The sequence below is a fragment of the Rhopalosiphum maidis genome, chromosome 1 (assembly GCF_003676215.2).
Source record: "Rhopalosiphum maidis isolate BTI-1 chromosome 1, ASM367621v3, whole genome shotgun sequence".
In the NCBI taxonomy this organism is placed as follows: Eukaryota; Metazoa; Arthropoda; class Insecta; order Hemiptera; family Aphididae; genus Rhopalosiphum; species Rhopalosiphum maidis.
The window spans coordinates 50,162,978-50,235,066 of record NC_040877.1 but is presented as its reverse complement, the minus strand read 5'-3'; the positions used below and the strand labels follow the sequence as shown (position 1 = coordinate 50,235,066).

The 72,089-nt window shown below is 26.2% G+C and overlaps 4 protein-coding genes across 11 annotated transcripts in view; 1 reads left to right on the top strand and 3 right to left on the bottom strand.

Annotated features, from left to right (window-relative positions):
• Positions 1–7,160, bottom strand: part of LOC113549523 (galactokinase-like) — a 17,657-nt gene extending 10,497 nt beyond the window's left edge. Inside the window, exons 1-2 of the mRNA XM_026950870.1 lie at positions 7,004–7,160; positions 2,083–2,260 (exon numbers count right to left, since the gene is read on the bottom strand). Of these exons, the coding sequence (XP_026806671.1) occupies positions 2,083–2,260; positions 7,004–7,131 (306 nt within the window). The 5' untranslated portion in view covers positions 7,132–7,160. The remainder of the gene's footprint in view (positions 1–2,082; positions 2,261–7,003) is intronic.
• A 22,973-nt stretch (positions 7,161–30,133) lies between these two features.
• Positions 30,134–36,421, top strand: LOC113560545 (serine/threonine-protein kinase/endoribonuclease IRE2). Of its 3 annotated transcripts, XR_003406123.2 has the most exons (19): positions 30,359–30,448; positions 30,508–30,634; positions 30,711–30,753; positions 30,846–30,991; positions 31,068–31,196; positions 31,255–31,365; positions 31,434–31,695; positions 31,881–32,083; positions 32,150–32,406; positions 32,469–32,662; positions 32,727–32,913; positions 32,984–33,083; positions 33,144–33,349; positions 33,428–33,552; positions 33,621–33,765; positions 33,826–34,020; positions 34,091–34,446; positions 35,250–35,334; positions 36,042–36,421. XR_003406123.2 is itself a non-coding variant. In XM_026966480.2 (18 exons), the coding sequence occupies exons 1-17, from the start codon at positions 30,359–30,361 to the stop codon at positions 34,424–34,426; spliced, it is 2,856 nt and encodes a 951-aa protein (XP_026822281.1). In that variant the 5' UTR covers positions 30,134–30,358; the 3' UTR covers positions 34,427–34,446; positions 36,042–36,421. The 3 variants fall into 3 exon arrangements, 2 of the variants coding, with proteins under 2 accessions (XP_026822281.1, XP_026822282.1); XM_026966480.2 differs by lacking the exon at positions 35,250–35,334 and having other exon boundaries at positions 30,134–30,448; XM_026966481.2 differs by having other exon boundaries at positions 35,250–36,421.
• On the bottom strand, positions 34,437–40,076 carry LOC113560546 (glucose dehydrogenase [FAD, quinone]-like). Its single transcript, XM_026966482.1, has 9 exons — positions 39,711–40,076; positions 36,673–36,875; positions 36,413–36,587; positions 35,979–36,250; positions 35,717–35,887; positions 35,495–35,648; positions 35,273–35,439; positions 34,815–35,203; positions 34,437–34,738 (listed from the first exon to the last, which is right to left on the bottom strand). The coding sequence occupies exons 1-9, from the start codon at positions 39,862–39,864 to the stop codon at positions 34,549–34,551; spliced, it is 1,875 nt and encodes a 624-aa protein (XP_026822283.1). The 5' UTR covers positions 39,865–40,076; the 3' UTR covers positions 34,437–34,548.
• Positions 40,077–44,923: 4,847 nt separating this feature from the next.
• Positions 44,924–71,578, bottom strand: LOC113561150. Of its 6 annotated transcripts, none has more exons than XM_026967391.2 (15): positions 70,959–71,578; positions 55,178–55,624; positions 51,420–51,590; positions 50,177–50,274; positions 49,847–50,101; positions 49,664–49,774; positions 49,120–49,221; positions 48,811–49,047; positions 47,986–48,183; positions 47,848–47,898; positions 47,507–47,760; positions 47,208–47,430; positions 47,054–47,141; positions 46,888–46,984; positions 44,924–46,257 (listed from the first exon to the last, which is right to left on the bottom strand). In XM_026967391.2, exons 1-15 carry the CDS (start codon positions 70,972–70,974, stop codon positions 46,143–46,145), a joined length of 2,463 nt encoding a protein of 820 aa, XP_026823192.1. In that variant the 5' UTR covers positions 70,975–71,578; the 3' UTR covers positions 44,924–46,142. The 6 variants fall into 6 exon arrangements, with proteins under 6 accessions (XP_026823192.1, XP_026823195.1, XP_026823194.1 ...); XM_026967394.1 differs by lacking the exon at positions 70,959–71,578 and adding an exon at positions 57,300–57,559 and having other exon boundaries at positions 46,120–46,257; XM_026967393.1 differs by lacking the exon at positions 70,959–71,578 and adding an exon at positions 57,403–57,559 and having other exon boundaries at positions 46,120–46,257.
• Between the last annotated feature and the right edge of the window lie 511 nt (positions 71,579–72,089).

Below are 72,089 nucleotides of genomic sequence, written 5' to 3'. Positions count from 1 at the left end.
TATTATTAAAATTCATACAAAAATAAAAAAAGAAAAAAAGAATATAAATATATAGACGCAATAAAGAATTATGAATTATAGGTATATAACTCATATAATACGGACTACGGTACACATCATATTTAAAATTTAAATTAAGTATGACAAATGTTGTTGTACGATGTTAAATTAAATAGTAAGCTTTCAATAATTGTACGATAACTCTAAAACCAAGTTTATACTTGGTCATGCTTTTTACTTATTCATGATGAATACGATAGAAAATGCAAAAAAATACAAACACTAAGAATGAATAATGAATGTGAATAGGCATTACAGTCTATACGAATACTGACTATACTGACAATAATAAAATGTACGATTTTTACATACATTTTATATGATATAAAAACGATGTACCTACCTACAAACAATTTTGAACGACCATTTAAATATACGTATACACTCACGTAGGTACCCTTAAATGATCAAAAATACGTTGTTGATAAAATTATGTTCACTAAAACTCTAACCAAAGTTATTAAATTAGTTTTTAATTCATATCATAAATTGTAACACGCCTAAACGCATGTATAATGTACATTTTAAATACAGGGTAATATGTATGAATTATTCCGAACATATACAAAGTAGTTAACGCCACATATCAATAATATCATAAATACTTTATCAGTAACAACTACATGTTTCAACTACACCTATATAATACAAGGTGGTACTACACCAAGAATATGCTCATCACTATTTTTTCTTTAGTAATGAATTTATTCAAATCCTTCAATATTTTATGACATTTAAGTCTTAAAGAGTGTCTTGTGGGCTGTGGTGATATAAACTAAATTGTATAATTAATAATTGTTAAGAATTTTAGAGTATAATAATAATTTTTTTATTATATTATTAAGTAATAGATTAATTAAATTTTATAATTTTGTAAAATCATTTATAAGAGATATTATAGGTATCCTTAGAATAAACAATTTAACAATTCAGAAAATCGGATTTGAATTTAGATAAATTTATAAAACCATTAAAATTGTTTTCATAATTGTACGTTTAACGTACTAAATTGTACGTTTATAATAATTAATTTTACTGTTATTTCTTGTATTAGAGTGAATTGAATTATTATCAAATTTAAAGGTAAGAATATTATTCAAGACCAGGATCCAGGATCTTTTTAATATTTTAACTTTTATTTGTGAGCATTATAAAATAAAAAATAATAATTTAAATAATGTATAGTTTTTGTTTTTTTAAATGCATATAACTTACTTCAAAATTAAACGAAAACAAATTACCTAAATCTTTAATGTTTTTTGGACAAAACGACCTTGATCTATTTATTATCAAAAATATTGTCTATGCGTCGCCGTGAGAGTAATTTAAGGCTTCCAGTAATTATTTTTCATATATTACGTTTTGGTCGTATTTGGCTCGATATGTTAGTTGTTTGTCACTAATTATTTATTATTGAATTGTTGTTGTTGATTGTGATTTTTTTTGTGTGTGGGGGAGAGGTTATGGATTGTTTTCTTAGAAAAAACACCAAGTAACTAATACAAAAAATTTAATAAATAAAAATAAAAATGTATAACAGGTCAATCATTAAAACAATGAAATTAATTTAAATTTAAGTACCCATTCAGGCGTAATTTGTGCGACCATCATACAAGTATACAGGTCACTTAGGTTTCGAGTGTCTGATGAATACGACTAATAAACATTTAAACCTAAACCAAGTTGATTTAAAAAAACTAAAATTGACTTAATATATGTTGTTTAACAAATAAACGATTAACAAATCGTCTATTTCTAAGAAAATTACAATACCTGAATCTAACTATCACAATTCGAAATGCGTATTTTTACCTAATGCGGTACCTATATCTAAGTGTAAAAATGGTTTGTTTTCTCATTTATTCAATATTCAACTACAATTTATATATTTATAAACGTAAAATCATAAGTCAATACCTATTCTTTTCTCTTATGTATCTACTTATATATATTATTGAATTTTTAATTTTATTCAAAGTAATATACAAAATAATACATATAAATTATAATTGATTTACTCACCATAGGTAATACGAATCCGTCATTATAATCCGTGTGTTCTCCAATTAAATTTACTCGTCCGGGTCCAATACCCAATTTATCAGGTTTTTCAACATCTGGGAAATGTTTTGCAAAAAATTCAAACCCTCTTTCTATCAGTGCTTCGGTTGTTTCGGTTTTTATTATTGACATTTTGAATCTAAATCATATAAGTATAAATATATTAAATATGAATGTAAATAATAATTATAGATGGTTTATTCCATAAAAAAAATATAGGTATTCAGTGAAAAACACAGTATTAGGTATTAGGAAGTAGGTAATAGTTATACACATTGTACACATTATGTTTTAAATAATTCCTAGTTATTGCTTAATGCCTTAATAGTAATATAGGTATAGTAGAATACTAGAAAATTGTTAGCATTTTGAAATCGGGATTTTCTTTGATGTATATTGTATACGTTTATTTTAAAAAGTGATAAGTACCTATTACAAATATTTTTAAAATTTAAAGGTATATTGAAAATTCTATACAAAAACCTATGCAATTCAATAACCTTTGAACTTAGGAATTGATCAATTTATTTATTTTATATAAAATATAAGCATATTGATTAGCGGTACTTACATACAATATTTTTTATAATAAACAAAAATGGCAAATAATTGGTATCATATCCTCTTAAGAAATTAGTTTAATGTAGTACCTCTAGTGGAACGCGTAAAAACGTTATTAAAAAAAAAAAAGAGTAAATATAACCTAATATTTAGAGTTAAGACGTATAAGTGTATTGAATTATATATTTATAATTTGTACTTTATAGTAAGTTAATATATACAATACAATAATGTTTTATCAAAAATTGATTAGGTATGGATATAACATTTCGTACTGTTTTTTTTTATTACATTTTCGTTCTAAGACATTGTTTTAATGAACGTGAGAGTAAATTATTTATTTCGATTCAAACTTGATTCCAGGTAATATACAATAATATTTTTTCGATCTATGAATATAGTATATTATATTTTAATGATGATAAATATCGGAAAACATTATAAGGGTGTCAATTTTATATTAAAAAATACACATAAAGTTAGATTATTTTCTAAGTAGGAACACATAGAATTATTTTTATCTATTTAAAAAAAAAATAAACCGTTAATTGTATTAATTAATAAAGTTTAAATTCCGAGCAAATTAGTATTGCAAGCAGTAGCGCAGCATGATCTATGAAACTTGATGTCTCTATGGCCTATTGAAAGCGGACTGTGGAGGCCCCCTTAAACTTAAACATTAAATTATTAAATATTGATTCATTAAAGAAAGAGTCTAATGCTACAAGTCAAAAACTGATAATAATATCATTTTTGTACTAATTACAATTATATTTAAAACATTAACATTGTATATTTAAAACCAACTTTTTGAATCTTTATTTGATTAAAAAAAATAATTGTAGAGTGTTTTTTTTTTAATGTCATGATGAAATTACTGTGACTCTCAACTTGGATGTAGGATGTAGGTAGGTACCCAAAAGGCCTGGTATGCCATTGATTGTTGGTGTTACAAATTTTATGTTATCAGTTATGAAAAAATGTTCGATAAATATGTAGCAATTCTATACATACAAAAATGAAATAAAAATAAAAAAAAATATTATAATATTTGTATTTTTTAATACAAATTATATCTATAAATGGTAGTCTTCTTAACATGTAAAAAACATTTTTTAAATAATAAATGTTTCACTTTTTAGTATATATTTATGTTTATTACGTAGCACGCACAAAATTATTATAAATCGTCGTTACTGATTTATTTATATACAAACGATAAGATAGTCTTAATCTTTAACAATTGTTTGTATTTTTAATTATACTACTTGCTCTCATTTAACGCTTAAGTTATTACTACAAAATAAGTTTTTTAAATTATATTTTTATGGTTATCACTTTTTAATTTTTTACTTTTTTAATAACAACAATACAACATATATTTTTAATTTAATATTCTGGAGCAGAATTTTATTTGCAATATTTCAATGTTTAAAAATACAATTTTTGATGAGAAATTATTAGTTAAAAGCGTTTAAAGTTTAGTTGGATGGAGCAGTGGATAAACATTGTGTGGTGTATCTCTTGGTCATAACTTGTCTATAAATTTTAAATATTCATCTAAAATTAAATTTTTATACATCCATCAAAGTACTCTGAAAAATATGTTGCTTTGAAATAAGAAATTAAAAATTCATGTTATGTTGAACAAAGGTAAATAAATTAAGATTAAAAAATATCTATTTTTTAAAAAATGTTATTTTGTAACGACTTAGAATTTTCTAAAAAAAAATGTTTTTCAAAACCTAATTTTTGAAATAATGAGTATTCTTTGATAAAAAAAAAAACGTGTATAGGAGTGAGAAAGTGAATAGATGAAGGTAAACTGTGATATATTTTTATTTTTCCACCTATATATATTTTTATAAGCCATATAACTCTAAAACCTAACATAATCTGAACATCGACGAAGATAGATAGTTTAGGAAACAATTTTTTAACTTAGTCGAACGAATAACTAAAATCTAATTCCAGATTTTGTACCCTACACAATACATAGTAATACCATTTTAATTATACGAAAAAACTGATTTTCAAATTAGCAGTATTTTTATAATAAATATTCATCGGTTAACAATATAGTTCGACTAGCCTTTAAAATTTAGCATGTTCAATGTTCATTAATCTATACCTTGGGCCTTGGAGCTATGGACAATGATACATGCATATTATTATGTGAAATCAATTTCTATTAAATTACTATAGGTACTTATACATGTAATACTGTAATAGGGATATAGATACTTAAAATTATGAAATTAAATATATTTTACTATAATCTTAGTCGTTGAATTTTTAATAATTATTTGAATTTAAACAATATCTATTTTATACTTATCTCAAACGTTTATTATATTATATGCTAAAAGTTTAGTAGGTAGTTATAATCCTAGTGATAAGTTTGTCACCTAATAGGGTTATCTCGTATGAATACAAGTACTGTACTTACACGCGTGCTGGTTTTTTTAACGATAAGTTCTAACAGTCATTGGGAATTTCGTATTATTGAGTTTACTAAAACGCGAAGTGATACTTATATAGAAATTACCAATTATGATTTATAGCTATCATCTGCAAATTACATGTAACAAAATAAATTAATAAATAATACAATATTATGTTTATCAATCACTATACATAATATTAAACATATTATTACCTATACTATAAAATATTATATTATATTATGTAACGCTCTTAATTTTAGAAACTAGGTATGGCATTTGTGAGATTAAACTGGTAAACGATTAAGTATATAGATACCTACTTATTAATATCTAACCTACGTAGTTTTTTATTGTGGTTTTAAAACTATATTTAAATGGAGAAAACATCATCGTCATAATTATTATACCCACATGTTTTCGTCTGTTACATCATTATGTTGTTACTATTGCTATATAGTCAATTTAATGACTTCAAATTAAAAACGTAATAACAATATAGTCATTATTCAATATAAAAAATAAATGGACTATTTACTAAAATGTATTCCATATGAGAAATTTCTATATCACTAATGAACACGATACCATCATTTGAAATTTCGACTAATAACTTCGCGCGTTCATAACAATTATAAAATCGTTAACATTATTAAAATCATCGTAAACATTATGACTGACTACCCATTAACAACTACTGTTGTCAATCATTAAATCGTTAGTAATCATAATATAACAGGTCGAACATGATTAAATAATCGATAACAATAAGAGTGTGACGAATTTTTATTTTTAATCGCCGAATATCTGTGTGTGCAATAAATTGGTCATACGCGAGGAACATTAATCATTTATCTTTTAAAAAGCAAATACGGCGAGCTGCCCGATAGATACGGTTATATCAATTAGACACGTAACATATTATTATATATCGATTTAAAGATATAATAATGTATTGGCTCGATGAGTTCGAGAGGTCGAACAATTGCATATTCATAAAGATGGTATACAAATTACAGTTGACGGGAGGTCCAGCATAACATTTGAAATGACTGTTATCAAGCATTGTCAAATTATTAATTTAGCATGATTTAACGAGACCCTTTCAGAACAACGACATATTGTGTGTTCATATTTTTGTTTGTACGCTAAAAGCAGTTAGGCGTAATGCACGTTAATACGTTATATATTATAATGTACCTAAGCAGTACAGGTTGTGTAGGTACGTGATGTGGGACACAAATTTCCATTTGAATTACCTATTCAAAATTGACGGTAAAATAACACTGTGTGCAGTCAAGTACGTTATTGGTACGTATCCATAGAACAAAAACTAGAAACATTATTTTCGTTTTTTAATTCTAAAACGCACACATTACCAAATGACAAAATATTTTTAAATCGCGAACACGACAGCCACAACAGGCGTTCGCATAATATTATAACACGAGCTGTTTGAATAATGATAACGATTAATAACCGCGGACGAGCGTAAACGCATTGAGATCAGCAGCGTGCGCCGTCTTCATCGTCGCACATCATAATATTATTATACTATGTGGTACTTACACCATAGTAAATAGTAATTTTAATATCGCACCTATTATAGCCTATACTTACATCACCTGTCATGTACGGCTGGTACTGATTTCGAATAACTTTAGACAACAGACACTATACTTATCCGTATCACTATGTAAAGATATATTATTATAAACAAACAAATACGTAGGGTGCGGCGATTTTAATAATATATTATATTTTTATGTGAATAATGTAGTGAATAGTTAAACCTATTATGTCATTTGCATTGTGTAAGGCGCAGTGGAGTGGAAGATAATATGAAGACATAAGGAAAATAAAAAATATTTACGTACCTTCCTCGTTGCGTGCGGCGGTCAATTGAAACACCAAGACCGTACTGCTCGGACGGGCGGGCAAACCAGACTAAAAACTGTGATAGGTACCTTACGATAAAACGGAAAAAAAGCGCACACGCACACATACACGCGTGGTTTTATTAGACTGGCCTGCACGTTCCCCTACTCCTACGCGTATACACACACAAACGTGCGCACTCTCGTCACACGCTGATAATGTTAAAAAATATATAATATAATATAATTTTATATTGTATACGACGTGCTATAGCCGTATCGTGTTCCGCGCTTATTGCCACACACCGTACTGACGGTGCTGCCTAGCACCCTGCCATGGTACGCATCGCAAACAATATAGGTAATATTAGGTAATAATTATTATTGTTTTACTACGGTATATGCTACAGTGGTCCATGAGCGTGATTAGACCTAAAATATTGCACGGGGACGCTAAAATTCTAACTAATTGTACTTTAAATGAGCTTCACTTACCTCCTCACTATGAATGTTTTAAATATTATGTTTGTTCTCTTTAGTCTCTATAATAAATTCATAATTAATAAAGATTTTACCTGTTGTGCAATAAACGATAAAATATATACATTGCAGTAATAATGATCAAATATAATATTTTAATAATAACAAAATATCAAAAATGTGTCAAATCTAATTTTTATTAAATACATTTAATGCAATAAAACGGTTTTATTTCCATTATAAGAAAGGCCAGACAAAAAAAAAAATTACTTACAATTGATTTCAAAAATATAATAAAATAACTTATAAATTAATAATTTTAAAAAAATGACCAAAGATAAAAAGGGTTAGATTTTTTAGGGTGCTTAAATCTCCTTAGTTACGTTTACAAGATTTATTACAAATGATACTAATAGTAATTGTTATATTTGATCACATTTGCATAGATCAGTTGTTGACTTGCTGAATACTGTGTGTACGACGAATAAATTTGTTAGAAATAAATTGGGTTGACTCTGAAACACGAAAAAAATTTGCATCCCTTCAAATAATTTAACTTAATCTAACTTGTAAGGACGAAAGAAAAAGGCCCAAAATCCTCTGGGCATCAACCATAACTACTTAAATAATTAAATTTATGAGCATACCTGCAGTAATGACTATACTTACGAACCATTAAAATAAATAGTAAAATAAAATAAAAAGTATAAAAAGTTTCCATTAAATAATTTTAATGAATTTAAATGAATACATATTATTTTATTTTTATTTAAATTACAATCGTATATTAATGCTATAAAATAAATGCTTTAACTGCTATACAGCATAGATATAAAATAAATGTATTATACTATATTTATCAAAATAATGATTTAATTAATTTAATTTGAATGTGTTGTTCAATATAATTTTTGTTATAAAAATGATGTGAAAATTATGTATGTTAAAAAAATGTTTTGTAAAAAACAATATACTTAGTCTATAACGTCCTCCTGTTCTAGTAAAAATAATTAGCGGGATGTCTCAAACTTCAAAAAATAATGGAGGAATTCCATCTTCCTACTCCATACCATAATTAAAGTGTTGGTTATATAAGTATCTAATAATAAAAAATGTATACAAATATTAATTACCTATACCTATAGATATCGGGTTTGATAGTTGATATGTATATACGTATACAGTATACCTGTATACCTACATAATATATCGTTGGAGTATTAAAGAAAGTGTCCTGAGTGTATCCTAAAATCTCTTTATTTAATGTCCTATGTGCATTTGTAAAAAGATATCACATAGAGTGTGCCCTAAAAGAAAAAAAAGGTATTTTTTTGACGTAGTCGGAAACCATGTGTTCTAATTTCTAGTAATATATAAACTTTTAAGTTTTGTATTCTAGCTTCTTCTTTTTAGTTCTGAAGAAGAAAGAAAACTATAGACATTGATATTAGAACTTTGTAACTATATTATGTAATATGATCAACTAAAAAAATAATTGTTTAACTGAAAGTTAATTAGAAGAATAAGCGGATAATTTAATAAATGGTTACATTTTGAAAACTACAATATTTTACCAATGATATGCATTTTAAATTCATTTATTTTATTTTTAATTTTTAAAATAGCATTTTTGTTATAAATTTAATAATATATAAACAAGTTTAAATTGTTACATTCTTAAATCCGTACGTGTGTTTTAAATACGATTACCTATCATGTGTTTCCAAAATAACTACAGAAAAACAAACGTAATAATTAAACATAATATATGCCTACATGCCTATGTATACATAATACATACATACATATATATAATATCTGAAAGAACTAAATGAACATGAAAATAAAATTAAATAGGCAAACGCTTGCAGGCAAAGTTAACATCTCCGTTCTAAAAAAGAAATTTATATAAAAATAAAATTGAAAATCTGTCACAAAAAATTATTTAGACAATCCATCTCAAATAGATAGACATTTTTTCAAATAGATTGATATAAAATTTCATTAAATTATTTTTATTAGATATGTGGGAGTAGGACATGCCACTTGCATTCGAGTTCCTTTTATAGCTATAATATATTACAATATAATTGTATATTATATAATTATTACTACATAGTTTGATTGTGACAAAAACTACCATATATTTTTTTTATATGTATAAATGACAATAGTCAATAAGAGAAAAACATTAAATTTTTTATTTAGTAGGTAACTGTAATAAGAATTAATCAAAATATTATTGACTGAAATGATAAATTACTATTTATATATAATTTAATTTGTAATGATAACACTTTTAATACTTTTTATAGGTATAATATAACGTAAATATAAAACTTTTTAATTTGGTTGAAAAGTAAATCAGTCAAAAAGGGAAGAGTGTGATTTTGGTCGAAAAATGGCCCCGTTATACGTGACGGTGATAATGTACTATAAACTTATGGGATATTCAATGACTTATTGGATCAAACTCATCATACGGTATGTATAATTTTATGGAGGCTGTGGACTTTAAGTTTTCAAGCAGTATTTTTATCATAGACTTGTGAGGGGTAAATCTATATGGCGATGGTAGAGAGAGGATAGGTGAACATTTTTCTTTTCCAATCTCACTCCAATATAGTAATATTTTGACACAGCGGCTAGCACGTGGCACCAGTGATAGTGAACACGTACGCCGCATGCACGTCAATTCATTTTTTCGTTTTTATCTACTTTCTCTGTCTGTCTTCCGGAGATTTGAACAGAATTTCGTTTAAAACACAACACACGCGACATACGATAATTTCCGTCGATATTCCATTATAAATAAATTATAATAGTATGTTGTATGTAATATTTATATTGTTGTACATATTGTATGGAACTATGCAGTCGCAGAACGGCAGATCTGAATGTATACACTGTACTCATCAAACGAACATACAATTGTTGAATATATAAATATTACTAAAAAATAATTCGTACACTATTATCATATTACCGTAAATCCATTTCACGCTTTTAAGGGAGGTGAGACTAACACCTACAATAATGAGTAATAATTTACACTATTATACTGCTTCATCATACATGTGCATAGAATCTGTCATATTAAACAAAAAGTTAATAGTATGTCCACTATGTTCCCATTCAATACTTTATTATATGGATATATTAAAAAAAAAATATATATTTAAATTATTTACAGCAAAGGTTACATAAAACGTATAAAATTAAAGTAAAACAGCGAAAAAATTTATCACGTACAAGAAATATCCTGATTTTTCGTCCACCTTGCAAAAGATAAATAATATAATTTAAGTAATAAATAATAATAGACACCTAAATACCTTGTTTAAGTATATAAATGTTTACAATTTATTGAATATTAATTGATCATACCTATATAATAAATAGGTATAGACAATGGCGTATTTAGAAATGTCTTATGGGGGGAGGGGGCACAAACAAAAAGTTCAAATTTGCGTACATGGGGCGAAGAGTTGTAAAATATTTTATATAATATAAATAAGTATAAAATACGTTGAATGGGGGGAGGCACGGGCCCCTCCCTTAAATACACCCCTGGTTATAGATGTAATATATAATAGTATTATAGGTATAATACATTCATAATATTTTCTATTAAACTATTTGAACTTTGAAATACAAGAAGGAGTCTATAGGATATTTTTAAATTAGATTAGTTATTGTCGATTTTTATCTTTTATTAATATGCAATCATAAATATATATATTGCAGTATCTATCATATTCTATTATTGCTATGTAACTTACAATTGTTGTATTCGCATTTCCCCATAATACCTATCAAAATAAATGGTCATAAAATATGAAATTACGTAATTTTTACGCTTATTTTTACAGTATTGAAATTCTTTTATTCTTATTGATGCTATAATAATATAGTTAGTTGCTAATAGAAGAGTACACTTATGGAAATATAATTACTATATTTTTACTGTTTTCTATTTGTATACAGTATATTATGATTATCATAATCCATAGAGATTTTGGCGCGCCTACTTGAATTGTATCTGAATACAATAAATTGGACTTATATGGTAAAACTTTATAATTTTAAAAAATGTGTCTCGGTAATAACCGTTATTTTCTATAAAATAATACATTCTTCGTTAGATTATAATAACAACTAGTATACTACTTTTTAATACTAAAATTGATAGAATCGAATACCTAAATTATAAATTATAATAAATACACGATATTACATAGAAATTAACAGGTAATGAGTATACAGTATATATAATATAATACTCGTACTTTAGCATAGTTAAATAATATTTGTAAAAGTTATTTCATTATGTTGTAAAATGAAAATAAGTACCTACGTCCTACATATATTAGATTAGATCTACTTATCACTAATTATTATAACTACTTTATATTTTCATATAATAATATCTTAATTAAATTTGTATAAGTATAATTTAATTTGAATAATAATAATTTTTAATTTTAAATAACAAGAAATCTAGTAATTGCCTCGGAAAATCTACAATCCCATCTAAACCTACTTTTTGAATAGTACGCCAAATGGAGATCTAAATTAAACAATAACAAATCGATTCATACGACATTATTCTTAAAACATAGACTTTGTCTTAACATTACAGTAAATAATCTACTAATCTACCTATGCCTTCTCTTGACACTGTTAAATACTTATTAGGTTTAAACCTTGACAAAAAACTAACATAGTAAAATCATATTAAAAAAAGACTAATACTCAATGTCCGTTCTCGATCCTTAAAGATGTTACTCTTTAAAAATAAATGATACATTCTCAACTTTAAAAACTAAATTACTAATATATAAATCTCATCTGAAGGCCAATTTACGTACGAGATTCTGATCCAACTATGGGAATCGACGAGGAAAAAGTAAAATCTAAATAAAATACAAGTATTCCAAAACATTACACTCCGAAAAATTACAAATGCTCCACATTTTGTCTCTGACCAGACCCTTCACAATTACCTAAGCATCAAAACAGTAGGAGAAGAAGCTGCTGTTTTCTTTTAACACTTTTATGATAGATTAAAATGTCATGAAAATCCACTAATAAAAGGCTTACAATATACCCTTCACTTCCTGGAAATCCCCGTCTTAATAACTTTTTACTTAATCCCATAACCTAAATTTCAAGTTAAGTGCTAGTAGTAACTGGATGGCTTCTTATTTATGCAACTCTAATAATTCTTTTTTATTCTCATCTCACATATACCACATATACTTATTATTTTTGATTGTATAGATTGTATATTTCTTGAAAATAAAAAATAAATAATACGTAATACGTAATACGGTATTGTGAATTAATATAGGTAGGCTTTTAAAAACATTGTTTATATTATATGTATTTAAATTTAAATTGTAACTCAACACCAACGTTCAGTAAAACGGAGTAAATAAATTTGTATATTCGAAGTATAAATAATTTACAATTAGTACAAATAATTCATTTAAAATATCATTGTATAATGTGTATAGAAAAATATAAATAATAAACATAATTTTTTGTATAGTGTTAGAAAACCCATGTTCAAATTTATCTTAGGAAACAGTAGTATCATGGAAAAAAAATTCACGCCGTCACTACATCCATTACTGTGACTTACTCAATTTAAAGTACACTCAAAATATTTATATTAGGGTTGCCATACGTCCCGGTACACCGGGACATGTCACCGGTTCATGACTTCAGTCCCGGTCGTCCCACTAGACCCTACTAAAGTCCCGGTTATGTGTAAATAATATTAGTACCAATAATTATATAGATTCTATATAGTAGAGCAGCTATACCTACGTCTCACTTTTTACTTTTCATGATTATTTTGAAAAGTACTAGATTCAATTTTCCGTGGAAGATGGATATGATGGAATAATCGACACCTATAGACGGAAATTTATCTTAATATTTAGGTAATAAATATTTAAATTTGTTGTAAATATATTGTTTAATATACGTCATATGGATATGGCAAATGTGAAGTTTAAAACTATATTGGGTCATGACCCATGGGTGATATGAAGAAGACTCCATTTCCCAAGGGTAAGATACTTTTAACAAATTTTAGATAAAAGATCGTGGGATAATGGTATAAACGTATAGGGTTACATATACGTTATATGTACATACAGCTTAACATTAAACAATTATTAATTATAAAGTACCTATTATTTAATATTAAAAAAAAAATACTCAAATAAAGAAACATGCACGCTTAACACGCACATTTATACGCTTAAGCAAAACGTATAACGATATTTTCCTATAGCATAATTAACATATCATACATATATTGCATATGAATAAGTAAATGCATATTATAATCATATACAAATGTAAATAAGGATATTCCACTTATAATATATATAGGTATATAAATTAATTAATTTAAAATACAAAAATATTCACCATGGTATATATTTGTAATAAAATACCGATGACTGATGAATGCAGATTCATGAAGTTATTTTACTATCTACCATCTACAGTTTTAACTTAAATACAATAACTTATACCTTCTAAGTATAATAAACAGTAATTTGAAATTTCATGTTTTAAAGTTAAGATAACCATACCTAACCTAATTATATAGTTCTAATACTTAAAAATACCAACAATAAATTTACGTCTAACGTATTGTATTATTAGATAATTCAAAAATTGTAACTTATATGTATAATAATTAATTATTAATAACTACTTCTAATAAATATAATTAATAATTGTATAAAACTGTATATTTCAATTTCAATTTGAATTCCAAAAGAAGAGATGAGCTATAGATTTTAAATTGTTTTCCGTTTAAGCGTATTTAACCACTATGATATATATAAAATAATATAATATATTCATATTCATATTGATAAGCAAAAACATAAATACCGTATTATTTATGGAATATATTAATACCTATATGGCTATATGGCTATTAGACTTTACATGATTATTAGATATAGTTTTTTTCAAATTTATTATAATCTTTTAATTTGATGCATTTATAGTTTTAATTATATTTTTATCATTGCTTTCGAATTTAAAAACATCTATCTTAATGACACACCCAACTAACTAGATTAGTCTTATTTCTTACATTTTATCTTTACTCTTTACTTCTATAAATGACTATAATGTGTTATAATGTGTTCACACACGCCACACAGATTTGATAAATTTAAAGAGTCATTAAAATTTTAATTCCAACAAATCAAGGTTTATCATTTTTAATGCCAGACGGACAATTCAAAATCCAAAGATCCATTGAACTATAATGTATATATAAGCACAATTCGATACTTATTACTTAGATATAAAAAGCCTCTGCGGCTCTGTATATTATTTGTAGAAAATTACTCATTCTATTTATTTTAACCGTCATCTTTAACACGTAATTCAAAACAGATATTGATAATTCAATACTTACTTGATATATCGGTCAAATTTAATACCGGAGAAGTGACTAAAATGTTATACATTTTAAATTATAAATTAATTTGAAAATTTTTGTAACTGCGAAGAATTTTGTTAGAATGTTAACTTCAAATGCTTATTAAAAATATGTAAATACGTAGGTACCTACTTCCAATATTTTAAAATATAAGTAAAAATTATAAGGAACTTTGTGTGTTACATTTTAAAACTTTTTGAGCAAAATTTATAGAAAAAACCAAATACAATTTAAAATGATAAATACTTATCAATAGCTTAAAATTAGTGTATTCCTAAGATCACTCTTAAAATCCAAGTTCTCCCTATATCTAATAAACTCACTATGTACAAGTCAATAATTTAACCCGTCTAGAGTCTAGACATACGGTATTTTATTATGGGGTTCTGCGAAGCCCTCTAATACTAATACGCTTCAGACCTATCAATCCATCTGCTTAAGACTAATAACGTCCTCTCCTTGGTATTTCACAAATAAAAATCTCCACAATGACCTAAAAATGCCTACCCTTAATGAATTAAGTAAATTATATTACTTTAAACTTCATTTTAACTTACTCTCGCAGTAACCGGCCATTAATCAAACAACTATCTTCCATCTCACTTGTCTATTTCACCTAAGTCTATACAAATAATTGTAAACTAATTTATTTCAATTTATTGTTTATAGTGTCATAGTTTATAATGTTCATTATACCTACGTTGAAAATAAATGATAAGTAAATAGTAATAAACTATACATATATTACTGTACTTATTGACATTATAAAGCAAATTACTACATACCAATACACATTATGCAAATACCACATATAACACATAAATGATACATCTCACTTGTCATTCGTCTGTATGACATCTTTAATACAAATAAATAAAGTGAATATAACTTTTAAATTCTATGTAATGTTGTAATAATAATAATACTAAGATATTATATATTAAAATGTATTATGTATTTAATATTTATTAATACACAGATACATAGTAGTAGGTATAACAACCATAGGCACAACTATATAATATACTATATTACTATGTAAATTTAAAACAAAATCCTGTTTTAAACGTCTTAAAGTACTATGCATGGATATAAAAAAATTGGTTTTGAAAGGTATCGTGAATTTAATATATTTATTTTATACATAGATAAAAATATACGATATACCTAATTTTATAAATATTAAAATTAATACAAATTTATTTACAAAGATTTTATAGTTGTTAAAAAAATACAATCACAATAATATTTATATGAATTTATCGATTTAATTATTAACGTTATTATAATACTATCAATTATTAGCATATAAATTAGAATTATTATTTATAAATAGCCAAATAGGTATGTTTGAATATATAATATATAAATAATAATGCCGTGGAAAGCATTATTGTACAGTGTTATACCTGTTATACTTCACATTATAATTTATAAGTATGTATTTAATAAATTGTTATCTTAAAAAGATTTAAAGCAGAATGATATTTACGATAATATAATAATGTGCATATTCAAGCATAATAGTTATTTATATAAAAAAAGGATAAGTATTAAAATTGAAATTTGGAAACTCCATTATAAAATCTAGTTACGTACCTATATCATTACTTATAAATCAATATTATATTATTAACACAAAATTAATTATCACTTACCAATATTAACAGATATAATGTGTGCCAACTGTAAGGTCAACAACCCTGCAAAACTCTTTTTGAAGTCCCCGCACAACAATCACCCTAATACAGTAACTGAAAAGTGAGAACCTTTAAATTTTTAATTTTAAAAAATATATATAGAGGCATGTGAGTATTATTCAATATTCATTGATTTTTATATTATATCGCAAGCATTTTATTTATTTATTGTATTCATCATATTAAATATAGTACGATGTTAAATAAAACAATGAATTTTTATTTTGGAAACCTAAAAACCACGTTAATAAAGTAATTGTATATTTGTTGATTAAAATTATTGAAGTTGTAGGGCATAAACTATACGGCTTAAATAAAGTTTTTAGTTATTTTAAAGTTAAAGGTTTTTTCAATTTAACGTTAGTTCTAATAAATATAGCCGTGATAACTCATGTTTAAAAATTAAAATGTATAATAGCCATATATAATATCAATTATAAAATCGTCTAATTAATATTTTCCATTTCCATTTTCAAGTAATTTTGTTAATTATTGTTATATTTGTTTAGTATATCTAAAAATACTATATATTTCTTTCACTATAATATTATAGTCATTGCATTCATTAAAAATATAAATTTTAGTGTCTATACTCTATAATCTATGTTCTTCTACTATATACTATAAGTGCATATTATTATAATTTATAACTAAAAAAATTAAACCTATTAAATTTAACACTTTCAACCGATAAGTGATAACTTATAGCAATATTAAAAATATATATATTTCTTAAAATATTGTATTATTGAACTAATAATAAAATAACATTTATATAATTAAGATTTTATGGATCGATCGACATTTATAAAAAAAAAACAGTTAGGTTAGGTTATAAAACATTAAATTGAACTTTGAATGTGTCAACTTTTGATTTTATGGCTATTTACAATAATTACAATATAATATAAACACTTAATGTTGCTTGTAGCAACTGATAACTAAGATAATAATAATTATTATAACGACCTTGTTAATAATTTTATTTTTAATCATACATTTTAAAAGCACACATAATAGGAATCAATATTATTGCGTGCAGCGGACAAAATATCAATAAGCACTACATTTTTTCCTTCTTTTCGATTGTTTTTTTGTACTTTTTCCTAAACCACTTCATCCTCATATGTATTGAACATGCTGTAGCAGTTTGACTCTTTTTTTTTAATACACATTTGGTGACGTATTCCCACTGTTTTATTTATTATGATGGGTGAAGAACACTTCATTCATAATAATAATATACTTATATGATGATTCTTAAACATTTTTATCCCATTTTTACATTTAATTTATTCATATATATTCAAATTCCAATTTTTGGAATTTTTAAAGGTAGTTAAAGACGATATTTTTCACATACTATTAGATTTCTCAAACGAGAACCTATAAGCTTTAAAGAAAACTGTGAGATGATTTTTCTGAGAATTTTGATGTATTGTATTCAAAATTTGAAAGTTTCCTAGTTATTCTACTTTAAGTATTAAGATTAATTCGTTAATACTTTATTAGTCTATTAAATACTTTGTAAATAGGTACAATCTTGGTAATTATATAATTAGGTATGCAATATAAAATATTTTTTAATAATTACTATTTAGTCAATAGTATACTAACATAATTTTTTTAAATATTACAAAATGCTTATCACACACCTAATTATATAATTATCGAGCTCGTATTCATTAAGTATTTATAAAGTATTTATTATTTAATAGAATATTATCCTAAATATTTAAATTAGGATAATTTTCAAACTTTTCGTTCAAATTTACTTAATATAATATGTCAATATTTTCAGAAAAATCATCTAATACAAATTTTGCGTTACACATATTATATGTATATTGGTTTACAGTTTTACACAAATGGTTTTTATAACCTAACCAAAATACGTATCATCACAGCCAACGGGATACTCCTTAAATATTTTGAAAAAAATCTAATTAATATTTAAAAATATCATATTTATCTACACTTAAAATTCTAAAAACCATTATTTGAATATATATTATTATGTTTAATCAAATTTTCAAGAAGTATATAATTATGATTAGTTACAAATATTAAAATTCCAGATGAAACAGAGTAATAAACCATTAATTATTAATGAAACGTCAAGGGTTTTCAATCTCAATACTTCGTTCATCTAACTAAATATACTTTTAATTATAAATTATAACTACTACAATCAATCAATGAAAATTTGACTTATGTATATCAATTTTGATAATACTTCTAAAAATATTCTACTTCTGAATATGAAATTAAAAAGGTAAGTTTTCATTTAAAAAAGATAATAGTAAAAAATAAAACTTTCATTTTTTACATAAATGTTGTTTTATTATTTCATCAAATAGCTATTGCGTATTTTGAACATTAATATCTTTTGAAATTATAATGAGTGTTTTTCAATAAAAGAATCACTTTATATAAAAATAAATGAATAATACAATTAAACTATTTATTTTTTTATAATTCTACAAATTAAACTTATACATCACCCTATCAATATGGTAAATTAAAAAATATATTAATAATGACGTCTATAATTATAAATAGTAATATAAGCTATCAGTTTTTACCTAGCGTATATATTATTAAACTATTGATTAGTAGAGATTTTAATAAGCTTATTAAATTCTATACGATATAACTTATAGGTATGATTGCTGTGCATATTTTTATTATAGTTATTCACATACGTCACAACTTCTTTCTACTACCTACAATAATGTAATAGTGGTGTTATGTGTTATATGGATATCTAACACCGAAACGTATAGTATCGAGTACGTTGTATGTATACATCAAAATAGTAGGAGCTGTATATACACTATACCAGCGCATAAATAATAATAATAATTTTACATATTCAATTTAATTTCTTTTTGTGCATTAAATACTTAATCGCCATAATTTTGTAATTCCTAATAAAATAAAATTCTATACATATAATATAAAAGTACACATTATTAATAAGCCAAAAAAATGGTCCAAGTGGTACGTGAGTATAAAAACATTGACAACCGCTACACTATACGATATTAGATGGGAACAGCATAAAATAGGTTTTGATTGAATGTAATATAAATTGTAATACAATAATACAATATCAACAGGTGTAGGTGCTCACCGAAACCGTAATCCGGTGGTGTTGGTGAACGACTTGAACTTTTCCTCACTCACGCATATCGAGCAATTTATATTACTAGTAGGTATATTATAGAAATTATACGTATAATTTTCATGATAAAATATACTAAATCATAGCTGCTAGATATGTATAATAGATATATTTCGTCTAATTATATACAAAATGATTCATTAGGGTCTTGGTCAAATCGGCGTGGAATTTTAAATGCTCAAACTTGCCGCCTTTTCATGACAGGTCTCGCGAGAGCGATACGGCTTGGTATTTATTAGAGCTTGGATATCGTTATATAGATATAGTATTTAGTTATCAGATAATGCTTGTCTTTATTTTCTTATCCATTACAATTATTAAAAAAATATCGAATACTGTAGGTCGTATTTTTTTAAATAACCCGAAAATAAATTTGCTGATTTTATACAATTTTATACTTCAAAGGAATCCATGACCCAGAAAAGATTAAAATCCTATGCTCCAGCCGGCACTCTAGATAAAGCAATTAAGATAAATCATTAAGAGATAGAAATCAGTTGGTCGATGTATAATCCGACAAATTGTCACAAGACACAATTTGTTATTTCGTAATTTGTATTTGAAGCGTTGTGATCGTCCGAATAAAATGCCTAATTTACTGTGGTTGTGAAATTTTTGTGTAAGTACATAGTTGAAAAATTTAATTTTAATCGGACAAAACATTTTTAAGGAGTTGTAATATAGATATGCACGGATCTATCATGATATCTACCTGGATATTTGAAACTCTTTACCAAAATGTTGCATTCCCGATTCATTAACATTTTTTGCCTTTAATAATGTATTTTTTTAAATTCTGATTTTTGGAATTTTTAATGAAATATAGATCATTACTTAAAAATACTATCTATTCAAAAACTTAGGTAATTAAGAAAATAATTTTTTTTATATTAATTAAAGAGCGTTACAAATTTCTATTTTTAAACTTAGATATATCCAACATTTTCAAAATATTATTTTATTAACAATTTACAAAAAATAGGAAGTTTCAATAAAATAAAGAAGTTTATATCACTATGACACGACATTTATTAAATGGTAAAGAAAATCTAAAAATTTAAAAATTCAAAATCTCTACAGAAATTTAATAAATATATTATTTAAGTTAAAAAAGGCTATGCTGTATAATAGCTGTATATTAGGTGTGAGTGGGTTACTATTGATGGATGTGTTAAAAATTTAAATTTAAATTCAATGATAAATCATAATAATATACGAAAAACGATTTTCTGAATGGAGACGATCAATAAGTCTACATCACGTTATCACAAGCCACAAGCTATATTACATTTTTTTTTTATATATAACAGCTATTAAAGTCATTTATTTTATTTTTAATACAGTAGATCAATATATTTTTTTCGAAAATATTGCATTTATTACATTATTAGTATTTGATTATTATAAAAATATATACATATATTTACCATACCATAATAATTATATTGACTTATATTACTCAACAATCAATAACATCTAATAAAATAAATCAAAAATGACATTGCGTAGATATAGTAAAATTCATAATAATATAATATACGCAAAAGTTTTAAGTTCCTGCGAATAATGTTTTTAAATTATAACTAAATAATTATCAATGTTGTTTATTTTTAAATAAATAATTTCGCGCAAATTTGAACAAAATGTTAATAAAAAATAAATCTTTATTAGTATATTTTTTAAATTTTATAGTTTAAGTATGAAGTAGTAATGAGAAATCTTATATTACATTTTCAAATTCTAAGTATAGAAACAGAAATGTGTATACATTTTTAACAACAAAATAGTTTGCATTTTTTGTAATTTAGATGAATTTCGCCAATTTATCCAAAATTTCATATGTATATCAAAAAAAAAAAAAAAAAAATTGAGCCTATCAATTTTTATATTTTTATACAAATAAAAGAACAACCTATGTTGCTATATATGGGATCTTGTATTAAGTTTACAAGAATTTTGGACAGCGAATAATTTTTTATCGACATTTATAGAAAACGATTTAAAAAAAATAAAAATTTGTCATGACGTCTATAAATAACTAAAAAAGTGTTAAAATTATTTAAAGTTTTTATCATTGAATGAAAATTATAAAATAAACGTTTGGTGAAAATCTCAAGTATCTAACATTATTTATTTATTTTTTTTTTTTTTGAAAAAAAAGTTGAGGAAAAGAGAAATATATTTTTTTACTATTGAATATAGTAAAAATTTGAACTCGAAATAATACTCATAGAAAATTAATTTAAATTCTTAGTAGAATTTCTTTTATATACGTGTTGTAAGACTTCTAGAAACCTTGTATTAAATTTTTAAGTATTAGGTTTAATTATAACAAAACATTTTTATAAATTTTTAACTTCAACATAATTTGTTAATTTTCACAATTTTTATAAATTTAATCAAAACTAATTTTAAACGCTTATAAAAATATGCTGCGACTATAAATTTTTGATACTTTTTAATTGAAAAATTAACAACGTATATGAGGAGCTTTATATTAAATTTTGAAGCATTTCCTAACCCTACGAAGTATTTTTAACTGACATCAATAAAAAATTGAATATCTATTGCTTATGTCTATTAATAACTCAAAAATACTCGAAATATTTTGGAAATTTGATGGTAAATAGAAAAGAATAATACATATATTTGGTGAATCAATTATAAACGGTAATTCGTTCGTTTTCTAGATACACAAAAAACTAAATTGATTTTTTAAAAAATTGGATGTGTATAAGAATTCCCATTTATCATTAATTTTTAATTTTTTTTTTTATTTTTCCCGGTTATAAAAATAAGTACTGGGAATTGACCTCGTTAGAATTACAAACCAGATCCAATTTTTTTTTCAAAACCACTCTCAAAATTGTATCAACTACTTATCGTATACATGTGCAAAAAAATAAATTAAAAAAACACATTGTACAATTAATACATTCATCGCTCCCCTCTGAATCTAGAATGAGTGAGCATGCTTGATAAACTACTCAGTATATTAAACAAGTATTATATAATTTAGATGGTGTCTATAATGGTATATTACCAATAATAATTAATAATATTATTGTACACCAACTAAATATAATAAAATTGGTAGTAAACTCGTTTATAGGTAGGTATACTAGTTCAACGTATGTATAAACACATAATTAATGTTACCTATATACCCATTACCTATTAGCTATATAATATCTGTAATCAGTAATCTTAGATCCAATTCAACAGAAATATCAGTTACCGCATACGTATATAATATGATATACTATACTAATATAACACCTGTAACCGCACGATCATGTTATAATTTATCCGTTAACGTGTGTGTACACACACAAACAGTCCGTGTTATATTCGTAAATAAGTATAAATTAAATATTAATAATATATTATACTGGGTACAGTGGAAAATACCTGATGACAATGTCAATAGTGTCACCATATTTTATATTAGCGAAAAACGAAACAAGTAACGTAGATATTGTAATGATACACCACATAAACCGTACTTTTACGAGCTTACGGCTTAAACTACGTATTATATTAAATATACTATTATTTTCGATTATATAAAACGAATAATATTGTAAAATGTTCGTTAAAACCGTGTATTATGTATATTCAATTTAATTTTCAAGGTGACCTCCATTTTGTAAGCCTAAACACCTCTTCATACTCACTCATGATATACCTGTTGGCTGTTGTAAGTGACGGCGATGCGCTATAAATATATTATACATGCATAGTACCTATATACGATATACCTATATATTATTTCTTATATATTTATACAGTACCTACAGGTATTTTGTATTTCATAATTTTCATAAATATATCAACCTACCAGCTCTATATACATATATAATGTATATATATTATATATTTATATTAGTAAATACATTTTTCCGACACGGCCCCGTGGCAACGAACCAGGTAAAGGAATATATACCTATATTGTATTATTTGAGCGTTGTTATTTGATCTGTTGACTGTTTTTTGTTTACTGTTTACGGAATATTATGTTAATATAAAATGAATTATTAGTATTATGTTATTTTTTGTTTATTGGGATATTATACAATACACAAGTGATTTAGCCATCATATTTATACCACAGGCTACAGAGATATACGATACTGTCGATACTGTGGTATTATAGTGGTATACGGTAACCAAATATATCTACACGTGGTGAGTAGTTGATTAAAATATAATTATTATACAATTTGACCGTGATCTGGTAAGTACCAACGGCTAAACCTGCTATATGTAATAATAAATAATAATAAACAATGAATCAATGCAGCAGTATCTAGTATCTACTATTGCGTGAGTGTACGGTGTATACAGTGATATAGTATATACAGAATAAAGATTAATGATTTTAATACTTTGGTATGTTTTGCTATTACTCGATAGCATATAAATTGAGAAACTCGGTCTATAGCATATTTTTATATTGTATACTATCAAAAGTGGAAGCAGTACGGTTATTTAAAATACATAGACACAGTACACCAATAATTATGTGTTTGGGAACCATAAATGACTGTGGTTACACTGATAGCGCGAAACGGCGAAACTAAAACGTGCTGTATATATTTATTTTTTGACTTTTTGTACACATAATATTAACGACAATATGGCCAACGGTACGCCCATGTGGTGATAAATAATGTAACGGAGATGGGCGGATGTTGAATGGATTCAAGACCTTGAGACAGATGGCGTAAAGCTCACCGATTTAACACAATTCGTACCAAAAATATTAAAATCAATTTGAATAAACGTATTATTGGTAAGGAAAACGTGCAGTCAATAAACGACGAATACTCCACACAAAGTAAAACATCCAATGTAAAAATAATGATAATTATTTGCATATAAATATATTATAATATTATAATATAATAGTTTATAATATATTCGTCAAAAATTGAATCAACGGAGTAGGTTTTTTATAGACATAATCAAAATTCAAATATATTTCGAATCCCTATATCAGTTGTGAAAGGAAATATCTAGATACTATATAATAATTTATAATACTAGTCTATACAACACGAAAGACGTCCACACAAAATAACTATAACTGTAGTGGAACTATATAACTATATACATGGTGATATCTAGTAAAATCACCTGTAGTTCATTTTGTATTGTCTGCTGACTACGGGAGGAGCATTCTGTATAACATGTATATTGTATCATTAATATTGGAGTATCCGTATAGTACCGTGGTGGCGTAGTATAACGTCACAATCAAACATAAAAACCGGTTTTTAGGAGAACAAATTCAGTGTGTAACTAAATATTCTCGTGAGCTGGGTATAATGGCATACTAAGAAGGAGCTATGAATCAACATGATACTAAAATAAATAACTGATAACAATATAATTAAGAAGACGTCACACTAGCGCATGAAAAACAATTAAAAACGAATATCTAGACAGAGTCGTACCACTCGTACCTACCAAAATATTATTAAAGACGATTGAGTAATGTCCACGGCTCGAAAGTTTGTAAGAGTAATATATTTTTCTTAGAAACGGCACGTTGAGCTCTCGATTTATAGCAGCCCAAGCTGAAAGCTAGAAACTTATTCTATACAATGACGATGAAAAACGAAAATTTTAAATGCTTATTTTTACATACTTTGTAAATTTAATAAAGGAAAATCCAATTGTAATCAATACAGGTAGGTATGTATCAATAAATAATAAAAATAATTTTACAAATATTTATACTTAAATATCGTAGATACTAGGCACTTACATAATATGTTATGGCAATAAACAAAATTTAAAACAAGATCTTTTTTCTCATATATGATTTACTTCTTAGTGTTAAAAAAGTTATATTTTTACTTTTTAGCGTATCAATGTTAATACATATATTAAAATACACAATTGTCAATTAATTATTGACAGTATGTTATTTAGTGACTGCGGAAACGACTTTTTAAAAAACGAATTACAGTTGAATTACATGAAACCAAATTTGGCAAATTTACACATAATTCAGTCCAAAAAATAAAAAATATTTTCCTTCCTAATTTCTTTTTTTTACAGACTGTTATTTATACTATACACAATATGTCAAAACATAAATATCTAATGCTAAAAATGAATATATTTAATATTACATATTATAATATAAGGGCACCCATCTGTTAAAATCTAGGGGGTGACAATCATAATCATAAGTAAATTTTCGTGATATCATCATAAGAAAAATTAATTTATTATACATAACTAAAAAAATAACAATAGTTTTTCTATTCTAGGGGGGTAACATGTCACCCCCTTGCATCCTCTAATGAGCGCCCTTGTTATAATATATAACCATTGTTACTATTATTATTAATATTAAATACCGCTACCTAGGATCGACGATCACTAATTTATATTTTTGAGTATTTATTAAAATAATCATAAAATCTTACTCTATACTTATTAGTATTTCATATATTATTAAGAATAAATAACGTAGATAAGATAACGATAGGAAAATCGAATATCAATTAGTTATTTTATCGGAATTCCTTAGGCGTATATTATTGGACAGAATTAAGCCTAATACCTAAAATCTAGATATATTATTTCCAAATATGAAATTCATTGACTGAACTGATAATTTGATATAGTTTAGTACACGATACTATACAGTACTTTTAAGTTTTAACATATCCCCCTAATCAAACTCATTTACCAATTTGTCATAAATGGAAAATTTGTTGTACTATTCACACCTGCAATTTCTGCATAGTCAAATTAATTTAGAAATCACGTTGATTCAATTAAACAAATATTAACTATACAAAATAGAGGAAAAATCGAAACATTTTAACACATGTGACATACATTCGTAAACAGTATATTATATTATAATATATGGGTAACGTGCTTAGATACTGCTTACCTACTCTTGTTTTCGAAACGTCATCGATTTCTCATTGAACTACGACGGGTGCGTGTGTGTAGTGTGTGTACATTCGGATACGATGGTTACATACAAATGTTACTCAAACCTGAAACTAAACCAAAACGGTTATAAAAAGAATTAGTCATTAATCAAACAGTTTTATTTTGTAAATAAGATAGGTATAGTATCTAGTTATAAAAATAATAAATATACAATATACACTAACCGGTAATTTCGAACCTGACATTATACTTAAATTTTGAACATACCCCGTGCGATTAACTTATAGTCTACATATAACTTAGGGCCTAGGGCAGTGGCGTATTCAGGATTTATATTACGGGGGTGTTATACAATTTAATAGACTTATGGTAGGCGAGGAGCAAGTTCATCAATAACCTCTGCCCTAGATATAGGTATATCTCTAATCTCTATGGATATTCATTAATGCAAAGCCATTCAGCCTGTTTTCTCCAAAGGTATTTCTTAAATAACTTTTAAATCTACAGAGTGTTGAAAAAGGAACGTATGCTCTCAGATGTAGTGACAAGGATTGTTGCCTATATAACAGCCTGTGAATCGTAGGAAAAATAATAGAACTACAATTTATTATGAATAATTATTTCTTGCGCTTGTGTAGAGCAAATTACACTTTAAGTAAGTTTGGAGTTTGGTCAAATATAACAAAATACAGCTGATGGGGGGGGGGGGTGTTCTAACACCCATATCGCCCCTATAAATACGCCCTTGGCCTAGGGTTAAATTTAAGATATATCATAAATTCAGAGCCATGACCTCCGAGCATATATTTGTGTGCGCACTTCTAGGTTTATATTTTCCAACTATTTGATGTAAGTAATTTAAAAACAATTTAAAAGTAAATGATAAACAGAACTTGAAAATAAAATACATATATATTATTTAACTATAATATATAATATACAATAACAATTTTATATTTTAACCTGAATAAGTTTATAAAATATGCATAATATGGATAGGTAATAAACAAGCAAATATCCCTATAGTAAACTTAGTAAAGTAAATAATGTAACTATATTATTACTAAACTTATCAGAATGATTTTGATATATTTTTCGTTAAAAATATTAGAATCTATAGGCCTATATACTATAAGTACTTAAGTACATTATTAATATTATTATAATAGAAGTTTTATACGTGATTTACCGTCATTTTTACTAACTGAATTGTATTTAGTAATTAGATCCTACCTATGTATTTATAAATTAGAGAATATACCGAATTGGACATTTTGGCGTAGAATTTTTATGTTTTAAATACTCGAGATTCACATTTTACACTTATCATTATTATGATTATTATTATGACACCTCCAAAAACATTTAATACGATTAAAATTAAATTTGTCAAATATATGACCTTAATGAATATATGTACCTTAAACGGCTTAAACAATATTGTACAAACATTTTACAACCACGAATTGTTACGAAATAACAACTAATGTCTCGTAATAATTAAATTAGGTATACCTACATTGTACAACCTACAATTAAAAATTAAATTTTTTATTTTTTTATGTATATAATATATATATTATGTGTAAATTAAAAAGTGGGTAGCCGGGTAGGTATGAAAATATTAAATTTTAATGTACCTACAATTAAAAAAAAAAACTGTTATCTTTTTTTTGTGTAAATGTTTTTCGTTCTTCACAATAAATTTGTAAATTTGCTATCATTTATAACCCGATCTCAACTACTTTATTTTTAAAATAGGCTTTTAAATTATTTATTGATTTCCAAATATCTTCAAACGTTGGATTGTATACCAACTCATTACTCATATTCTTTTTCGGGCTGTTTGATTTTTTCTTCATTCAAATTGATTAATGTCTACCTACAATCTACATTAAATTTGACTATATTTGTTATTTTTAATTTATTGTCTTCTGAAAGGATATTGTCATTCATATTTTAATAGTATTCGGTACAAGTTCTGAGAATACGTTCAAATTTATTTATTTATTTATTTATTTTTTTTTTTATTTAAATTTATTTTTTTTATTTATTTATTTTATTTATTTATTTATTTTTATATTATTTTCATGTTCCATTACATATTCTACAGTATCAGACGAAAGAAATCCTGACTTTTTAAAACAGTTTTTGACGTTTCTAGTTTAATATTCTTATATATTTACGAATATTACGATACGTATTGTGTTCATTTATGCAATGTAGTTATTTATTTTGATACCAGTTTTTAGTGTCCACGTCCATTATTAGGAATGTTCAATATTAAGAGGTTATAATCTTTATTATGTACATACATTTTTGCTGGGAAATTTAAAAGTGTCTACTATAGAGAGGTGTCCATTAATATAGATCGCTGTAATGCATTTCATTAAGGGACAATGCAACGAGTTACGAGTTAGATGTAAGTATCCAAGCAGTAGGCTAGTTAAACAAACATATTATAATACCATAGGTACTATAATAGAGTGGTTAGTACGTCATCCGACTCATCCGGACGCCATAAGATAATAGAATTATCGCACGTGTGCATGAATCGCGAGGACACGTAAACTATGGGACACGACGGTGTACATCACTTGACCAGAAGAGTGGATAAGGGATTTATAAAGGAGGGCCCGAGTGCCTTTATGCCAGTCTAAATCAGAAATTGTATGTTGGGTGTTTAAAATATTTTCAATCAATTAAACAACAATAAGCGTATATAATTTGTGCCACTTCAAAATAACTAAACAATTTTTTTTATAGATTAACATATCAATACTGCCTAACTATTTGGTACCTATTAATTTTAATATAATATGCAGATTTCAGGCAACTCACTTACTTACAATAATGAATTAATGCAATTTTGTAGATCAGTTTGATGGAGTACAAACTTCTATACTAATGAACATTTATCGTTTATGACGATTGATCGGCTGAAAGAGCAGAATAAAAAAAAATATTTGGGAACTCATTGGTCTGAAAGATGAAAATTTATCTAAATTAAACTGTGAATTTCTTTGGCGACTGGCGAGTGTCAAAAAAAAACAAGAGTACAAAACTATTCACTACAGCCTACACTGCCTGTAAGTGTCTACAGGCATTAATAATTGACCGCTGGAGAACGAACGTATATTGTTTAATGTATAATTAATAATTAATAAGCGATTACCGAAAAGTATCTATGGCCACGATAATATGAATGAATTATAAAAAATACCATAAAAAATACTAACTGCAGTCACGCCATCGTCTGTTGCTTATTTGGCGTCACTGCGATCGGCGAACCACCGACCGACTTTATCACCGAATCTCTTATCTACTCGATTTTCAATATTATTATTATTGTTGAAACTTTTGCGCTTAAATTCTGTATTTCTGTTTAATGTTTGTCGTCTCGTTTATCCATAAGATATGTCATCGTTATCGTATCGTTTTAGACATTAAACACCGTTAACGTTACAGACAGTTTTCAAAAATGGAACCAATCGAACGTTGGGTCGTATACCGATGGTGATGCGCCTACGACTTGCGGTTGATGTGACTGTGAACTGTAAAACACAATTTTTGACGACGAAATGGGATTGACCATCCGGGTGGTGCTATTAGCTGTCCTACTTTTAGTCGGCTTGCTTTTCGTTGATTCCCAGGACCTCAATCATCCAAAGGTGTGTATTTGCTTATTGTGTCACCTTTTAGATATTATGAAGCGTTTATTTTGTTTTAGGATGACAAGAGTTTGGTCGAAACTAATGTTTTGCAGTATGAAGGAATCATATTTCTGTCCACGCTTGATGGTTTTTTCATCGCGGTCGACCAAAGGTCTGGCAAAACTTTGTGGAAGTTTCGCGATGGTATATTATAGATTTTATATAGTTGTCTGTTTATACTTTAATATATTACCTACTACATTTTTTTTTGTTTTGTTAGATCCACCTGTCAAAGTTCCCTCTAATATAAAAGATGCCCTAACGTATGTATTCAATCATTTTGTTTTAAATAAAACATATTGTCATTATTACTTTTAATATAAATATTATAAAATTTAGTTTATAATTGTTATAGGCCATTATTTTTGCCAGATCCTAGGGATGGTTCCCTATATTTACTACATAATAAGGATAAAGTAGGAATCAAAAAGTTGGATGTCACTATCCCTCAGTTAGTAGCTAATTCACCATGTAGAAGTTCAGATGGAATATTATTTTCTGGTAAATAGTCCTATACTTAAATAAGATAAATATAATTATTTAAGGAATTATTATAATCATTGTACATTACTTAAAGGAAAAAAAATTGATAGTTGGTATTTTATTGATTGGAATACTGGTGAAAAACACCCTTTTATGAATTTTGAAAAGCAAGGTGAAATATGCACAGCGATTGCTTCTAAATCTATACTATTGAGTAAATCTGGTATGTATTCTTATTGTTTCATAAAGTTATTTAATTTTAATTTTTAATTTTTAAATAGAATATAGCGTTATGATGGTTGACAGCTTAAGTAGTGACCAACGCCAATGGAATGTAACGTTTTTCAGTTACAATTCTAAAACTATGACCGATGAACAGAATTATAATCATGGTATTTAATTTTAATTAACCATTTATTAAATTTTAAACAGTTTTATAATTTTGTTTATTATCAATTAGGTATGACTTATTTTGCTGCTAGTTCGTCTGGTAATTTTGCAGTTTTTCTTAATCCTAAAGATAAATTTGAAAAATCTCCTCCGATAAACTATAATAATTTACTTTGGGAAAGAGAATTTGATTCACCTGTTATTGGAGTTTATCAACATGATGGCGAGAGTCTATTGTCGTTACCACTAACAAACATAGCTAAAGACTCAATAAAGCATTTAATTTCAAACATTGCATTATCATCAAAAGATCCTAATTCTGTTAGTTATTTGTAAGTAAATTATAAATTATTTTACTTAGAAAAAATATCTATGTCTTTACGGTTATCAATTTATAGATAGTTATATCTAATTTTATTAATCATCACAATTCACTAATAATTTACTACTAATTGTTATTAATAATTGTAAGTTGACAATTCTGTTAAATTAAATATTTTAAATATCTGATTTATAGCCATACACTTTACATTGGCCATCATATTAATACAGGATTGTATGCATTACCAGCCATTGCAGACACTGGTGAAGTTAATCCATTAGTAGATAGAGGATTAATTGTTCTTTTAGACAAAACTTCTTTTTCAGTATTACCATATTATAGTGGTAATGAGTTTAATGTAGAACCTAAAAATGTTGAAAACCATACAATCTTATTGGGTAATGCAAATAAATAATTATTCTGTTTTACCAAATGTTTCTACAACATAAATCATCTTTTTGTAGGGCACTACCAGCTGAATCAAGAATTAAATACAGGTATACCGAGAATAACAGGAAACACCGATTCAATAATTTACTATCACAATATGAGTGGATATAACTACAGCAGTAAACAAACAAGCACAATATCCACTCAGACTCCTCAATCTTTGGACTCGTGGCTTATTGTTCAAATACTTGGGGACAACGCTGGAATTAAATTATTCATGATCGGGATAACACTGTTGATGAGTTTAATGTTCTGGTATCTACGAAAAGAAGTAAGACAATTATTTTTGATCTCAATTTAATTTTATTTGTTAAAACAATTAAAAACTTTTAGATGAAAGGTTTGAAGAATAAATCAAATAATAGTCATAACAGTTCTCAGGGAAGTTCAAGAGGTTCAAATCATTCCAATATTAGTTCATCTCAAATAGTTGAAGAATTGCCTGATGGTAGTTTTTGTATTGGAAAAATTATGTTCCGTACAGATGCAATTTTAGGAAAAGGATGTGAAGGAACATCAGTTTTTAAGTAATTATTTTTTTATATCTTATATTAACTTGTATTTTATTAACATGGATTAATATTTTTGTAGAGGGGAGTTTGAAAGTAGGCCTGTAGCTGTTAAACGATTGTTACCAGAGTGCTTTATCGCTGGAGAAAGAGAAGTACATATTCTTCGAGAATCTGATTACCATCCTAATGTTGTTCGTTATTACTGTACAGAACAAGATAAACAATTTCGATATATTGCACTGGAATTATGTGCTGCTACATTACAAGTGAGTTTATAATTTACTTTTATTTTATTTTTTATTTTTAATTAATTAAAAATTTTGAATATATGTATAGGACTATGTAGAAAAAAATGAATTAAGAAATGAAATTACTCCTAAAGAAATTTTATGTCAGTCGATCAAAGGTCTGCAGCACCTTCATTCACTTGGAATAGGTAATATTTATAATTATGATCAAATAACTATTTTATTATTATGATGGTATTCAATATCAGTTCACAGGGACATAAAACCACACAATGTATTATTGTCAATACCTACGCGTGGAAATGGTAGTTTTAGTAGTGTCCGAGCATTAATTAGTGATTTTGGGTTATGCAAAAAATTACAGGGTGGAAAAATGTCTTTTTCTAAACGTTCAGGAGTTACTGGAACCGATGGCTGGATAGCACCTGAAATGTTTGTTACAAATGCATCTGTGGTAAGAATAATTTACCTAGGTACTTTTGTATATTGTATTATATTTTAATTACAAATGTTATTTTAATTTCTTTTAAAGACTAAATCTATTGATATTTTTTCAATGGGCTGTCTGTTTTACTATATCCTTAGTCAAGGAAAACATCCATTTGGTGATTCATTGTGGCGTCAAGCTAGAATATTGGATAAACGTCAAGCCCCTTGGTAAAAAAAATTAAAATATTTGTTAATAAATTCTGTTATACAAACTAATATATAAGTATATAATATAGTCTCAATGCCTTAAATGAAAGTGAAATTTGGAAACGTTTGATATCTTTGATGATAAGTCGAAACCCAGAAGATAGACCCACTGCTACAGCTGTTCGTTATTATCCAGCATTTTGGGACAGCTCTACATTGCTATCGTTTCTTCAGGTGTCTATTTATTTAAAACTTATAAGCATACTAGGGAATTTAATGTATGCAATTTTTTAGGATGTTAGTGATCGCGTGGAAAAGGAACATTCAATGAGCCCTGTAATGCTAGAACTCGAAAAAGGTGGTGATGGAGTAATCGGACAAGATGGTTGGCATGATAAGATTGATCAAGAAATAACTTCAGAATTAAGGAAATACCGAACATATAGAACTGGGAGCATTAGAGATTTGTTAAGAGCATTTCGAAATAAAGTTAGTTATGATTAACTAAAGTGTAAAGATATTTATTTTTATTATACCTGTTTATTTTTTTATGTTATAGAAACATCATTTTCGGGAACTATCTCAAGATACTCAGAAGTTATTCGGTGATATTCCTGATACATTTTTAGAATATTGGACTTCCAAATTTCCACTTTTAGTGTATCATACATGGACAGCTATGCAATGTTTATCAAATGAAATAACATTTGTTAAATACTATACTAGCTGTTACCAATTTCCACGTACAGAATTTACTGATTTGCCTAACTGGCTGTATGAAAGTGATCAGCCTGTCGCATTTAGCAGCTTACAAAAAGTACCTAGACGTCCAAATACTGGTATGAGTTGGCGACACAGAAAACGTGGGAAAACTGTGGAAACTTCTGAACAATAATTTTCCAATGTTTCAAAAAGGTAAAAATAAAATTTATTTTTTTAATTAATAGATACAACTATGACGGATACGTATCAAATGATGAGTAGTTATAGCAATAACAATTAAGTAAAAATAATATTTTAATACTTATAGTTATAATAATATAAGAAATCTGTGATTTTACATTTTTGGGTTCTTTGAAAACAATGTTTTTTTATGAGATCAGCTCCTTTCTCTGCTATCATTGCCACAACAGCGTTTATATTCCCACTTGGCATGGAAGGCATTATTGATGCATCAATCACATATAATTTATTTAATTTATGCACTCTAAAACATTAATAAAATTAATGTCGAATAAAAGTTATTTTAATCCTAATTTACATTGAGTGAATAAATTTCGTACCTTAATGAATGATCCACAACACTTTTATTATGGATACTTCCCATTTTACATGTCCCAACAGGATGATAAGATGTTAATGTCATATGTCTAATGTAACATTCCCAATAATAGTCTGATCCAAAATTATATTTTTCACATCCAGGAAAATGTTTAGTGTTAAACATAGCGCCAAGTTTTGATAATGTTTTGGTTTTTACAAATTTGTTCACCAATTTCATTCCTTGAATCAACACATTGACATCATGTGACTTTTGTAAATAATTTGGTTGAACAACAATTTCACGATTTATGCCTAACTTAACATATCCACTGCTTTGAGGATGCAATAGCACTGGTGCTAATGAAATAACCTGTCTTCCCACAAGAGGTTGAAAATATTCATTCCAAATCTTAAATTATACAATAAATTTAATATTTTAGTTTTATCTGTTTTAGATTATTTATAGTATTATACTCACCTCATTTTTTAAATTCAAGTGATTGAAGTATGCTGCTCCTGCATCTGATGATATTCCATAAGGTAAAAGCATAAATTGCAAATCCGGGGATGATATAGAATAGTTTTTTTTATCTGATGGTAGTTGTAATAAACCAATAGCTTCACATCCTGGATGCGTCCATATGCCTAAAAATTTATTATATCAAAGAAAATTAAAATGAATTATTTGGGTAACTATTACCAGTTCCTTTGAAAAAGTATTTATAAATGTTTATTGGTGATATAAAATCTTTAAAAGTTAAGTCCAATGATTTTTCTAAAGTTATCATGTCTAATCCAGTAATAATGTGGTCTTGTAAGTTTTCTCCCACTGCCAAATCCGCAATCACAGGAATCTTTAAGTTATAATATTAATTTAAAAAAATAAAAATGTAAAAAAAATAAAAATAAAAATGTTTTTCACTTTTAATGGTTTAAGTTGTTGTGCTGGTCCAATACCACTTAATAAAAGTATTTTTGCAGTATTCAATGTTCCTGCAGACATGACAACAGACTTAAGTGCATATACTTTAAAAACTTGGTTAAACCTGTTGTACATAACACCATTTGCTTCGTAATTATGTTTAAACAGCACCTACTTTAATGAAATTTTAATGATTTATTAAGTAATTTTAATATAATATAAAACTATTTTTAAAATACTTTATGCTGTAAAACATAATCACCTTTGTAACCAAAGCATTTGTGAGCACTACTAAGTTTTTTTTTTTTCTTGATTTTAAATATAGGTGTTCAGTGCTTAATCTAGCCCCTGTTCTTATTGACACTGGTGTCAATGAGAAACTACCACCATCTCGTCTAGGAATATGAAATCCATCATTGTTCATATCTAATGAAGTATTAAAGTCCAACTCATTGGCCGCCTCAAGTACAGCTGTTGCAATTGGTGTCACATGTGTTGGTTGATGACTGAAGAATTGTTTTTTATTGGGTGATCCTGGTTGTATGGTTTTTATTTTTAACGGTTTTATATTTTTATTATTTATGTTGTGGATTTTTCTCATTTGTACATATATGTTTGTATAAAATCAAGACACATAGTGATAAGTTACTTGTAATGCTAACTGTTATATATATTTTTTAACATAAATATACTTACTATTATATATATCAGCTTTTTCATATTTGTTGAAGTAGTAAATAACGTCCTCTTTGGTCCAATCTTGTTCAAATTGCCACGTTAAATAATCAGTAGAAATATGCCCTCTTACATGGATATTAAAATTTATGCGACTGCTGCCCCCTAAGACTTTTCCTGAGGGCCATTGGCTAGACTTAAAATAGAATCAGAATCATAATTGGCTTGTATTAAATTTATTATTAATCAGAAAAAAATTTAATTTTATGTAAACTCAATACATTATTTTTCATTGCGAGACATGCGTCTAACTGGGACTCTGTTTGGTGTTGCCAATCGATTGGTGACTTTTGGAACATAGGTGTGGCAAGAGGTATATCATGTAATGATGACACTTTAGGACCAGCTTCTATTAATAAAACAGTATGTGCTTCATTTTCTGCTAAACGTGAAGCTACAACAATACCTGCTGTTCCTCCGCCCACTAAAAAATATGTTGTAAAATAGTTATTTTAGGAAACAATTTTAATTTTTACAAGTACATTATTGTAAAGTGAAATAATTATAATTGGTATACGATGTATTCAGTGTTCACAATAAAAGTTAATCCTATTTTTAAATAGTAATGAAAATATTTTTCTACAGATTTGTATAGAGTATTCTTTTATAAAAAGTTCTTTCTTGTTACAAAAATTGATAAGTTAAATGCAGGTTGAAATATACCACTAATATAGTAATGATCTTTTTTTATTTTTATGAATAATTTATGATATAATATTATTATTCAGGTGTGGTTCCAGGTCTAAATATATCCGATTTAAAAAATCTTTCAATGGAAATATCTCCCATGAAAATATTTTAATATTTTATATTAAATTATTTATTTATTTATTTTTATTTATTATTAAAATATAATATATATATATATATATCCGTTATTGCGATATTTTGATTATAATTATCGACGTAAAAAAAAATTCTAAGACATCTACAAGGACATGTACAAGAAAAATACGACTCTCAACGTTCCACAGCTTATGGTTGCGTATAAGTACTAAGTAATACCTATTATGTATATTACTATATTGTATATTATATTGACACCAAACTCAAACGAGTACTTTCTGCAGTCGGCAGTATAGTGTCGGACATTATTTTCAACTAATATTTTATACAGTCTTACTGCCTCTACTGACTACTATACCAAACCAGGAGCGCATCTAGAATTGTATTTTAGGAGGGACTAATTAAAATTTATAAACATCGTCATACAGTAAAATAAAAAAAATATATTTAATGTATCATAAATAAAGAGATAATAAAAGATGATTAATTTTAAATATGAATTTAAAATCAATAAAATGCAATTTAAGACTATTGCAACGACTTTTACCGACTATGGAAATAATATTTAGACTCTTAAAATTTCAGGGAAGACTGCAGCTCCTCAGAAATACGCCACTGCCGCATACAGTATAATACGACTAATACCTTTGTATTTGCGATGTTTCTCAATGTAAAACCAGTATATTATATACAGTGTGATCCTTTTTAAAGGTAACACTAAATTATTCTGTTTAGTGACATCGGATTGATATGCGGTTTTCGGGAGGAGATATCGAATTCCTAAATACACATTTTTCAATAGTTTTCTAATTGTTAACTCTTTTGTCGTGCGCGTGCGCAACACAACTTACATTTTTTCAAATAGTAACACTTACTTTTAACAACAGATTTGGATAGACCGACATTTTTTAAGTCAATTTGGTCTTTTTTACCATAGCTTTAAAACCAAAATTCACTAAATAACAACAAGTTTAACTTTAGATAAATATTATTAAATTTTTCAACAATCATTCTAGAATTTTATGAATTGTTATGCAATTTTAATTTTTTTTTGTATTGCTCAAAATTAAATTTAAATTATTTAATAATGCCTGAAAACCTACAAATACAAAAAAAAATACTTAAAATTTCCTCCCAAAAACCGCATATCAACCTGATGTCACTGGACAGAATAATTTAGTGTTACCTTTAAAAGGGATCTCACTGTATATTATATATAAATATATATATATGTGGGTATTTAAAACCTTAATTTAACTTTAGATGTACTCAGTGGCGCATCCAGGATTTATTTTACGGAGGTGTTTTAAAATGTTGATACTTATGATAGGCGAGGGCTCCGCCCCACACCCCCCGTATTACATTAACAAATACTATGTATTGATATAAATTATTATATTAATGAAAATGTTTATACTAAGACAGTATGTGTAAGATCTACAAATTGTATAAAACTTTTATACTATAACAAAAATAATAACTTTTATATTCTAAATCACATAAAATAAACCATGCACTATATAATAAAAACCATCAGCTATAACCTATAGTATTAAAAAAACATGAATAATATAATGATATACGTATTATGATTACCTATTTGAATTATAAGCGACGGCATTGGAGAGCAAGTTCATCAATAACCTCTGCGATAGATATAGGTATATATTTCTATGGATATTCATTAATTCTAAGCCATTTAACCTGTTTTCTCCAACGGTATTTCTTAAATAACTTAAGTCTACGGAAAGTTGAAAAGGAGTGTTCATTCTTATGACCAACAGCCTATGATTTGTAGGAAAAATAATAGAACTACCTACAATTGTGAATGATTATTTCTCGCACTTCGTAAGAAAATTTGGAGTTAGGTCTAATAAAACAAAATACGGCCGATGGGGGGTGTTATAACACCCATATCACCTCCCCCTAAATACGCCTCTGGACGTATTTATATATTTATTTGAATAAAGTTTACACTATCAAACACACACATTTTTAATAACACATACAAAATATTAAATAATAATGCTATAGGACACTTGGATAATTTAAATTTAGAAATTATTTGAGGTGGCTATTAATTGTATATAATTTTTTTTAGAAAAAAAAAACTAGAATAATAAATACCTAATATTATTATTATCTAAAAAAAAAAAATAAGGCAAAGTACCTATTCAATTGTAAGCTACTATAAAATGTGATATCTTCACCCCATATATTTTAACTATCCTAATTTCAAAATATCTAGCTTGCTTTTATTTTAGTATTATCTCTTTTCCCTTATCCCACAGTGTCCCATAAATTATATTATGAGATTGATTCTTTGTTAGGATGGTAGGTACCGACTGCCATTGTACATATTATTGAATTATTATCTAATGTAACTGTACAACATATTTTTGCCTGCACTTATACAAGTTATACTTTCATACTTCGTCATAAATTATTTAATGCCAAATAATTATTTACGTACCGACAATGTGATCGAAATATTGGGTTTGGGCGTGCTCATATCCCGCATACTTGTCTAAAATTACGTTCAAAAAGTAGTCGGCAAGCACATACGACACAAAAATATTGACCAGAATAGTGTACGATACATAGATCAAAACTTGGTAATACATCATCCCAGTTGATTTGGCGGGCGAATGATTTGCGTATAACGATTAACGACCATTAGTTGCAGGTATTCGCGCAGCAACAGATTCGTTATTTAAAAATTCCACGATCAACAGGCCGCTTCAGTTTCACTTACTCCCAATATCATAATTCATAATGAATTATTTGCAACTGTCAAGTATCAATCATGGTCCGACGACGACGATTGACATCGATCACGTTACAGAATATATTTGTCGATTACCGTTATCAATTATAATTTTCTTGTTATCAACAAAAATATTAATTTGTTATCTAAAATATATTATCATAGTCAAGGTCACGGTCATAGCACTGAATAACGTCTTAGAAAATATTATCTTCTATTAGTTCTATTACATGTCTATGGTTCTACCACAGAACAATATAATGGTGCTATTCTCGATTAAAGAATAAAGATATATCAAGTAGCAAGTATTAAGATATATTAAGTATATCTTTAATCGTGCTTCTATTTCCATAAGATAGATTCACCTTGATCATAGTTGGTAGATTTTTTATTAATATATTGTTTAAATATTTATCTTAGGACTTAGATCATAATATACAATAATGATATAAATTATTTGATCCAAGTCCTCGGATATTTATATGTGTAATATAAATAATTTACATTGATATGATAATTTATAGTAAAAAAGGGAGTTCTCATTTGTAAGAAAAATGCTCAAACCTAGCATTACCTCTCAAACACATACTATATAGAACTCTTCTACAACCAGTAATCACTCTGGGTGTACGGGGTAGTAATTTGGGGTTCTGCTAATATATCAAATAAGAGAACTATCCATGCCTACCAAAATATCTTCCGTATACTAACTAGAGCACCTTGGTATATCTCTAACAATGTAATAAACTCTGGTCTAAATATCTGCTCTGTCAACGAAACTGTCACAGTGCCACCATATACTACAAACGTTTCCACACAAAACTACAATTAAGCCCTAACTAGCTCATTAGGGACATAGCCATACGAGTACTAACAGGAAAACCAACTAGATGATCTAAACGAAACTGGTGCCGTTACCATAAGCGCAATTTGAAGGGGGGGCTAAGCCCACTTAAAATCAATCATAACCTCCCAAAATGGTTTGAATATATCCTCTTCCACCTTTATATATCTCAGGGAGCATACATACAGTACATACATGCACATTATAATAGTCTCCCAAATTTAAAACTCAAATTGCGCCTATGGCCGTGACTTAAAAACTATATAAATTTTAAATTGTAAATAAATGTAAAGCCACTAGGTGTCTCTAGTATGAGATTTTCCACCATATCATCATTAGTTCTTAGTCTCTCATTTTTACCATAATTATTTCTTATTGTACACCTGTATAGATTGTAATATTCTAAAATAGTCATATATTTTTACAAAAAAAAAAAAAAGTCTATGGTTTACATTACTTACAGACGACTATACTACACTATCAGTGGCATAGCATGAAACTTGGTGGCCCTGGGGCCTATACAATTTGGAGGCCCTCTCTAATAATGTAAAAATTAAACAGTTATTCTATGAGGTAAAAAAAAATGCATGTAAAGGTACCTGTATTATTTTACTGCTTAAAAATGTATAAAAACAATGGCATTAAAATATTAAGTATTATATTATTATATATTATATTCATATAATATAATTAAAAATTAAAACTTTCCTAGCCTTCACTTGAGCAAACTTGTCAATGACAATTGACTTCGTCCAATTGTAATTGCTGTGCCCGCTTATTTTCGATGGAAATAATTGATAAATCACTCAGCCGTCCCTCTGACATCGTACTTCGTAAATAATTTTTTATTATTTTTAGTTTTGAGAACGATCGCTCTGCCGCTGCAATAGTTATAGCCTTATAGCTAACGTCAAGTATAAAATAAAAGTAGTGAATACATCAGGGTATGTTGTTGTAAGAGGAAAATGTTCAATAAATAACATTTCTGCAATTTCTTTTGTTGTATTTAACCTTATGGATATTATATCTTTAAAATATGATCGAAAAGATAGTATCTTATTTAATATCTGATATTCTGATGTACAAAATCTGGAGAAATATTTTGGTCATACTTTTTTTGTAATGTTTCTCCTGATTAGTGTAATTTTTCATCCGTCATCGCGAATTATTGCCGCGAAGAGCATTCAATTTTATCTATAATACCATCGAGCAAAATGCAAATAATATTTAACGATAAGTCATGATAGTTTATTTCTATAATAGCCATCCATTTGAAGAACTAACGCCGTCGTTGTACAAAGTTTTTTTGTATTTTTCATAATCAAATTATTTTCAATGTACCTAAATATTTTTTTTATGTAATGGTACATGTCCTTTAGCCCCTCAACTTGGACTTAACTTGTGGGCCTCGGTGGCCCCAGCCTAACATGCCACTGTATACTATAATACACGGGAAATAGTACTTTATGGCATAATTCAAAAATAGTAGGTACCCTACGTTTTGAAATAATTATTGACGGAACTAGTTTGTTTTAGTAGGTATACCTACTATACCTATTCGTCTCAAGCAATTAAACTTAGACGTAAAACTGAAAAAATACCTACGTTTTGATTATTAAAATATCTATCACATCTTTTATGCAATGACTAATGAAAAGGTTTGTTTTGGATTAACTTACCATTTTTAAATGCATATTTTATTGATAAATACTAATTTTTGTCGATGCCAGGTTACTGTCCAAACCACACTAAAAAATATTGATGTTCTTTGAAGATATTTTTTTAGGCAAGCTAGATTACGTTTCCTACCACTGTGCCAGTTGATTTTTCGAAGTTTTTTTTTATATGAATTGATGATTAACTTGCAGGTTTTATAAATTTTAAAAAATTTCCACGAATCTATACTGACGTGTGGTCAGACTTTGCTCCACAATGTAATTTGTAACCAATGAGTTGGTGTACTCAAATAATAGTAACCGCGAAAACCAATAAACTTTTTCTTAATTCCCTAAAAATATGTACCTATTTATTATTAATGGTTGTCACGGTGGGTATGCGATAGTATAACAGCGTTTCTCAATCTTGGGGGGGGGGTCACGATTGCCTTGACTGGGGGTTACGTAAGTCAAAAATAAAACACCGATTTACAAAATCAACCTTTTCATTCAAATTTGGCTTTTCCTACGATATGATACAAATGTATACTTAATACAGTCAATACAGATAGGGAGAGGGTCGCGAAGTGATTGACCATATCTTATACCTTTTTTGGGGGTCGTGAGATTAAAAAGATTGAGAAACGCTGTGGTAATGTCGTATAATGAATATACATATATATATATATGTGTGTGTGTCATTCATCGAACAAATGGCCAACAGCCGTTAATTAAAAAATGGTTGCCGCTCCCCGCCGAGGTTCCTATATAGAGGTCGGATCGAGGTCGGCAGATAAAGTTCAACATCCATCTCAGCGATTAATTAAACGAAAAATAATGACTTTAATCAATTTTAGTGTTATTCAATAAATATTATTCTCAGAGGCTTGAAACTTTTCGCTATTGCGTATAATATCCATGCACAATATACCTATTATTTTAGTCAATTTATACCATGGATTTATATTCATACCAATCTTAAATACATTATACATCGGTATATTGATATAAGTTATTAACAGCTACTAATATTTATATTATGTGAAATAATAAGATAAAATAATAAATTATAACTTAAATCTACTTAAAAGTGAATTAATTGTATTTTGTTTTTCAAGTTAGTATAAAACCAAAAAATGTTTATAAAGATTAGGTATCATCCTTTTTGGATAAATATTAACAAATAAGCACATAGAAAAATATAAGTTTTTAAGGAAATTTCCCATAGACAGAACATAAATCTATAAAAATTAATTAGTTATTAAATATCATTATATACTGTTATATGCATTACTCCGTAAATGCTTACGAGTTAAAACTTATGATTGATTCAAAAAAATAACTGCGTTTCATTATAATTAGCGTACTTTGCCACTATAGGTATTTAGCTAAGTTTTACTATAATTTATTCAATCTATCTCATTATTATCTAAATTGGTTCCACTGAAATAATGAAAAAAATGAACAATATTTTATACATTTTAATATAAATTAAAGTTACGATAACTTACTAAACTTACCTATGTTATTATTATAGGAACCATTGATTATAAATACTAGTATTCAATATTTATAATTAATGTAGGAACATATCTATATGTCATATTATATGAATGGACACATCAAATATTGTTTAAGTAACCTCGGTGTTTTAACCATAACCAACGTCAAAAATATGATCAATTAGACATTAGATTATAATAAAATAAAATAAAATTTATAACAATATACCCAGCTTATTATTTATTTTAAATATACTTCAATTGGAGAAATAGTATAAGGCCTTCTATATATTTTTAATGTATTATGACATTTTTTCTTTAGTATATTAAATTTAAAGGAAATCACAAGACTAAAAACAAGTTTGCTTAGATTTAAAGTATGTCATTATCTAAACAATATTGTGTGGGTCCCACACTTTAACACTAATTATTCAATGAGATACAGGCGTTTGAAAATATGTGTCTGACACTTAGATATAATAAAGCCAAAGTCAAAACAGCGGTATATGTTTCATGTGCAAAAGTGTCTAGATTAATACAATGATTTCAATCGTTAAATATAATATTTTTAATTTTTTTTTATGTTTACAACACTGGTAATTTTGATATACTTTCTAGTTTTTTTATAGTAGATAAAACTATTATAGTCAATTTTGTGAGATTTGGTTTGCGCGGCAAAACGATGCGAATCGCGAACTCAATCATTTTACTAAATTATAATTTATAATATGTATGCAACAACAAGGTATATTCAATTTTAAATCACATAAATATTATTTTAAATTATTAAAATAATTGTGTAAATCTAACTGCTCAAAACATATATGATATAAATATATATATATCAAAATATTTCTAACATCAATTCTAAGTCAAGTAAAACAGGTTGAATCTAATAAATAAGACAAACACAATAAATTATTTAAAATTGTTTATTAATATACATAATAATTTGTGGTATAAAAATCTACCAGTATATAAATATAATAAAATTGTTATCCTCAGTTTATATTATAAACATACTACAATAATATACAAATGTTTAGATTCTAAATATTATTTAATCATTAAATAACATTTTACAAATTCAATGTTCTTCCCAATTTGCAGGAGTCATTAAATATGAATTTACTTGGTGTATCTTAAATAAAAAGCTAATAGCTGCATTATTATTTATAGATACAATATAAAAGTTGTTTTGCTAAGGAATGGAAATGCCCATAAAGAATAATTAAAATAAAATTCTCATGTGGTGAAGATTGGTTCACATAACTTTAGTGAAAAAATTTCTTTTTAACTAATAAAAATAAATAAATAGCTTCACCAAAGTTCTTTAAATTATTTATGTTGATACTAACAAATATAAATTATTATCCAAGGACATTGTATAATTATTTAAATAATATAAATCTTCAGGGTTCAAAGATTAATAACTGTGCACCTCTCTCTAATCAGTCAAATATGTTGTCTCTAAAAGTATTTTAAATAATATTCATTTTTAAATAGTTACCTATGATTAATTAATAATCTAATCAAAATAGCTACCTACAAATAATAATTTAGAAATATAATATAATGTCTCTATATAACTTAGGTAAAGTTTTTGAAATTGTAAAAACAAGTTATATCTTCGATTAAAATTATAAAACAGGAAGACGTTTAAGGTGATATGTCTACACTAATAGTAACAAATATAGTATTTTAGTTGAATAGAAATTATATAATATTATGTCTTAAAATTTCAAAAATAAATTTGAGTAATGGCATAGTTAATTGTGGTTATTGAAATAATATATAAAATTCATAAGGCTGATTCCAATCTATATAAATTAAAAATATATAGGTGAGATAAGGATAGTATCAGCTATACACCTAAAATTGTAAACTAATTTCAAATTAAAACCCAAGAGCAAGAAGTGAATATAATTACAATTGGTGTTTCCCTTTTTATAGCCTAACATTGACAGATTTAGTAAGACATAAATAAGATTACAATTTTTTTCTTGCAATTTGAACCTTAATATACAGAAATAAAAAAGGAACATAAAAATTGTTTCTTTTTTACTGGATGGAACATTTTTTTTTTTACAATTAGGGTAAGAAATATTAACTTAATCTTTACGAAAAATTAATTAATTTAATCATTGAGACCTTGTCTTTTTTCTTCTTCTAACATGGCATCTAATTCATCAGTTAAATTGGCTAACATATTTCCAATATCATTAAGTACATCTGCTGGTTCCTTTTTCCCACTGTCATAAAAAATATAAGACAAACATTAAATAAATAAAAATATGTTTTATCAATATTTATAAGGATTTAGTGATTTAGTATATGCAGAGCCGTGCCGTGGAGGGGGGCCTAGGGGGCATGGTTTAAGAGAGCGCAAAAAAAAAAAATTGAAATGCATAATAATAAGTAAAAAAGGGGCAAATATTTTTAATTTTGCCCTGGGCGTCAAATCTTAACGGCATGGCTCTGAGTACAAGATATTGTACTACATGATGCCATGGTGTAACAGAAATAATTGACAATAAAATAACTTTTGTTCTAAATGTATTACTGTTATTAAAAATCATTAGCGTTGAAACATATTCGGATATTTAAAGAAAAACAAAATCTAAGTAAAACTTATTTTAAATTTAATATACTTAAGCTGAACAAGACTATTTAAATTGTATCTAACTCGAACCAAACATCTTAAGTTTGGTTTGGTTTAAAAATCAATTAAAGTTAAATCAGTTTATAAGCATTGTTAAAATAATTAGAAAATGTTAAACTATTGATTGGAACAAAAGTTAATACTTAGTTAATTATATTTGTTGAGCTTTCAGTTATAATTCTATATTATACAAATATAAAATATCAATATTTTTTTTTACCTTGGAGGCATTAGCGAAAATTGACTTGAGTGCATTGAATAACTTGAAGTTGTATGCATAGAGTGAGATCCTTCAGCAAGCATAGGTTGAATTAGTTCTAAAATCGAACACAGTGAAAAATATTATATTAATTATTGAAATAAACAAATAAAAATTATAGACTAACCATTTGTAGATCTAATTGTTCTCTGTTTAATTGTGCCTGCATTTTCATTGGCAAATGGAATAGTATCTGATTCAGTACTTGAATTTGACTATAGAAAATATATATTTATAATTTTTTATTGAAAATTATATCAATTATATTGTTAATAATTTACTTTAAAGCTTGCATTTGATCCGATATGATCCTCTAGGTTATGTTTAGGAGACATATTGTCTATTGTCCATTTACTCAAAGATTTAGATTGTAACGTCGGAATACAATGTAGATCAGCAACAACAGTTACTTGATGACACTTTTTATTATCTTCACAAGACTGTTGGCGTTTAGGTGGAGATGGTGGTCTACGTTTCAATGTATTTAATCCTGAACAGTCTTCTCTGAAAACAAAAACCATATTATTATTTTATTTATGTAAACATAAAAAAAAACCAATTTAGTGTATTTTGATCATACATGTTTTGTTGAGTAAATAAAGCTGGAACTTTAGCCACTAATCTTGGCTTAACTAATCCTCTTGGTCTAGGTAATGTACCACCACATTCATGAAGAATAGAAGTTTCATTTGTTGGTGTTAAATCACCATCTTCAAAACTTTTTTGTTGATGTCTCCACTGTGGTGGACCGACAAAACTACTCGTACCTCCAGTTGTTGAGTTAATATTTTCATGTAGACTTTCTAATGATTTGCCACGATGTGCTCCTCTAAGCTAAAATTATATTAAATATTAATAAATAAACATTTAATTTAAAATATAATTTAGAAAAAATCAAAGGGGGAAATAATAATGCTTTACCGATTCCTGAAATTCGAGTGTCCAGTTCGAATCCGGAGTAGGTCTAGGGGACTTAGTAAATTGACAAAAGCTCAGAAATTGATAAAAAGCAACAAGACATGATGATAGCAAATTATAATTTATAAAATAGATTTATACCTTGATGGGAACAATATCTGTTTGGCAATATAGTTGTTTGCTACTCTCTAATTCCCAAGGTTGATGAAAGCTGTGATACGTGGCATGAACACGAGGCAAATCAAGTTCAACACTGCCTGTACCGCAACTTATGTTAGTGATACTTGTTCCACATCCAGAACTGCTGCTTACAATGCTTAATGGCGACTCGATGCAGGCCTTTTGGATGCAATATACGATTTAAATAATAATGAATGCAAATTTAAAGCATTGTAAAAAATAAAAATCTAGACATGCAAATTAAAATATTCACAACATGCTTTTACAAGAAACAAAATTCAAGAAACAATTTGTAGTACTTACATCCCTATTTTCATAACTCATAGTTCTACATTGTTTACTATATAAATAAAATTAAAATATGTTGGCCACTAAAAATCGTATAAGAAAATAAAAATCTAAGGTAAATTAAAAAACAAAATGGGTAATGCAGTGCAGCGTTTACATTATTAAAAATAAAACCTCAATATTCTCTGAATATTTATATTTAAAAACATTTAATCAGGAAGATATTTTTTTTTATGAAAAAATGTACCATATATTATTATATAAACTAACTAGAATAATTGTATTAGTTAAATTTTCATTATACTTGTTTTTTAGTGAAAAATAAATTATTGTTTTTATATTTTTTAAGAGCTACAAAAGAAGAGTAAAATTTGTTTAAAAATCTACATACTAATTGCTAAATAAAAAAATATTTTTAAAATTTTTTTCTAAGGGTAAATTATGTTTTATTTTAATTTTAATTTAGATACATTTTTAAAATTTATAATTTTTACTCACTTGAGTTTGAATAATATATGGAGAATGAGGTACAAATGATTTGCCAGCCTTAATATCCTTTACTCGTTTTATTGCTAGTAATAATCTTTTTTGATGTCCAAGTTTAACTATTCCAATATCTTCTAAATCTTCCCATGTTAATTGAGTTACATCATCAATTGTAGAATAACCTTGAGCTTCTAACGCTGATCCATATTCTTCAAGACGTAGCAATCTAAGCCATTCATCTAATGATCCCTAAACAATTTTATACATAATATTAATAATAAAAAATAAATGAGGTACATAGGTACAACAAAAAATACTTACGGGAATGTAATCTAATAGTCCATCAGATATATTTAATAAGCCAATTTCTGCTTTTAATTTCTTTCTATGATTTGGTTTTTTTACGCCAATAGCAGTTAAATCCTATAAGTTAAAAATGAAAATAATATAAGTATACAGATAATTAAATATTCGAATATTCTTTAAATCAATTAACAATCGTTCTAACATTACAAAGTATATATTTAAATTAATTATATTAATATAAAATATTCAATTGATTTAAGCTAATTATTTTAAAATGTTATTTAAAATTAAATATTGTTAAAAGTTAAAAATTAAGTTAAATTATTATTTTTACCTTAATGCAAATAATGGGAAATAAAATAAATACATAATTATATCTATTAAATGAACAGTTAATATAAACAGTTAATAATCACTGCATCTATTATAGACTTTAAATATGCATATTATATTATATTTAATAAGTCTTTCAGAAATATTATAATGGTCTTTGGTATTTTTAATCTAATTTAACTATACATGTATATATATATAACTATCTATATATAAATTAACTTACTTCTGGTGTCATTTTTGAAACTGTTCTCATATCATATCCAGCAGATATGAACAAAGGTAAATATTCTTCTAGATGTAGATCAACTAACCAACTGTACATTATATCTTTATCCTGTGAATAAATACAAATCAAATCCATAATTATTATTTAATAAAAATTAAATTATAAAAATCAAATACATACTGGAACACCTTGATTGAGAAGTCTTTCTACTCTAGTAGATGGACTAAGTTCTGGATGCCAATGAGTGTTTCCTCGAAGATGGCACCCTGAAGCACGACCACTATCTAAACTCGCTGTAGAGTGACGAGATCCAGAACCAGAACCGGATGAACCAGGACTATCACGACCAGGACTTTGAGTCATATCAATTCCTTGATCTTCCTGAAGTGATAATTGGTGGTAATACATCTTTATATTTCCACAGGGTTGAGAATACTAAGCAAAACATAATATTTATATAAAGTGAAAATTGAGGGTTAAAAATTAAATAAAAATGTTGATTTTATTTACCGAAGTAGATCCTGGAAATGTGAAAGCTGGATGATTAAATTGTGACGATGGTGATTTATTTCCAATAGGGCAGTAAGTATCTGCTGCATCATAGATATCTAATATTACAAAATAAATTAATTTTAACTCAAAAACAAGTTAAAAAGTATCAAAATATAGAGAATATAATTTATTTGATTGTAATAAATATACCATTGCTTTTAGTTTAAAATAATTAGTAGATCATCAATGATTCTGATTTAAACATGGTTAATTAAAATTATTTTTTTATGTATACTATTTTATTCAGAGCTTTATTTTTTTTTTATCTCAAAAGATAGTTTTTTAAATAATATTAATGTTACTAACATGTTTTGTCATGGATAAAACTTTTAACAGTAAGCTTTTAACAGGTGTAAAAAAAAAGAATTTGTAAATTATTTTTAACTAAACCAAGTTAGAATAACCTTGTATTTAAATTTTAAAAGTAAAATAATAAATAAGGAAAAACATATAATCTAAACAAAATGTGTTTTTTAATGTGATGATTTAACGCAATATCATACTTCCTAATATGCTAAAGATGAGCAAAACAAATACCAAACACCTGGTTTTTTTTGTATACTATTTGATTTTTTTATACAAATTCGTCAGAAGTTTCACACTTTTTATCATTTTTTAAGAATTATTAAAAAGTTCAAAAATTATGATTTTATTAGAACCAACCTTGTACTGTAAGTTTAATATTAGAGTAAATTTACCTAATATAAAACTTAATTAAGAATATTATCTGTGTTTATATATTTGTTTTTTACAATATTTAAATCTAAAAGCGAAATTTGAGCATTTATAAATCATAATATTTAACATGTTTATAATTTGCATCAAAATTGAAATATTTAAAAAAAAGTTTATGTAAAACGCAAATATTATTTTTAAGTTTGATAATAAGTCAATTCACACTAATGCTAAGTTAATTACACGAGGTTGGTTCTGCTGACATCAATTTTCTATGTTGCATGTTTTTGGGTCATAGATTTAAAACAAGTAGTGCTTTGAAATTTTTTTAAATATAGGTACCATATGCATTGAACGTTTAATTTGTTTATAGAGATAGGGTATTACAATAATTTTAGAGCATACTATTTTTAAAAGATGATATTATTGACTTTCATAAAATTATATTATGTAAATTAAAAGATATCCATACCGATAAATTAAATATTAATACATAAAAAATAGCATTTTTTTCGAAACACTTTACCTGGTTTGATACAAGTATTTGGATCGAGAAATGCATCATCACTGGAGCTACTGTATCCCGTTGATCCAAAGCTACTACCTGAATGTCGACATGCAACTGAATCCGGAATGGCTGGTGGAGGTACTTTTTTTACTTGAGGAACATTTTTCTGAGTTTTGTTCATACTGCTAACTGTAACATCAGTACATCAAATAGTTTTAGTAAAAAACATTTTATTACGAAATACGTTTTATAATAACACATATATTCCATCTATATATACTATAAAGTTATAAAAGATTTTAAAAGGTTCAGCATCCTATTAAACAATGGCTCTGATTTTACAAAAGCCAGCAACTACTTATTTGAAACTCGAGCACTTGTCAGGGGGAGTTATGTTGTCGAGCCTCATAGAACTAAGTCAAAAGCTTTTGGAGGGTAGTTCAAGGATGTAAAAAATCACTATTCACATAAGCAAAAAAACCTTGATTTATTTATATGTATAAACAATAATGTTATTTCATTTTATTTAGAAAAATAAATAATATATTTAGCAATAGTAATCATTAATAATTTTATAACTATATTTAATCTTTGGATTGAAAATTACACAATTTATCAGTTAAATAACAGCATTGTAATAGTATCAACATTATAATATGTTTGATATGTCATTAATTATTTTTTTGTTTATATTATATTAATACGTAAAATAAAGTATGTTTATAAGTATAATAACTATTATCTACAACTTCAACAATTCTACGACTTAACATAAATAAAATGTTAATATAAATAATAAGTACCTAATATTTTTTGAAGAGAAAAACGGACATGTGTTCTAAACATTAAACACTATACCGCTAAGAATACATTTCATAATAATAAGTTTTCGTTTAAATATAATATATAATTTATATTTTGCGTAACTATAAGTAGGTATATGTATTGTAATTCAAAATTATAATAAATGAGTAGATCTATTAGATAAACATATTTTTGAAAATAACACTTAAATACTATGCCTAATGACCTCGATTTGATTTTCTGAATAGATTCGAACACATGCAACACCTATATCGTGTAAATGTAGAATATAATACATAATAAATAAAACCAGTTTTCTTAAATTGGAAATTTGCGTGGTTGCGAATACAACTAAAATGTAGGTGTTGCACCTTTGTAAAAGAACAAAAAACATACGTGGGAAGCAATATATAATATTCTGTCATTTTTTTTTTTTTTTTATGAAGTTCGCTAAATTGCAATATGCACTAATGCAAAATAATAACAAATTCTGTATAACTAAAACCACGTATTAAGTTGTAGAAAATTCTATAATCGATGAAAAAAGCTAAGCAATCAACATAAATGAATACTTTGAATATTATTTAAATAGTATTTTTAACGATAAGGTTAAATATCTATAAATATAAATTATAATATAAAGTACAATTTGGTAACTATTTATGTTTGATAAGAGACAAGATCTTAAACTTTTAGTGTATACGTCCATAATAGTATCCTGCGTTAAATATTATACAAAACAGATGTTAATTTTGGTTTAAAAATGAAGGGTGACACGTGGTAAGTAGATGCTTAATAAATATGTACCACTTCTCTTACTCATGAAACCAAAAACGTTCCATATGTAAAATATATTCATTAAAGGTTGAACCTAAAATAACATCTTTTTATACTCATAAATTTAATGAAAAATAAAATATGTACCTATTTTATACAAGACCTACCTAAAGTTGAAAATTTAAATAAACAAATAAAGCGAATCTTAAGTATTATGGTAGTTATATCCATATTGCTCGTTATAATAAGGTTACAATTTATATTTAACATATTATATTAAAACAACAACCAATAAAAATAATATGGCAACCAAAATGTTAATTATTTATGATTATTTATTTTAATGAAATATTTTGGAAATTAAAGAATAATTTAGTTGATACAACGGTATATTAATATCTGACTAAAGTTATTCGTATAAATCAAGTACCTGAATTATATAGGTAAAAAGTATTATCAATTCAAAACTAGCGGCCAAGTTTAATTTAAGAATAAGTTCATATTTTAATTATAAACTTAGTAATAATGAAAATTACTTTGAAAAATGAATTGGTAATTTAAAACATTAACTGTTTCATTAAAATATATTAAAGTATATATTACAAAATATTAATACAATAAATCATTTTTTTTGACATGTTTTATAGCTGGGCTCATTCTATAAATTTGTGCGACACGGGAAGCGTTACCATGACGTCATGAATCACCTGTAGGTTTATGAAGATATGTATATGTATTACAATAATATTATATGTACCTGCTAGTACCTAAAAATCATATAGATAAAACCAATACTGGTAAATTAGTCAGTAGCCATAATAAGATATATTATACATATCCGATATATCTGCATGCAGTAGAAACTAGAAATACTCGTTTTTATATTTGTATTTTATATTAGAATTTTTTAAATCACAATATTTTACTTAATCTTAACACGTCAAAAAATTGAAATACAGTAAAAAATCCGTATAAACACAGATAACATTCTTTAAGTTTGATAATAAATCAATTTACTCAAATATTAAAACAATAAAATATTGTTTTGTAAATTTGATATGTCATATTTTTGTGACGAAGACAAGCACATACAGGTGTGATCGTCTTATTAATATTAACTACAATTCGTGGATCATGAAACTCTATGTCCATACATCAAGATTAAAGAATTATAATAAAATTATGTTTCTAATCGTATATTATGTAAACACGCATAACCAATGTATTATTTTCAATTCAATAATAATTATTGATGTACAATAAGGCTCATTAAAATAAATTACATTTCACTTATTAATGATCATAATATAATTATTATGGACGATTTTACAATCTAAACAATGCCATTGAACTGCTGCTTTAACAATAATATCAATAATATTCAATAAATTCTAAAAAAAATTATATTAGTATTTGTATGTATGCCATAAAAATAACGAAATAATATAACTATAGTTTTTAATTGTTTATAAAACAAGTAAAATAAATAAATTTTAAATTTTAAATATTCTAAATATTACTAAAATAAAGTAAAAATTCATGATACATTTTAAAGATTTGAATATTTGAAACAATACGAGCATGGATGTATAATATTTGTTTATTCAAATTTTTAGTAACAAAAATACAACGATAATTATATTTATTAGTCATTAAAACATTACATTATGGTAAAATAGTGTTGCAAGTATTAATTTATTTGTAATGATTAAACGCCAACGTTGTATTCAATGATCTAAAATGTATATTTAAAATACTATGTATAGCCCACCTAACACAATTAAAATGATTGCTTGGTTGATACGAGGGGAACAGAAAAGACGGAAACACGAGTATGTTTGGACAATGGACACACACGTTTAAATACAATAATATAAATTATTATTACAGTTTATTCCGTACAATCGAACTAGGTATAATTTTTTTGTTTTCAGCTGAGCTCTCGAGTTTAATTCATTTGATTTGAATACGTGTCGTACGTCCGGGTATATATTATTTAAATCGTAGCTACGTGTACATTATATAATATTATACCTGGTGAAATAATCGTTTGAACTATTCAATTGACATTCGACATTATAGCTTAACACGTATTATATCCTATAGGTACTATTATACCGAATCCCAAAAACTACAAGAATCTATTATAATATATTCTATTGTTTTGTTTTAATCTTGATCTTATTATCACTTACTATTTAACAAATTTTTCCAACTTCCACTCAGCGCTCTCAGATACTTGGTAAACCCTTTTGGTTCTGCAGACTCGTGAGACATAATAGAACTACTTTTTGAAGACCCAGCTAAATTTCCATCAGATCGGCTTCTGAACATTGCCGTAAAAGGCTTTTTATTCTTATTGGAATCTTCAACATATTCGGTCTCAACTAATACTATATCATTGTCTTCGAATAGACTATCAAAACTTTCATAAGTAGTATCCATCAAATTCTCTTTTTTGCTATTGCGGCGGACGGATGGAAATTTTCGTATAAATCCAAAAGTTGATTTTCTGTCTTCAGAATTTGAACGATCTAATATTCGTTTGCCGGGTGGTAAAGGTGGATGTGCCCATAAACTGTTTCGTATATCAGACATGATCATCAAATGTTCAAACAAAATACATCCGTTTGACTCGTTAACTATATATATATAAACAATACATGGACGAAATAAGAAGAGAGAACTATATACGATATACATTAAGTAATTATCTAAAATTAAGACGAATGTTGTAGCAGTAAAAAATAGTTGAAAAGCATTTGCTTAATAGTGGGGCGATTTCATGACCTATTATAGAAAACAAAATATATAAGGACTTTTGAATTTAATGATATCATTATTTATCAAAAAAAAAAAAACTGGCGATTATTAATTATTCATTTATTTATTAAAGCACTTGCTACATAGATAAAGTTGTATATTAGATGATATGTAACTATTATACTTTGATTAGTAAAATGTATAATATATATATAGACGTACATTGTTGTAACCATCTATTCAACTATACAACCTAATTACATAATACAAATATGAAATACAAAACAGTAAATAACAAGATATAGTAAAAAAATTTTAAAAGAAACTATTGTATGAACGCGTAAAAGAAATATAATTTAATGAGTTCTTACTACTTTAGTATTATAAGTCGGTACAATTGGAGTAAACTAGTATGTATGCTATGTAAGCATATATTATGCATATTAATTATTGGCAATGTTTTAGTATGGCTACTGATATTTTATATAATTGACAAATAACCAAGGAACTGCGAAATAAAAAAATCGAAATAGTAGTATAAATAGATCTATAGAATATGAATTAATTTGATATTTTTTCAGTGTTGTAATTGATATTGATTATCTATCATTTTTATTTGAAACCAGACGAAATAACAAATATGACCAAGATGAATGATAGGTTAAAAAATAATGTTGTTTTATGTTTGTTTAACAGTAGACTGCAGGTTCTTGACATTGCATTCCTCGCCTATTACGGAAAGGAATGTTTTGACACGAAATCACGTATATCTCGAACACCCGCACAGACGACAATAAATTACTGTAACTATTAAGTATTGAATATAATATAAGCAATAATCAGTATTTAAAAAATATAAAAATGAAGATGATTTTTAGATTGAAAAATATGTAAGCCAACGTATTTTATGTAAATTTAGTTCTCATATTTAAAATAAATTAGTTTTAGAAATATATGAAGAAAACACATAATAGGAACCTAACCTACCATATTAATTTTGATATTAAATATAAAAGATTAATTTGTAACAATTTAATGGAGAATCTGGTAGCACAAATACTGCATTTATACACGGCCTATTAAACCACCCACATTTATTTATACGATACCAATCCAGGGTATTACGAAGGGTCGTATTTCTGGGGGAAAAATATTAAAATCAGGAGGGACGTGTTATTTTCCCGCCTTTATATACTGAAAAAGTATTGTTATTTGCTACCAATAAACCAAACCAGATGTTAACGACATTATAGTTAACGCATACGTATGTAAACAATGATCAAATCTATACAATAAATAAAATACATTAGATAAAATATACTATCTCACATGCAACGGAAAATCAAATCAAATTTAAAATTAACAATTGGAATAAAATGTCAAAGGAGGAATAGTTTTCCAAAATTAAGCAATAGCTATAAATATAGCTAAATAGCTATTTTATTTGATAAATCAAATAAACATAAAAGCAATCCATAATTGTCATATAAGCCAACGAGTAGTTTATTATGTATAGAAATATGTTTTATAATAAGGAATAACAGTATTATATACCGTCTTAATATAAATAATTAATTGAAACGAACAAATATAAGAAAGTTAATTCATTTTTATAAAAAAAAAAAACAACAGGAAATTATAACCGCGGATCACTTACGTTTGAACTATAATAATAAAATAAAGCACATAAGCCGCACAAAATAACAATAGACTAAAATATAGTTCGTTTAACACTGCTGTAACGTATATTAAATACACATACAGATTTAACGTAACAAATATGATACGAGCAACCACAGACCAACTTCAACGTACACACGGCAACTAGTAACAGTACTACTGCAAAACCCACGCGGCCCCGAACAAGAACAGCCAGCGACATCTATAGTCGTTTACCATAAATTGCAGCATTTGCAGTATGTAATTTTATAATATTCCTATACGCTCTTACAAATATAATTATATTTTACTAATACAATAATAATATTAAATATAAAAAGATACATATATAAACAAATTAACTAACATAATGATTTTAGGGTTTTTTTTTAACTTTAAAACAATAAGTTTAATAAACAATATAATAATATTGGAACTTTAATCACAATATTATTAATAATATTATTTAAATGTACATATTATAATATAAGTATTTTATTAATTTTAACTATTTTTTTTAAACTAAACTGCTTCTAATTATTTGTGGTAAAACACAAGTTAATCATACTGGTTTTTACATGACATTAATTAATTGGTATAAGTCTCAATTCAAACACTGTGCAAGGACAGTTAATAAAATTGAGATTTTTATGATTTTATCGATATTAATTTACTTCTACTATAACATAAATGACTACACGAGAATATAATAATACATTGTATTTTAAAATATCCCCCAATATCAATGTAATATTTAGAATAATGCTTAGAGCCGAAAAGTATATAAGTATTGTATATACTATATTATTAAAAATAGCATATTCTATAATAATTCACAGTTTAATTATTTTTATTATAATAATAAATAATAATGAATTCAAGTATTGAAGTTTGGAAACTTGGGTTTTATTTCTGGTATATGTAAATGCATAACAGATGAAAGTAGCTCATAACGCCAGGTAGGTACAATAAATGTGGGTAGCCCAGGAATTTCACAACACACCATATGGTCGTCATCTTGATTCTCCCCTTCCCTTCTCTTCCCCTCGGACTATGATTTAGGTTTAACGATTTATGCACACTTTAGGCAAAACAATGACCTTGTGTACAAACAAAGATGATCATTAATGAGTTTCATTTAAGTAAATCATAAAAACTATTGAAATGGAACAAATTTTTCAAGATAAACAATTAATTTTTAAAAAACATATAAAAATAAAAATTATTATGAAAATTATAAATACCTATTTAAAATACCTGATACACAACTTATATATCTGAAGTATGAAAATTAAGTTAAATATACAATATAGAGAGTTCTTAATAATTTCCTAAGTGAAAATCAGGTGTCTAGTATTAAACCATTGTTGATAGATATTATTTAAGCAGTATTTTATTTTTTTATTTTACTGATTAGTTTCACTTTCACGTTTCTAGCATTGTATTACATTGTAACTCTCTTTTTGTTTATATATAAATATATAATCAATTTTCATTTTAATAATTGGTATTAGTAATGCTAAGAATTGATAGTTAATTGTCTACTCTAAATATTAAAATCAAAAGGTTTTATTAAAAAATAATAAGTCCACGATAACACAATACAATTTAGTAATAAGATCATCAAATATATCAAAGAAAAACAACTGTAACCTTAAAAAACTTAAAACGTTGAATAGCCGAATAGGTATACCTACAATATAAATACTAAAACATTATTTTTAAATTCTTATTTGTTATTTTTAAGAAAGTATTCTTTTCATAAATCATAAATGTACAAACTATTAAAATGTTAACATTAAGTTTTGTATATTTTGTGATTATACGTCATTCAAAATAATTAATCGATTTACTAAATAGATAGTTTAGGGTTTAGAAGAATTTCTACCACGGAATTAAATTTGAAGTCCTTGCAGAAATTAAGTAGGTAGTAAGTACTATGATAATACAAAATATCGCGTATTTATATTTATTTTCTTTAATGCTCTATATCTGAAAGTAAGCACGGTAATCTAGAGCATATATTAATATATTATTATCTGGAAGGGAAAAGTATTCACACAAAAACCTCGTTTTACGTGACCGGCCTAGTTGTCACAAACGAAATAGGGATGTTTGTAATATATTCATCAACATGTTTCCACGATTCACGCACATTATATTATTGCAGATTTGAGTTATCCTTAAAATGAGTTTAAAATATTTTAACATTGAACTAAGGAATAAATACAATTGGTTTAACCAAAGACGCTATGGGGTTTCCAATATTTAAAGTACATTACATAAACTTTTTTAATACTCATACACTACAGTCTTATATACTTAATTAAAAGTTTAAAAAACCCAATTTCATAAAACCAGTATATTCCATAATTTTCTAAAATATATAATTTATTTAAAATTGTCACAAAGAACGTGATATATACTGAAAGCTGATATGATTTTATTAGTTTCAAGAACATTAAAACCAATCATGTTTAACGAGTTAATAATCTTTTACCCGATAACTAACGTATATTATAGAAGTTAATGCAAGTTACATAATATAAGTAGAAATGTAATTTAATATCATTAGTATTACCTATATTATTATATACTTACAATAAATATAAAATGTCTTAACGGGTGTTGTTTCGTTGGTATTTTATTTTATTTAATATTTTTTTAAGGGTTAAATTTACTATAATTTTATAATATTATTTTGTTTATCTAAACTAAATTATAAAAACTTTTATCTATAGGTACGTGTTATTTAAAATTCTGAGGGGGGTCAATTTATGTAAATTAATAAATTATTAAGTATATTAATTTATATGAGTTGTAATGTTAGGGCAGAACACAGAAAGTAAACAGGTGAACCCATTTAATAGGCAGACAGGTATATATTATATGAGGGCAATGACAGTAAGACACCCTATATATGACGAGTTAGCATATAATGTAGCGTCTTGGGAAGATTAATTATTTTAAGACGATGGAAACATAAACCCTTACTTTTAATAAATTAATCCCTGTGGTATTTTTAAAAGTATTTAAGTCAAGTTTAAGCTTAAAAATATTATAAGTCTTAAGCATATTGTTGGTTAAAAGTTAAACGATCTGGTAGGTAACGTCTTTACAGTTCGAACCATATAGGGCTACTCGTCCAACATGTCCTAGACTACCTGAAATGCATTACCTACACGAGCACTGGTGCCAACTTTCTTTACGAAGATAAAGAAAATAATAAATCACAAAGTTAAAATACAAAATAAACTATTATAAATATAAGCCTTATATTTTTTTATGATTATGGAATTAAAGAGTTATTCGTTAAAGATTTAACATTCGCTTTGAGTTAAAATTTAATAAAAATAAATAAATAATAATAAATCTAAATCCGTAAATATGTATTATTGTATAATACGGGAGTGTGATTAATACCTGTTGACTGAAATATTTATCCATCTACTACCGTTGAAACAAATAATTAGTACATTTCGGATAAATAAAATTGTTTTATTATCTTAATTTAAATATTCAACTGAAAAATTTGTATTTTATCGTGCTTATATTTATCAATTTCAACCAAGGTCTAAACAACAATAATAAAGCACTTAAAATATAATGACGTTTAGTCTATAATATTGAAACATACTTTTTTGTTTAACTAATGTAACCAAACCAATAACCATATATTTTTGTCAAGTTATAACGTATATTATTATCTATAGACCACTGAATAATACAAATCGTATTTTAATGTTTTATATGTTAAAATATTGTCTCTAGATTAAAGTAAAAACGAGGTATGTTACGTAGGAATACGATTTAAGCAGATTCTGTTATCTTATGTTTTACATTTAAACGATTCTTAAACAATAATATTTTAAATTATGTTGGGAATAAATATATAATAATATAAAACATAGTCTATACTCTATACATAGGGATCTAAATTTGAAATATTATCAAAAAATAGTACTACAGTAAAACTTCAAATTTCCTCCATTTTCTTTTATATATTTGTATATAACAATAAATAGCTTTTTACTTTTTAATGTATGAGATTTTAGAAAATGTAAAATTAATATTAACTTTATTGAGTATTTTTATTTCTAAATGTGTAAAAAAGCATATTTGAATAGAACAGTCAAACTTAAAATAATATATCTTTGGTCAAGCTGTATACTTGATGTTTCCGGTAAAAATTTGATTCAAATATTTATCATTAAATTTATTTTTAGTTTGTGGGTCAAAATAATTTAACTTGTATCTTATGTTAATTCTAAATTCACCTAAAAACTGTTGCCGAAATATACTATTATTAGGATTATTTTTATATATTATTAAATTAATTAATAAATCTTATAGTACTTAAAATCTCCGTTACAATCTTATTTGAATTGGTATTTTATTAAAATTTTAAAGAACACATTACACATTAAGTACCTTTGTACTTTTAAGCTTCTAATCAAATTCTTGGATATAAAACTTATTTTCTGAAAAACTTAATTATAATATAGTTCTACTATAGATAAAGATAATTTACATACTTATATTTATTATAAACGAGGTTAACAACAACAAAATTATAGATAACCCTAATATGTAATTAATCTAAAAAATTTGATAGTTGCTTAAATTAAATTAATATTAACATTATTAATTACCATAACAAAAAGTTGATTTAGAAAGGCATTCAATGATTTTCATGTAAGTAAAAATGATTTGGAATTCTATCTTCAATTAAATAACATTAAACCTGTTTGCACAAAACAAAACACTAAAAATGAACTAATAATTTAGATTCATTATAATTGTTAATAATTAGACTAAAAAAAAAAAAACAATATTAATTTGCGCGATGATTTTTATCTAAACAAATTTTTATAACAAGACAAAATTATTTGTAGATACTATCACGAAATTCCGTATATAGGTACCTATAATTGTATAAGTAAAGTATGATACAAATGTGATGATTTAATGATACTATGCACATAAATAAATAAAAATTACAAATATTTTTAGTTGATATCTTTTTAGTATCTTTAGGTGGTACTTGGTTTTTAATGATTTTATCAATGATGACAATTATCTAAAAATATTAAAAAATATACTTAGAAATTCATAATCATTGGCTGGATATTATTTTACATAAAAAATGGTGGTATACTATTGATCACAGTATAGCTGATACTGATATAGTTTGTCCCTACTGGAAAATATAAAAACTGATTTAAAATATTTTTGATGAATATAGAACGATGTATAACAATTATAGTATACAATCAAAAAGGCAAGGCCTCAAAATCTAATGACTGATATGAATTAATTATTATTAACATTTTTTTTTTAAATAATTGGATTTTGATGTGAAAAAAATATTAGAACTATTATAAGATATACCTCATCTATTATTATTATTAATAATAAAAAAATTAGGTTTCTTTGAAATTGACATATTTAAATCTGCATTAAAATATTATAATTATTAATTACATATTACACAACATTATTAAATATAAAAAATTGTTATTAATTAAAGTAAAATGGCGAAGTAAATAAAACGAATATGAATAAACTCAAATAACCGTATACGAATTATTGTATACATTTAAATAAATGCTAAACCAAACATGTCGTATTCATAATAAATTATAAATGAGAAATAAATATCATTATAAGTATTTATGTTGGTAATATATTTTTTTAATTAATGATTAATCTTTATTATTATTTTACTTTACAATATTTAAGAATAACTTTTTGATAATAAATACGGTACAAATCTAGGGAATACAAAACTTAAATTGTACCACAGGTTATAGAACTGGCCACACACGAAGTTATTTATAATTTATGCCTTAATAAACATCGAAATTTATAATAATATTAATCAACACAAATAAGAACTACATTGGAACTTGGGGTAGTCAAATTAATTTCAATCTACAATAGACAATTTTATTATTCATGAACCATAATCAATACTTCTATGTTGACTACAATATTTATTTTTGATATTGGTAAATTATTATTAATTATTACCTACATTAGATATATTTAAAGTACTTACTACTTATACAGTCTTTGTATTCCGTGTAAGCCCTGTGGTTAACCAGTAAACACAATATACTACATAGTTGAAAAAATTCAACTACACCACGGGTTAGGTGGTTATTTAAATGTGTTTATTATAAATGACTAGTGAAATCATTTTACCTGAACATTATTTAATTTGGTAAATAAAATAAAATTCTAAACACAGTTAAACAAAATACGGTGACAGTATAATAGTATAAGTATAAGCTATTCCTTATTACTATACACTATAATATAGCCAATTAAATTATTTTATGATTAAGTATGTGAATTGTTCATATTGAACTATAATTAAATATGAAAACAGAAGTAAATCGATTTTACATTTAATTGAATCATGCATGATTAAAACACATATTATGATTTAATACATGTATTAAAATTGTAATAATTGTTTACACATTTTTAATGTCAACGGAAGTTAATAAATTACATTTCAAATTAAAAAACGGGAATTTCGATAAACTATACAATATAGGTTTTGAGGGTACCTCGTCCTTGAGCTATAGTCACTTTTGGATGTGTTAAACATTTAACGATAATCCGTAAGTCAATAAATTATCAAATTTAAAAATAACAACTTCACCCTTGTTATTTCTAATGATTTTTGCCAATATTTCTTCTTAATTTTAGTTATAATTTTGTAAAATATTTAAAGAAAAAAAAGGGTCTTCACGAGGATATTGATAATTTTGTTATTTTATACTAACAGGTACATATTATTAAAAAACGAAATAAAAATTTTTAAATTAACTATTGAACACAAATTTACAATTTTATAGGATTTTGCGCCGCTATACACATTAAACTACTTCAATAACAACTTGAGGATTCTTGAATTAACTTTTAATTGCTATAAAGAGAAATTTATTAACATACCAAAATCAAAAAAATACTAAAAATGTTGATTTTTAAAAACAAAAAAAAGATGTTACGTACATATTCCGTTTTTTAAATTATTTTAAAGAGATAAATTTAATTAAAAATTTTAAATAAATTTAAAAAAAATTATTAAATGACTAATCTAAAATAAATTGAGCTAACGGTGTCCTATGAAATTTAAAAGCTTCACGTATTTTACTTTATAGCATGGGCGTCCCCAGGAGGGGGGCAGACGGGGCACTTTCCCTCTATAGAATTTTAAGTTTGTTTTCCTAAGCATTATCTGTACCTAATTATAATAATAATTTAATGTAATAATGACAAAACATAGTAATGTTCTATAAATAAAATGTAAGTATAAAATGTATAAAAAAATCTTCATTTATTTTTTAAATTAATTTTGCCTCCCCCCCCTAGAAAAATGTCTGAGGACGTCCATGCTTTATAGTATTCTTTTTTAATAGTAAAATAAAGCAGAATGAGTAGAATAGTAGAATAAAAATAATTATACAATTACAACCACAAACGTATTTATTTTTATTCTTTATTATGACTTATAAATTATATAACACAATATAATATGTTGTGTTGGTTATATAATATGTACAGCTGTATACATTTTTATGGGGTGATAGAGTTATTATAAATGGTGAAATGGACTGGAGGGGAAGAAATATCAGAGAAAATATATGGTATTGCAATTTATAAAAATGATTATGATTTGGTTTTCAAAAAAATCAGACAAATTATAGTTGAATAATTACGTAATTAATATTTATAATTTTTTGTATACCATAATTGTTGCGATATAGATTTTGTTGTGCTAAGCGCTATACACAAAATAATCACGACAGTTTTACGATTAAGTCATTGCGTTGATAATGATTTGACCAACAACCCGCGTGTTGATATATATGATTAGACTAAATAACATGAAATATTAAACATTTTATTGGACATACCATAAAATTTCCATTAAAATCGCTACCGCTAGTTCTCCGTTGACTATTGGTGCATACGAGTTTTTGTAACAAAACTTGGAGCCTCAAAAGAAACTACAAGAGCTAGAAAAAAATTCTGACGTTACGTTTAGAAATAATTTAAATTGTATAATACTAAATTCACTAGATTTCTCTAAAATGCTAAATTTTGACTGTTCAGTGGATAGAATGGAGAAAACACAGAATAATTGATTGGTTCAACTTGTGCCAGGAAGTTGTTTTTGATTACTTTTGAAAATGACAAAAAATGGCGGCCATCGATTGTGTTGTTGAGATAGGCGAATCCCTTTGTCAAGGAAAGCGTAAATATAGTAAAGGTTATTTAATGTGTGCAGATTAAACTACAGGAAATTCTGAAGACAAAAATTCAAATTCAAACTTCAGTAACAGAAATTATAGATCATGATTACAGGGGTCGTATGTTATTATTAGCTTAGGTTAGCGGCAAGCAATGACATTTAAAAAATACTGTTTTAAGTTTTTAAAAAAATGAAAAAACCTTTATACTTATAATTATGAGATAAGTAGATCTAGAGTCCACTAACTACAGTGATAAATGGAATGCATATAGTCAAATTTGAATCAACTTGGCTTTATTTACAAAACTTTAAATTATAGTGAAAATTGTATAGATCCACAATTTAGAGCCCATACTTATAGAACATTGCTTATTTGTGACGTGTTGTAAAACATAGTATATAAATGTTCAATACACGTGTAATAAGTCAATTTTTCAATGAAAGCAGGTTATAAAACAATAATGGTGAAGATCTATGCATACATGATACATCAAAGGATTCAATTGTTGATAGTTAATTAAATTTGAAAGCAACTGTTTTATATAATAACCTTTTTTTGAGATACACTTTTATAAACTATTTGTTTGTAGTTTTGGTAGATCGCTTTCCCCGATTAACTAGATGAAGACTACTTATGATTCATAAGTTATGAAACCGTTATCTATTATTTAGGTAAGTATTTTAGTACATACTATGCATTTATGATAACTGATAAATAAGCGATTGTTATTAAAGCCCTGCCACAGTCATTACGCTGCGCAAATTATTCAATATCTTTCGTTTCATAGCGAGTTTAGAATAAATTCGATGTTGGAATATAAGGATAATGTCAAGAAAGTTACAATAAATGTATAATGTACATTATAACAATATTTTTTACCAGATGTGGAATAACTTATGGCTAAGCTTTTATCTTTAATACTATACGCACCTAAAAGAATGACCTACCCAACCTCTTATCATTTCAAGTACTATTAGTTTCTGATACTTCTCATAATCATTTTATGATTTTATAAATTACTAGGTACTACCTAGTTACCCACAACACAAGTACTATAAAATGATAAATATTAAACATATAAATCAAATCAATAATTATAATTAAGCAACCGCAAGTGTTCTAAGTTATCTCTGTCTTATTAATGTACAACAACGTTTAAAGAGAATTTGAGTTTAGTAGAACCAATTTAATGTAATTGACGCTGAAATACTAGAGTAAATTGAACTATCATCAAACTTAAAGCTAAGAACATGATAATAATCTGTGTTTGTAAGTATTGTTTGTAATTGATCGGTATTTTATGTTTTAAAGAAGGTATGGCCATATATAAAATATTATAAATCAAAATTCGTTTAAAAATTAAAAAAATCATAAAATTTCAACGTTCAAAAAGAGATAATATATTTACCTTAAAGCTCGATAATAAGCCAAATAATTCATTCTAATATTAAAGCGTGCTGATTATATTAAACTGATTCTGCTGAACTTATTTTTGCTACGCCGCTGTATATTTGTAGGTTTGAGATAAAAGCATGAAAATTTAATACAATATTTTACATACATTATTAACGAGATTATTAAGTTATAATTAAAGCAGTTAAACATTTCAAAATTCATAGTCACAATTTAATTATGAGCTTTTAAAGTTCAAATTTTGACAAAACTAATAAACAATTTTAATTTAAATAGATACCTACTTAATATTTAAAATTTAGTATACGATTTTTCATAATTTATTTTTATTGGAATAAAAAAAAATAAGCATCTACAAAATTTTTGTACGAACTTTTTAAGTAAACATTTTGTCAAAACTCGATATTTAAAAATTTGTAGGAACTTGAAACATTCAACTATTACTACTTGTTATTTTTTATAAAACGTACACATTTAAAAATATTCAGACTAATTTTGAGCTATTGATAGATATTAAAAATGTTATCTTAGTTTTTTTTTACAATTGTTCCTCAAAAGTTGTACTATTTACAAAATTCTATGAATATCAAAAATACATAGGCCAATTTTTTTTTACAAAATATTTTGAATTCAAAATTTGAATATTTAAACGAAAAATAACATGTCGGTAAAGTCAGCCACCCACCAAGTCCAAATTATACTTGATCATTATAAGTTATGAAGCTTAATTTGTAATTAATTCTAAGTTGAATTTTTGGAATTTGTAAGCTTATCGTTCCGAATAATCTGAGGCCAAAAATTAATTGGTGGGGGGGGGGCAATTTCAAACAAACCCAATAGCTTTCCATTTTGTCCAAAATACACTGGTTATTTAACTTACATTTAATTGCAAATTAAGCTCATGCATTATCATTGCCAAGTTAGCAAAATTTAGTCTGATCTATCGTATTAATGGGTAGGTAATAAATAAATAAATTATAAAATATTCTTAGAAATTGTGACAACGTCACTGGTTTAGAATTGGTTTTTGTATGCAATAATTATTGAATTCAATTTTAACACGTCATCCATTAGTCATAACAGTGACCTACTCATAGACGAGGTACCTACAACAGTAGTCTTAACTCAAAATTTACCATAGAGTAGTACAGATTATTCAGTTTTTTATTATTGAACTGGTAGAAACTAGGTATATTGTATTAAATATCAAAATATATAAAATTAGAGAATATTCCCAGTTTTGGTAAAATCATTATTTTGCGTTATTATTTAAAAAATTTATTTTTGGAAAAAAAATGTGATAATAATCAAAAAGTATAGTTTATAGACAAATCTGACTATAGTATAGTTTAGTCCAGTGGTCGGCAACCTTTTTGGACTCCCGGGCCACATTCATAAATTAATAAGAGTTCGCGGGCCAGACAAAAATAAAAATTTTTAATATTCAATTAAACTTTGTTGTTGTAGAATTTAAAGCGGGCCGTATACAATAGACGGGCGGGCCGCCGGTCGTCGACCACTGGTTTAGTCACTACTTAGTTGACATAATTAATTAAGTATTTAATCATAATATAAATAAATTAAGGTAATAAAGTAACAAAATATTTTTAACCACATTTATATCAACTAGGTACCTATCATCATATTTAAAATTATCTTATACCACAGATTGTACTCATATTTTCTTCAACTAGGACAATCAAAATACAAGGGGAAGTAGCATGATGAATTATGATGAATCTGACACAAGCAGTTTCATGAGTTTTTATTATGGGTATTTTATTTCACCTAATGTAAAGCAACCTTATAGAATACAATTGAAAAACAGCAGACAGCAAAAATAATAGGAGACATTTCAAAAAATTTAACATAGTAATCAGTCAATGTCATATTAAAGTATGTTACTGCTGGGAGCAACTAACTTCTTTTGATGTGATCTTGATTTTGCTTGAAAAAAATGTTTTAATTACCTAAATCACATAATTTTATAACAATGTTGATTATACTATTGTTACCACTAGTTAGATTATTAAATATGGAGAAACTTTAAAATGAGAATATTTTTTTTCCCAAAATATTATACTTTTATGAATAAAAAAATTTAAATTTTTTATAAAATACTTTTACACAATTTAAAGTTACCTCATTATACTGTGTTTTAGGGCCATCAAAATATATAATACCTAATAAATATCTAATTAATGTATATTGTAAATAGTATTTATAATCAGTGGTATTATTTAGAAAAAATTTTTTTCCAAGTTTGAGAAATAGGACTAATCAAAATGATGAGATCAACAAACTTAGATCAAATTTATAATTTATTCCCATTGATACTTAATATAATTTTCATAACATTATTTGATATTGGTAATTAACCTCTTAATTAATGTAACATTTCATAGTCAAGTATTTTAAATATTAATATTAAAAAATTACTAGGTATACAAGTTACCTATAGATACTATGAAAATATTTGCAAGTAAATTAACCAATGTTTCAACATATGCCATAGCATTTATTATGATAAATAGTAAATTTAAATTATTTTTATAGTTTGCATGTGTCAAATGAATATATTATAAGCAACATAATACACATTTCAGTGTACCTACCTAGACCACAGTTATCTATACTGTTAAAGTGTAGATATATAAAAACCACAAAGTAAAAACTTTTTTTTTAATTAAAATAACTTAATTTCATTATTTGTTTATGCTTGGATATAACTATTGCTAGTTAATAAAAAAAAAAGAAGAAAAATATAAATTAATATATTATGATACCTAGATAAACATACACGAGTACCTACATTAACTATTTATAAATACATTTAATACAGAGATGACCTTTGTTTTATTATATTTTCACATACTATACAATATTATACAAAATACTCACACCCATGAGAATTGAAAATAAAAAAAACTGTTTCATAAAAATACCATCTGTCTAACATCTGTCTGAGTTGAATGTTGTTAATCACATTTTTTAGTATTGACTAGTGTAAATGATTAATGTTAATGTAACTATAAAAATTTAAAGTTTATTAGGTACTTTAAATATTAATAGAAATAGTAGTAATTAAGTACAAAATGCAATTGGTATATTTAGATACATAATAAATACATTTTTATAATTATTATAGGTAGGTACCTACATTGAAATCAAATATAATAGAACAGGGGTCCCCAATTAATATTTTTGAAGGGTTACATTAGGAATCTGAAAATTTTTCGCGGGCCATCAAAATTCTAAGTACGTATTTACACGAATATTTACATTATTTAAAAACCAATAATATTTAACAAAAATAATAATTTACAATAATAACACATATGTATGTTGTTGTAATATGTTTTATTTATTTTATGTCTGCGGGCTAGATAAAATGTGTTCGCGAGCTGCCATTTGGTGACCCATGTTATAGAATTTTGAATAGAATGTTCATTGGAAACAAAAAAATTAGATGAATTCAACTTAATTTCAAAAAATTAAAATAAATAGGTACTACAGCTACTTATATACCAATTACTTTGAAATTATTTAAACTTGATTTGAAGCTGTAGCAGGTAAGTAGGTAAATAAACATATAAAATAACCGTAAATTTACCATCTACCTAAATTTAGCTCACATTAAGCTTAGGTATTTATTAGTACAATAAAGTAGCTTGACAAGTTGTTATTAATAATGGATTGTTATTAATCATTTTCTACATGATTAGTTAGGACGAATGCCCTATAACCATTACTATTACGTTACAATGCATTATCAAAACAATCAAGTTGAGAATATAGAAAGATTTAACCGATTTCTTAAAGAATAAACATGAGTTGAAAAAAATGTAAAAGTTCACAACATGGCACTTACCGCTCAATTTCCTCATTGTGAAGCCTGCATATAAAATAATGTCTGTGACGGCAACTTCCCCATACAGTTCTTTCCAGTAATATATGACCCCGACTCGGATAGATCTGTTGGGAGTCCACTTAGGTCAACGTCCGTCAGACAAGTACTGACTGTTCGTTGCTTTCGATACCAAAATGATTCCAATTTCGTGATTCGTACCTACTCACATTGCCCAGACGAAGAGTTCGCAAGACCATCGCTCTGAACGTGGTGTGAAATCCGGTTGCGACATGGTACCACCATCTCGGTCGGCGTTGGGCCACCCTTCTGTACCAAGATCGTCTTGATCTGACTTCTTTTCGACACTTAAGGCGTTGAAAATCGACCGCTTGTCTTGAGTACACTCGCGCAATCGAACTCGACGTTAAAATGAACAGGTATGTAAATCTCATACGAACGTACAATATAGTTAACGACAACGAGTGACGACTTGCGTCTTGCTATATATTTTATAATAATGGCAGATATGATTGAATCGCGCGACACCGGATAAGAAGGGAACGTTCAACGTAATAAACTAATAAATAATAATGTTACCGACGGTCGAGTATTATCGCAACGTTGAACGTACGGTACGGCAGTACGGCGGCAGCACACAGCCGGCGGTTGTAGCGCCACGCATGCGCGATGGCGCCTGGTAGCGGTGGGGCGCAGACGTCGTCGACGGACGGGTGAAATTACGCGACGAGTGGAAAACTCGTCGTCGTCCTATACATTTACCATGATTATCATTATTGTTATTATTATTATGAAAACACGGTTTGTATGACGACATCTAACGATTAAAAACTTTTTCATATTTTTCGTGAATAGTGTTCAATTCCAATATTTATTTAAGTCCATATAATTGGGGCGGACTAGGACTTGGGAGTACTCCGGCCCGGGCGGAGAAGATTTGAGCGGCCCTAAAAATCTTTTGTATGTTCAAAAAATGAATGTTCGATTACTTCGATTATAGCCAATTTTACAGCCATTACGTATATTTTTAAAAACCAATGTTTATAGTCTTTTTTTAAATAAAATACAATTCTGTTGTAGCACACAAATACATCGCGTCTGTCAGGGAAAATTATTTTTCAAATAATTAGTAGA

Excerpts from the sequence above, each read along its gene's own strand:
- LOC113560545 (XM_026966480.2), top strand. The coding sequence starts at position 30,359 with ATGGGATTGACCATCCGGGTGGTGCTATTAGCTGTCCTACTTTTAGTC. Across the intron at positions 31,197-31,254 it reads TATACTATTGAGTAAATCTG|AATATAGCGTTATGATGGTT; the intron begins GTATGTATTCTT and ends ATTTTTAAATAG. Across the intron at positions 32,663-32,726 it reads GAAGGAACATCAGTTTTTAA|AGGGGAGTTTGAAAGTAGGC; the intron begins GTAATTATTTTT and ends ATATTTTTGTAG.
- LOC113560546 (XM_026966482.1), bottom strand. The coding sequence starts at position 39,864 with ATGATGTATTACCAAGTTTTGATCTATGTATCGTACACTATTCTGGTC. Across the intron at positions 36,251-36,412 it reads AAAAGCTGATATATATAATA|GATCACCCAATAAAAAACAA; the intron begins GTAAGTATATTT and ends CCATACAACCAG. Across the intron at positions 34,739-34,814 it reads GTTGTGGATCATTCATTAAG|AGTGCATAAATTAAATAAAT; the intron begins GTACGAAATTTA and ends TTAATGTTTTAG.
- LOC113561150 (XM_026967391.2), bottom strand. Across the intron at positions 51,591-55,177 it reads TTGGAAAAATTTGTTAAATA|TTAGCAGTATGAACAAAACT; the intron begins GTAAGTGATAAT and ends CTGATGTTACAG. Across the intron at positions 47,761-47,847 it reads CACTCGAATTTCAGGAATCG|CTTAGAGGAGCACATCGTGG; the intron begins GTAAAGCATTAT and ends ATATAATTTTAG.